Below are 72089 nucleotides of genomic sequence, written 5' to 3'. Positions count from 1 at the left end.
CAGAGCGATGGACTTGTTTGACATATGAGAATCAAGAGGGGAGATATCTGAAACTGATATCAAGGATTGATAGATGGCAGTGTCTGACCCAGCTATTCATATGTTGGGTATAAGAAGATAGAGACTGAGCTGTCTGGAGACTCCCTGTGCTTCACCTGTGTTGCTAGACCAAGATTGTGGCATCCAGGGGGGATTGGGTGAAGGCGTGGGGGGAAACTTTTATGCAGTTGGTGTGTTGCACTATTTCCAACTTCATGTCTTTGATGCTGACATTGTGAAATGCATTGATACGTTCTGTTCATGTAACTGGAAACTAACTAAATACTTTTGAAAAAAAAAACATCAATTGATCACCTTTTGAGTGGGCCATGCATACACAGGACTTTTGTTAGATACAACCGAAAACAAAGTTTGCACTGTCTTTCCTACTTGTCCCTTCTAATGCATCTACCGCTTTTTGTACCCCCATGATGTGCGTTCATAGGTTAGCAATAGGTTCTGCTGCTTTTGATCTTTCTGACCCACCTGATGTGGGCAAGATCCAGTTCTGTAAGAGGCGGTCTGGGGATTGAAACTGAAGAAAAAACAACAGAGTTCCCTAGCAATGTAGCAGACAACAGCGTTTTACATTTCACATGTGAAAGGCTTAGTACATTCTCTCTTTTTTCCGCATCTTGTCTGTGGATGTCAGTTTCCCCATGTTTCAAGGTTCTCACTTGGAATGTACAGGTTATTCTCGGATAGTCTGCCCTTTATCTTTTGTAGTTGCCTGTTCTTTAGCCACGTGAATCAGAACTGCAGTTTGTAGCTGTTCATACTTTGTTCTTGCTTTAACTCTTCCAGAAGACTCAGCTGTCCTAATAGGGCTGATTAATTGGTTTGATTCTTACTTGAATCGAACTTTATTTGTGTCTATGTTGCACAATAACCTGCATTGGAACATGTTCTTCTGGACATGGGGTTTCAAGCTCACCTTACAGCATTGCTCATATTGTTCGGGGTGTATTTATTTATTTATTTATTTATATAGTGCTAAAGCCTGCGGGCATCAGATCGCTTTCCAATGAGACAGGACAAGTAGATACAGAAACGGGACAGAGAAGTAGTCACATATATAAGTCAGATCCGTGGTGTGCTTTTATTGTCTGGTCTGGGGTTTATTTAAATAGTAAAGTCTTAAGTTTCTTTCTGAAGTGTATGTAATTTGTTTCCAACTTCAGGGTCATGGGTAGTTTGTTCCATTTAAGGATACTTCAGCCCGGGAAGGCCTTGCCAAGACCATTCAGCTTTTTAGCTGGGGTAACCTGGAGGAGGCCTTTATTAGAGGATCTTAGGTTTCGGCTTGGTTCATGCCATTTGAACTGCTTTTTTAGATATGCTGGGGCTTTGCCATATAGGCATCGATGGACCATAGTGAGGGACTTGAATGTAATTCTCTCCTCAATGGCCAGCCAATGCAGATCTCTTCTGTCACTGGTTATGTGTTCTCGTCTTGTTTTGCCCGTGATAGTCCTAATAGCATTATTCTGAATTACCTGACATTGCTTCAGGCATTTGCTACTAGCTCCGAGGAGCAGAGAATTGCCATGGTCGAGTCTAGAGAGAATTTTAGCTCTGGCTATGGTGATGCTATTTTTTTGATTGAGCAGGGGTCTGATTTTTTGGAGGAGTTTTTGATGGTATTGGCAGTTTCTTTTCAAGTATGTTGTATGAGCCTCAGCTCCCAGTGAGGCCTGCAAGTAAACTCCAAGCGCCTTCACTGTCTGATATTGGTATTTGTTTTTTTTTTGATGCTGAATGAAGAATATAATGGGTTCAGTTTTTTTCTGGAATGTGAAGACCCAAAGATCATTAATTCTGTTTTGGTACCGTTTAGGCACATCCAGTTATCCTTCATCCAGCCTTCAATGACGTTGTATATAGATGTGAGTTTATCCCTATCTTGTTTGTAATCTCCACTGAGCTCTAAGACCAATTGAGTGTCGTCGGCAAAATTAGTGACAAATATGCCTAGTTGTGTCAGCATGGTACAAAGGTAGCGCATGTATAGATTGAATAGCAGGGGGGAAAAGCTGGCACCCTGTGGGACTCCACAGTCCACTAGTTTGGTTTTGGAGGCCTGGTTTCCCCAGACAATCCTGGATTGTCTATCTTGCAGAAAGGATGATGGGGTTGCAGGATGCAGGGTTGAAAACATTTAATCGCCTAGTAACAAACACCTTGTGCGTTTTAGGTCATTTCCCACTCACTGTCTCCAAAAAAGATGTTTAAAGTTCAATTGCTTGCTATGAAAGCATCCCACTTATTCTGTGTGCATTTGTACTTGGGTTTCAAGATGACAGTATTGTCCTTCCTAAAGTCATTTCAATGAAATCTGGGTCTGTAGTGATTTGAGTTATATCAGGATTTCTTGTTATCCCACCTTTGGTTGCATTCTCACAAATGATCATTTTATATACTCCTCCAAACTAATTAGTTGCATTCAGGGATGAGTATGCCACTTCCCCAAGGCCAGAGTTTACTTGCAAAGTAATATTGCATACATATTTGGATTGCAATTGGAGTTAGACCTGCTGATGCACTGTTAGCTTTCCCTTTCTTGCATATTTGGTTCTTGAAATCTGATCTTGCATTTTCGGTCCTGCTAATTCTCAGGCGCCTGTTAACACTGGGATATATCCTGGTCTTTGTATAGCATTTAGCCCCCTGAACCCCTCAGGCAGTGTGTGCTTCTTTGTATTTCTCTGCCGACTTGGGATGGAGGGAAACTGACGGATCAGTCTATTATCCATGAAAAAACTGGACCTGACTTGTATATAAACTCTGGTAAGAGCAGTGAAATTGTCTTGTATTTTCTGGGGTAACCTTCCCTTGGGTTGTGTTATCTTTCTGTTTTAGTGGATTCGATGTTTTACATTATTGGCAAAAAACGACAGACATAAATCACTGTTGCTAGAATCAGAATCCTAATTTGTATTGTTTATATCGATATTCTTTTCCATATCTGTCCATAATGGCTTCACATTTCATCCTAGCTTGTTTCACAATCCACCTACATACAATATCTATTAGACAAAATCTGGGCAGCGACTGTAAAAGTATACATTTTGAACTTTGGACTTTCCGACAGTTACTTGTTTTAATCATTGGCAGCAGAGACAAAATCCATAGTTGTTATTATTTCTATCTGTATCTTGTTCCTATCTGCCTCTAATAACCCCTTAAAGCTTGTATCACACTCCATCTAAGTTGTTTGGTATTTGTATAATAGTTTGCAATCTATGATACAAACTCTGGGTGGAGAATTTAAAAGTATAAATGTTATTCTTTAAACATTTAAATTAAGGTCTATGATGAACAACACCCTTCCTAGTGTTTGTGGGAATTCCTTATGTAACAAGCGTAGCCAACTGGTGAAGCCCACTTGGCTTCCTGAATACAACTGTAAAGAGAGAGGCACTGCATAATTGTATACTTATGCTTGCTCCATGACATTATATTCTGCTTCAATAAATTGCAATACAAAAATACAATAATTGCTTTAACATTCCAATTGAAAAACATGTTTCCATTTCTTTGATTGACTTTCTAACCTTGTAAGGATCAATATTGTGGTCCATGTTACAGCATTTAACTTTGGGTAGCTGCCAATGTCCCTGCCCCAATTAAAGGCTGATGAATCTGTATACACAGCTCAACTTATAGAGTTTTAGTGCCAAACTGTTTTTGCTTCCTAAATATATTTCTCTCACTCACAAGCAAATCTCTCCACTGTGTTTGCCTGTTAACTCTCATGCCACTATGAACTTGATTCTTTACCCGGTGTCCTTCGATTATGCTCAAAGCAGATTTGACACAGGCTGTACTGACACATATACAATCACCTCGTAGAAGCACATTCTTTCCCCATTTAAAGTCCTTCCTTTACCTGAATGCATTACGGTGTGTAATAGTTTCTGCTTATATAAATGAACCTGCTTTATTGTGAGCTATGACCCCATGCCTGGAGCAGCCTGCTCAAGAACATTCCCCCTCCTCAATTGTAAGCATCTTTTCTTTCTGACACAAATAACCATGAACCTGTACCAGGCGCACATTCAACTGTACGTGGCCCTGTTGTAATTCACCAACTCAGATCATGTTTCTCTCGTCTACATCTCTAAATTGGCTGTATCCTGATCCATACCTTTTAGAGAACGTGCAATGTACCCGCCATCTAAATAACACATGCCTTTTCTGGCTTCTTATCTGTAGCATTGTGGAGACAGAAAATGCAACTATATAGTAAACTCTATACTTCCCAAGAATTACTCAAATTCTTTCATAACTTCATTAGATAATGTGCAATCTTTTTGAAAACCAATTCCCAAGAGCAAATATGTTTGCTTTGGAATATTGCTTAAATCAACATTAGTACCCGGCTGGGGTGGGGGGGGGGGCAGCCTCCCAGCCAATGAGGAGGCTCGGAACAGGGGAATTAATTACCACGTGGTAATCCCCCAGCTCCGAGCCCCCTCATGGCCGGATGCTGCCATTTTACCCCACCAGGGATTCGAGTACGTGCTCTGCTCCCCTCCCTTCCCCTTCTCCCTCCTCCCCCTCCACAGACCCCCCTTCTCTCCACTCTCCACTTACCTGCTTTTTTGCTCCTCTTCAGTAGTGAATGCACTGGAAACACTTTTGGCATTAGCACATCTGCTCCCGATCTGCGACAGACCACCATGGAAAGGAAGAAGGGACTACACGTAGTGCCTTGTCTCCTTTCCATGTGGCCATTTATTTTGTTTACTTTTCTCCTATGTTTTTAATGGCCTCTATGGAAAGGGAGAATGGACTACATATAGTCCCTTCTCCCTTTCCATGGCAGCATTTTATTTATTTACTGTTTTTTTATTATTTTCAATGGCCGCCACGGAAAGGGAAAACAGATTTTGTTTTTTTCTTTGTTTTTCTTCCTTTCCAAAACTCCAGAGCATTTTGCAAAGGAAGAAACAAGCTTTTAGTACCCTGGTCAAACGGTCTCTACTCATGCTTTCCAATCTCAGCCATAAATTGTATCCTTTGGTCAATGTAATTAATATACCCAAGTAAATCATTGAGTATCTCTCGGCTTCCATGCCAAACACCAAAGATGTCATCAATGTACCGCACCCATTTTTTGATATACTGTTTCCAATGTGGAAGTTCGAGAATGTGTGTTTTTAAAAAAATTCTGTGCATAAAACTATCAGTGGAGTCTTGCGCCAAGGAGTTCTGCAATGGAGACGACCAGACAAACACACGTAATGGTAGGGGCAAGGCTACCATTTGGGTAGAATTTTAAATGACAGAAGTTTACTGTCTCTCTTTTTTTTGATCATTAACATTATTTTACAGACTGTGAGTTTGACATCCATACCAGTTTGGGAAAGGATTAGACTCTCGATGAGTCTCGCAGGTCAGATTATATTAGAAGGAGCATGACAGGGTGAATTGGGAAGCACTGGTTTGCACACATCCCCTTTTAATATGATCAATAGGAGCTCACTGGCGGTTTATGATTAGCACCAGGTTGGACAGTAGCATGACACCAGAGGGTCCCCCTATCCCTGGCACGCATAAACTCTGCACTCTCCCTTTTTCATGATAGAATCTATTTAAAGTATCAGATATGATTGTGTATTAGGATTCAACAAATGTAACCGTAATATGCTGCTCTGGCTAATATACTGTTTATTTCTCTCTCTCTTTTCTGTATGTTGTTAATTGTCTTGTGTGTCTTATTTGTATTTGTATTTGTTTTATTTGTATAGCGCAGACCAGGCCCAAGGGCAACCGGGCGCATATCTTAGTAGAGCATTAGTGGAGCATTACATTACAGTAGTATACATATCATCATAGAAGTCACAACAGGTACACAGAGTATACAGATGACGTTACAAATCAAGGAAATAATAAGAGCGGAGCAGAACAGAGCTAGGTCCCAGAAGGCCCGTCAAGACAGAAGAGCGGTTGTTAGTGGGATGTAGCTAACCAGAGCTTGGCTTTGTGTTTGACTTGGTTAAAGGAGGGTAGCGTTCTAATCATGAATGGTACAGTGTTCCAAAGCTTGGCTGCCAGGACAGGGAAGCTAGCACCCCCAGCCGAATGAAGCTTGAATCTAGGGATCACAAGACCTTGGGTTTGTGCAGATCTGAGTGCACGTACTGGAGTATATTGAGAGAATCGCGAGGCTAGGTATGAGGGGGCCTGGTGGTTAACACATTTGTAACTGAGAGCCAGTTGAGGTTCTTCCTGGTTTCTGAGATGTGGGCTGATTGGGGGATGTTAAGGGCTGCTCTAATGGCATTGTTTTGGGTTGTCTGAAGTTTGTTGAGATTACCCTGGTTAGTGCCTTGGCACAGTGCATTACAGTAGTCCAATTTGGACATAACCAGGGTCCTGGCCAAGGTAATGCAGTCTGGGCAGAAAGGAATGGGCGGCAGGCCGAGATCAATTTGCAGGTGTATGCAGACACAGTGGCAACTGCATTGGTTTGTCTGGTGAGTGTCAAGGAGGCGTTGAGGTATATACCCAGAGTTTTGGTGTCTTTAGATACTTTAATCAGATTACCGTCAATGTTAAAGGAGCCGAACAGGGGACTCAGTTTGTTAAGTCTCTGTTGCGTGCCTAAGATGAGAAGCTCAGTCTTGTCATCATTGAGGCATAGTTTGTGCTGGGCCATCCAGGCTTGTATGACAAGGTAGATGTCATTAAGGGCTTTAGAGTCAGTAGTGTAGTCACCAGTGATGGGTATGAGTATCTGGGTGTCATCAGCGTAATTCGTGTAGGTGACGCCCAGATAGTCAAGCATATCAAATAGAGGTTTGGTGAAGACATTGTAGAGGGTTGGGGAGACACAGGATCCTTGCAGGACTCCACACGGGACTGGTGTGGGATCGGCCGATGCAGTGGGGGAGAAAACTCTCATGTGCCTTTTCTCAAGGAATGACCTAATCCAGTTGGAAGCGTTGTCAGAGAAGTGGGCTGCTGACTTCAAGTGCCCACAAAGAATTTGGTGATTGACCAAATCAAAAGCCGCTGATAGGTCCAGAAGTAGTAGAAGGGCCAGTTTACAATTGTCCTTAAGGTCCTCAATTTGGGTTTTGAGATCAAGTAAAGCTGTTTCAGTCCCGTGCTTAGGTCTGAAGCCAGATTGTCTTGAGCCCAGGAGATTGTTGGTCTCTAAGTATTTCTGAATCTGCAGGTATGCTGCTCTGTCAAGTATTTTGAGTAGGAATGGTACGGTGGTAATCGGTCTGTAGTTAGTTGGTGTTTCAGGGTCTAGAGTCGTTTTTTTTAGGAGGGGGATAAGCCACGCGTCCTTTAAGTTGTTGGGTACCGTACCAGTTAGGAATGAAGAGTTAATGAAGGTGGATATGAAAGGAGCGAGGTCATGTGCTGCTTCCTTAATGTTAGATGCTGGGCAAGAGTCACCTTGGCAGTTAGAGGGTTTTAAATTGCGAATTATGTTTTCGACCTCAAGGATGGTGAGTGGGGTGAAGCTAAAGGGGGTGTGAGTAAAAGAGGCCGTTGGAGTATTGGAGGATTTAGTGGGGGTGTTGGTGAGTAAGGAAGTTTGTTTGGCATTAATTTTCAATTGCAAGGTGGTGATTTTGTTGAGGAGAGCGTTTTGGATGTGTTACACCATTTACTGTCTTTAATGCAGGTGTCAGGCACAGGGGATGGGGATTCCAATTCTTTAAGGATTTTAAATAACTCCTTAGTGTTGGATTCCGCTTGTAAGATGTGTTGGTTGTATGTCTCTTTTTTGGCTTGTAGAATCGCTTCTTTATAATTGTGGGTGGTGATGATGAGGCGATCTTTGTTAGAGTCACAAGGGTGGCTCTTCCAGAGTGATTCATCCTTACGTTTTTCTTTGCGTAAAGTTCTTAACTGCAGGGTGAACCAAGAATTCAAGTGGGCTTGTTGTTTGGCTTTCCGTAGTTTGAGTGGTGCTATTTTGTCAATGGCTTTAAGCAGTGTTTGATTGAAGATATCTTCTAAGACTTTGGGGTCGTTATGTCGGGACACTCATTTATTCAAGATGGGAAGGATGAGTGGGAGGAGTTTATCCTTGGTGATGTCTTTTTTATTCCTTGTGGGAATGGCTGGAGATATCGTGGGAGTAGTGAGAGGGTTGGTCGCTGGTAAGTGGAAGATGATGATGTGGTGGTTGACCAGGCACAAGCGTAGTTGGAAGTTATGGATGTGTTGCAATTAAGGTCAGTGATCCAATCGAGCGTCCTGCCCTTAATATGGGTAGGTTCGTCAATGCGTTGTTGGAAGCCTAAGTTAACTAATGTGGTAGCGACCTCAGAGGCCAGGTGATCCTTGGTGTCGAGAACGCCCAGGTTAAGGTCACCTAGAAGCAATACCTGAGAGTTGGGTTTGGTATTGACGGTCAAGATGGCCGTGATGTCATCTATGAAGGAGCCTAGTGGTCCAGGAGGTCTGTAGATAAGGTGGAGAGTAGCAGTGTTAGTTGGGGATAGGGTGAGTTTCACCGAGAGGGATTCTGCGGAAATCAGCTCAGTGTTGGGGATGATTCTGAGTGTAATGTTATTTCTGTGTATGAATGCGACTCCACCTAGTTCGGAAGTTGATTGACGGTCCGCTCTAATGATAGAGTAGCCGTTGGGGATGGAAAGGGCAAGGAGTGGGCCAGAGGCTGCGTGTAACCAAGTTTCAGTAATGGCTATGAAATCGAGGTTTTGAGTGGTGATGAGGTCGGAGATGTCCCACGCGTGGGCCGTGATAGATCTAGCGTTGATGAGGGCACCATTGAGTTCTTTGGCGGAAATGGTGCTGAGGGATGGTGGTGACTTCTGTGTAGTATTGATATTATGTGTGTGCTGAGTGCCAGAGGCGCGAAGGGCACGAGGCAATCTGGATCCAAGTCTAAGATTCCTGACTTGGAGCGTGCACGGTTGATTGGTTGTAGGTTTGGTGGCGAAGTGTTGGAGCCATAGGGCAGGGTCATTGAGTTATAGGTTACTAGTGGGCATTGTGGGAGAGTGTGGGGTGGAGTGTCGAGGGTCGGTCTTAGTGGTGCTAGGAGTGGGGGGACAAAGCAACGTGGCAATGAAGAACCCTACGAGGGTTGCAAGAATGAGGTGGCTAACAGGTGGAAGTGGCCGCATATTGTGATCCAGGTGACCTAACCGTCTGTGCGCTGAGGTGGGTGTGCACTGGAAGGTACGTAGAGGGGTTCTGCACTGGGCAAAGGTGGGATCGGCCAGGAAGTGGCAGTCCAGGTATAGTTTGCTGGGTAGGTACATGTGCAAGATGCAATCAATGACTCAAAGGCAGAGATACAGCTAATCTGACTGGGTAGATACATGTGCAAAGTGCAATCAATGACTCAAAGGCATATATTCAGCTAATCTGACTAGGTAGGTACATGTGCAAAATGCAGTCAATGACTCAAAGGCAGAGATACAGCTAATCTGACTGGGTAGGTACATGTGCAAAGTGCAATCAATGACTCAAAGGCAGATATTCAGTTAATCTGACTAGGTAGGTACATGTGCAAAATGCAGTCAATGACTCAAAGGCAGAGATACAGCTAATCTGATTGAGTAGGTACATGTGCAAAGTGCAATCAATGACTCAAAGGCAGAGATGCAGCTAATCTGACTGGGTAGGTACATGTGCAAAATGCAATCAATGACTCAAAGGCAGAGATTCAGCTAATCTGACTAGGTCGGTACATGTTCAAAATGCAGTCAATGACTCAAAGGCAGATTCAGTTAATCTGACTAGGTGAATGCAACAAATAGCGAGCAGTTGGATTAACGACAGACGCTGTGCGGACACTGAGCGAGGAAGATGGTGTACATACATAAGAGCATTTAGAGGATGCAAAGTCATAATTGGCATACAAGCAAATGTGGTCTGTTAGTGACCATACAGGCCACCTAAATTCGAAAAGCAAACATGGGGCTTAATGTGAGATGTGCAGTGTGCAGGCAAGTAGTACCAACCTACCTAAATTCGAGAATTAGACATATGGCAAAAATGCAGTATGCAGGTAAACAATATCAAACCATCTAGATTCAAAAGTCAGACATATGGCACAAATGCAGTATGCGGGCCACTAGCATTAAGGATCAGTTCTAATGCTCACAGGTCGGCAGGTAGGTAGGGAATTGGGTGTAACAGACTGGTCAAGCCAGATAGATCAAGTTACAGGAACATGGCAGTGGCATTCCGTGGCAAAAGCAATAGATGTATTATAGGCAATCAAATTTGTTGAATTGGCTTTCAAGTCATTAGATGAACATCAATCAGACAACTATGCAATCAGGTGCAACGAACGGCGCTGAGATGCACAGATGGGGCGTTAGACCCAGGTTCAGAGTTAGAGAGTCACGTGAGGGATTGGGCATCTGCTATCAGCTACGTGGTTGTGCCTTTGGAGGGTGGTGCACGTAAATGGTGACCGTGTGTAGGGCAGCTGTGCGTGCATGGGGTGCACTGCTAATGCGTTCATGTCGCCAGAGACAGTAAAGGGTACAGACCTCCTGGTGGTAAAGAATTAGCGCGTGGGATGGCGTTGGACTGTGGGTTCAAGGGGGGTGCGGGTAGAATACTGGTGGGTCGCTTACCAGGTAGCTTCATGTGCAGGAGGGCGAAGGTTCACGTGGACAAATGTGCAACTTTTCTCATATGATGTTATGGATATAGTCAATTAAGAATTGTGCAATGCCGACTGACACTGACTCGCTAAAAACATTAATGTATTTGGCGTGGATCACTCCAGATTGTTTTGATATGTGGGATATTGCAATTGTAACATCACTCGATGTTCTAATATATAGAATGTTGTTTGACTTGCATGACAAAGATGACATGTATATGCCCTGAGTAAGGAATTTATAGTCCAAAATGCATCGACGAACAGAAGTTTTAAGGAGACTCACGAAGAAGAATATGACAAAAAGAATACATGATATTTACACCACAGAGTGGATTTTTGGGTGTGCAGCCCACATCGAAGGCTAGAGAGCCTTGGTCCTTTTCCTTTTCAATTATTTTGTGTGCCCGACACAGAGGCACTTATCATTGGGTTTGCACCCTATTCTTATGTTTAAGTTACAATTACATACCGCAATTTAACGGTCTAAGTGAACAGAAGCTGTGCCCACCCACTACATTTTTTAATGAATCCAAGACAGCCACAATTGAGGAAAGACAAATGTTTTCACTTGAAAGTCGTTTACTTCACATAAGGAGGCTCTAGAACACATTTGGCTTTTTAATACTTCAAATATCTTGCAAGAAAAATATTGAATGAATGGCAAATACATAACCAAAAAACAATGTGGAGTGTCATGCCATTTTATAGCAAACACATTTCAAAAACCAAAAGAAAACAATGCACCTTTACGTCAGCTTTGTGTTTCAGTATATACAAAAATAATTCTCACATGATATTGCCTTTGCACTTATATAAAAATTAAAATATGAGCCTTCATTCCAATCATATCAGCATTTTTGAATAACGTGGGTAGGTTCTGTGAAAACAACAGCATTTTTATATAATGTGGCCCAAATCATGAATAATACACAGACTGCTATTGGGTCATTCAGGAGACGTGGATTATAATTTCAGTCAGCAGTCAGATTCGACTATTTATTTCTAAATTATAGTTTGAGTTAGTTAAGGGTCAGAATCATATGAAATCATCAGGACACTTCCAACAATTGTATGCATTAATAATCTGGATTCTGAATGCATTCCTTGGATCCATACTACACTGATCGACGGTGACTGTGAGAAAATGCCATTTGGCAAAGGTTGTAGAGGCAATAGATTATTTTATTTTTTTATTAGTGAATACAATTATTGTAGCATACATAGCAGCCAAGGAAGTAGCATACCACCTGGAAGTACCAGAGTACAAGAGGGTCAGTGACATTGCATTGCAGTAGTCACAGTTGCCAACCCCATACAATGCAGTACCACTGTCACAGATCATTGAGCTGCATGGACTAGCATTACAACAAGAAAAGGATATATGGTTCAAAAGAGGGTGTTCGCTATCCCCTACAGTGTTAATTTGGATACACAATATCGCAGAAAAAATAGCAATGCTCTAGGAATTGTTCACAGTTGCTCTCAAGCAATTGTCCTACCATACACATACCTCTAAACAGTACATTGTATCAGACACACAAGAGAACTGGATTGCCCCCAATCTCCAGGAACACGTAGATAATTCATAGTGAACTGTACCACATGCCACCTGTATAGTACAGGCCACACACTTAAAACATTGAAGGGAACATTGTCCCACCCCTCAGTGCCCTTTCAGGAGCTCCATATCGATTATATCAACATGGTTAACAGGTGCAGTAAGGTTTGTTATATAATTGTTGTAGTATGCCCATTCTCTCGTTGGCTTGATGCAGGTCCCTGTGCCCATCATAATGCCAAATTAGCAGCTACATTTTTGGTGCACAAGGTATTTGCTCACTGGGGAATATGCAATGTCCTGAAATCTGACAATGGGACACACTTTTTCATTGTGCTGTTCAAATAAATAACTTCCCTATAAGGTAAAAAGCACAAACTGTGCCTTGTCTATCACCCACAAGGCAGTGGGATTGTGAAGCAGCTGAACCATCTATTGAAACAATGCTTAGTGAAAATTTGTCATTCTTTGAGTAAGGACTGGCTATATTGCCTTCCCATTTCTTTGTTTAGCCTCACGAATCAGCATGGAACAGACCATTTGACACCTCGTGTGATCGTGACGGGCAGGACGTTGCATGCGCCATTCACACCCACCTGCACAGCCTCTGACACTCACAAAACTGCTAAAGTATTAGGGCATGAGTTTCTTGGACCACATCATCACAGATCGATGACCCAGCATTTCTGCAGCAATGATAGCTCTTCCCAGGCAATTAGGACATTTCTCATAAAGTCGAACGAAAGACATCTTCAAGGACTTTACTAGGTTGCTTATGCCACACTCACCACTGTGAAGGTTAAAGAACACAAAACTTAGATTAATTTGATAGACGTTCAAAAGGACACCAGCAACGCCCCCTCCCCAGGAGCAGGACATAAAAGTCGGGGTGCCTATCGATGAGTTACTGACATTTATGAAATCAGTTCATCCTTTTGGATGAGCAAACACTAACCATTCTTCACAGCCTCCAGCAACAGTAAAGTTAGGAGAATTATGTTGTTTATTGGTTGTCTTTCTTTCTCTTTTTTTTTCCCTTTTTATGACAAGAATTACCTGGTTGGAGGCTTAAAAGGGGGATATATTGATATTGAAATACGATCTGGATTAGCAAATGTTAGTGTATCCATGACCACAAGAAAAAGGGGCACTGTGGATCAGGAGTGTCTAATTGACAGTATTTTTGATCTGCATCACCCGGACACAGACAATTAATGGTACAATCACATGCGGGAGGTGGGAAGAGAGAGGTAAACACCTCCTGTTATATTTGTTCTTTAATACCCTATGCAACTGGCACACCCAGAACTGTTTATACCCAAAGAAATGCCACTTCTAATAGCACAAAGATTATTTGACCTGGCCCTATGTAGGGTGTGTGGGTTGTTTCAGAGACATATCTTTGAGCCAAATGTGTTAGATGCAGACAACAATGAATTTTCGGAGAATAAATGGCAGGAACAATTGCAGTGAGTAATAGCACCCCAATTACAGCTGGTAGGCATGTTTCTTCATAACAATAAGTGGGTCAATGGACAGATGGGGTGCACAGCAGGAGTACTGATGGTGTTTTCAGAGGAAGAAGTGGCACCTATCAATGAGACATGTTATGCTGTATGGAGATGACATATAAAACAACTACCCTGGATAAAGCAACGTGAATGTTCCCATCAAGTCAGATACTTACACAATGGTGTTTCAGAGGCAATGGTAGCATGCCTGTTGATACAAATGAACGATGCAATAGAACACTTGAAATCCCGAACTTCAGCGGAGGAACTGCAGCACTTATGAAGAGTTTTTGGACATGTGTGAGCTTTGCATATGTCCAGCTCCCACCATTCCGGTAGGGAGTCTGTTCCTAACAACTTTACATTCACCTGTTCACATTGTGCCAGATGCCCATCTCACCATAATAAATGTGCCCTCCCAGTCACACATGTGCCACCTACCTACCAGCAGGCCAGCCCATCAATGGGCCTGTGTCACCATAAACATTTGAACTATTTATTTCAAGATTAAATAAAGGTTAAGGCCATTCCCGAACAGTACCGGTTGTTCAGAAAAACAGAGACATGTTTTAAATTGCTGCTCGTTTCAAGAATACATGCAGTTGCAAACTCGAAGTGGTTATAAATTATGCACTGGGAGTTGATTGTAAGGTTTGTATGGGAGGCAAGGTCTTTTGAGACCCCCTCCCCTCCATTTTAACACCACGTGCGGATTATGATTTGCAAACCAGCCACCTATGCACCTGTGGCCGGGGATGTGGGATGACTGCGGGACGACCCATATGGATGCACACATTGACCAGAAAGCTAATACCAGACTCCATTTCTGTACCAAAAGCAGACTCCATTTTGTACATGGTGCCACAAGCCTCATAGACAAAGGTTGCCTGCAGAGCTGCAGCTCTCCCCTCAAGATCACACACAGCGAGCCTGTCATCTCCCTTGCTCTCCTACCCACTGCATCCCAGCAGAAGGCCTGTTCACACAAGAGACTAGGCGCGAACAAGCTACATGGCAAACACTGTATCTTTCACCTTCCACAGTGTATCATTGACCTGTGGATGACCGGGCAAAGGCTTGGGTTTAAGGAAAACAATCTATCTCCACAAACATGCCCCGTCCCCTTGCAGACCCCACATCTATGACATACATTGTGGATAATCCCCCCCCCCAACCTTGTTCTCCTTTTAAAGTAACAGATATGGGTTTTACACCTGTGTGCCACCCAGGCTCACCCATACTGCTAATTCCTCTGTGAAGGTTATAAATCCTCTCATATAAGTATGTATTAAGGGGCCAAATTCAGAAAACGAAACAAGAAGATTCTCACCGTTTTTTATTCCACATGAAGCTATTGGACATATATCTAAGTCCCATACTGTTGAACTAATCTTGTCTTTTGAAAAACACTCACACTAATGTATGACATGTTGATTTACTCGGTCGATATAATACAAGGTACACAATCCAGATGGTCACTGGCTGTTCAAATATGCCTGTGTTCACAAAATATGCTCAACTTACATACTGGTCCAAATGTGTATAATACAAGATGGTAATGTTCTGAGACTGTTGTAGATAGAATTTACTTTGTAACATGGTACTCATGATAAACGTAAATGTGTAACCTATTCAATGTTCATAAGCTTGCATATTGTTCGATGTACATGTAACCACACTGGCCTAATCCTACCTCGTATTCTAAATGATGTGCATGTAACCCCGTAAAGTGGATGAGCTAGAAGGGCCCTCTCTCCCTTCTCCTGCAGCGCCGCATATTCAGCCCCCACCTTCCTCCCGCCTCAGGTCGGGCTGACATCTAAAGGCCCTCATTTCATTAGCAATGTGATGCTGTAAGTGTAACCTCCTATCCCTCCACTAAGCCTGCACCAAGTATCCTCCCTCCCCTAGGACACCAGACCCACAATAGCACCATAAAACTTGTAACACCCTGTAACCTAGGTTAAAACAAATATAGGCAGTAGGCCTCTCATCCCACTGCCATTTTGATGTACCAGTTATGCTCCCTCTTACCAGATAGTATTCAGGCTCACCCCAACCCCGACTGACCATGGCGGCGGTATATTTTCTCTTGTACTAACATACTATAAAGATGTCCCCCACTAGATCTAACAAAGCAAACTGATAGAAATATCCCTGTCATGTGCCCCCTGACAGGGCACCTGAACCCATGAAGCAGTCCCTTTATTGTATGGTGTGTTTTATGATGATGAGATAAGAGCACCCAGATTTATGTGCTATTTCTCTTGTGATGTTAGATTAACAACTTGTAGGATTTACAGGGTGTTATGAATTATAATGAACACTGAATGAGTTTGTGTGGCCACAAGGACAAATGTCAGTGCAGCCAAGATGTATCAATTCAGACATCTCCTGATCCGACACTCCACCTCGATGAGCCCAACTGACCTACAAGCATCACCATGACACCACGCAGAGCCACACTAATCCTGGAGCTTCAACTCTATAGAGTCTATACTGATTTTCCCCTTTACCCAATCTCATCGATTCATGTGATCTCTGGCTCCCACGTAATAGGTGACGTGGTTTTGTAACAAAATGTAGATGCTTTATGATGTTTGGCAGAGCGCTCTTGGAGCGTGCAGAGTTATCTACTTGCCCTATTTTGGTCTTTGGTAAACTTACTTTTTTACCCTCACCCGCACTCGGTCTTGGTCTCATTCCCTCATGGGGTGTGTCCATTATTGACTCTCATTGGGGAGTGTTTTGTTGTAATTTTGGGGATGCTCACTTTCAGGTTTCAGAAGTAGACGCAGTACACACATGTGACATACTTGTAGGCATAAACTTTTAATTAACAGAAAAATTCGGAACAACCCTATCTGTCCCTATAACTAAGAGGGGCTTTCCTGCCTGAAATAAAACTAAGGATGGTGTTAGAATGCCCATCAAAATCATGTAGTCCACCGTCCTGTGTCCCAAGTCTATTTCATCCCTTACACTTCTAAAGAAAATTAGAAAATAGGTTACACCGTGACTCTAGATGGATGGCTCCATCCTTCTGGATGGTTTTCGGCAGTTTGTAAATGGTCAGGGAATATCCTCCTTTCCCTGATCCTCACTAGGCTTTTTGATATTGTTCCATACAGATGGGTGGAGGTGTCCCTTCCCCAGGCCATCTCAGATGATTCCTAACAGTTCAACAAAGGTGGGGGAAATGCCTCCCTTCCCCAGGCCTTTCTTAGGCTCTCCTTCAATAATCTTAATATCTTGATTTTTACCAGAAGATATATCTTATGTTCTTCAGGTCTTCTATTGACTTTTGCAAAAGGACGTATCTCTTTTCCCCTTGTATTCCTCTTACTTTTGCTAAAGTATATCGCTCCCTCCTGAGAATAGCCTTGATTGTTCTCCATTGCTACCTTGATTGGGTTTTGGCTAACCCCTAAACGTGCCAATGTTCACTACAGCTAGGGTGGCCTCATTTCTCAGTCCACCAGGCCAGATTCTAGAAATGCATCTTATCAAGTTGATTCTCGGTGGTGACGATAAACTCTTGGGTACCCTTGTGTTGTCTTCTGGTGTAGTAACAGTTCTATTTACACAGCACACTGTTATAATAAGTTAGTAGTTGACATACCAGTTGCCAACTCTGTTTAAATATGGAAACATTCACCATGTTTAACCTTTCTGCTCTTAAAGCAGAACATGTAAAAATGTTGTGTTTAGATAGGGGGTGGTGTAAAGGCTGATTTGATAAAGACATGACTAGATCAGCAGGAGTCCAGGATTGTTCCTTAGCCTGTTAGTAGTGATGGAGTAGATGTGGGGGCACGTCCCAGCAGTAGCCATGGGTGTGTGGCTACTGCCACTATTGAGAATGCAGAAGAGGGCTCTGCTCATGTTTCAATGTCAACATCAGAAGTCGAGGCATTGTTTGACCATAAGAGAGCAAAATGTAGGTGCAAGGAGAAGGAGTAGGATTTTAACACGGCTAAGCTAGTGTTTGACAGGATAGAGAAACAGAAAGACAGGGGTCACCATTTGGAGTTGGCCAGACTACAACTGTCTCATGGCTCCTTCAGAGGTTGTGGGAGTGGTTCTGGATCCGCTTATCGTGCGGGATTTCCCAGGGATCTGCTTAGTATGTATGATGAGAAAAATTACATAATTAATTTGATAACAGCTTTTGTGTATGCTTGTGAGGTGCAAGAAGTAGGGGAGCCTTATAGGATTGCTTAGTTCCTCAGCTGACTACCATATTCTGGCTACAGTGTCACTAGGGATATATCTAAGGCTGACAGAAAAGACTTTGATAAGTTGAAGTGGGCTCCCCTCTTAAATTTTGGGAATGCCCCGCCCAATACCTATAAAGGTTTAGAGTATTCAAAAAGAACGATAATAATACTCGTTTGTCTTTTCTCAGCAGATTTCTTGAAGAATTTGAGTGGCGGGGTAGACAGCCATAAAGTAAACACTTTTGAAGTCATGATCAACTTGGTAATGCTGGAACATATTTTTGTCTCTTGATCCCCTGAGTTTAAGCAGCATTTGGCAGATTTTACAGAGTTAGAACATAAGAAGCTAGTCATTGCTGCTGGCCATTGCGTTTTCCATAGAATAACCCATAAGGACAAACTTGCTTCTAGCAAGCATGAGGAGGAGAAAAAACAAAAATATTCATAGGGTGGGTCTACTGATAAGTCCTCTTCCCATAATGATGAAAAATAGTTTCATAAAGGGAATATGTCATAGCAGCATGGAAAGGGTAGTGGGACTAACTATCCCAAGCATGAGAGTGGCCACTCTAAGCCTCCTTATATACAAAGGTCCAATTGATCTTGTGCAGCCTGCGGAGCAAGTGACCACATGAAGGGGGACCCCAGATGTAGGGCTAAAACCTTGGGGTCCACTCTGTGAATCTGGCATTTTCTCATGAAGAGGAAGAGATAATCACAGGCAGATACTTTCCTTTAGATATCTTGCTCAATGGGAAGGGATCTGAAGTAGATATAGTTTACCTGTACATGGGAGATTCTAGCATTGCTGGAGATTCTGCTCCCATACCTGTCCATACCCAGAATTATATTCCTGTGGATAGTGTATAGATATATGGTGAACACTGGGACCAGTACAACTGTGGTAGATTTGACATTGTTAATCGCAGAGACTCTTGGCAGAGCTCCTCTGGTGACTACTCATTGGACTGAATGTTCCTCTCTCACCTTCCTAGAAATGCCTTTCAGTTTAGCTGTGAATAGAGAAGAGGATAGGCCATCTGTCAGGGCTTGGAGGAAAGTTCCTAGAAACACTCTGTCAGAGATCAGACTCCAAGACTTTCCAAGAGACATTCTGTAGACTCTTTAAGCACTAGGTCTCACAACCAGTCTGCCTTAGCCAAGTCTAAGGGCACACCTAAGCCAAAGGGAATCCTAAGACTAAAGGAGGAGAAAGAAAACAGCAAGGAAGAGGGAAAGAATACATTCCCCCTGCCATACCTACAACTGAGGTTGAGGTAGTTGGCCACATCTCTGAGCCTGACAAGGAAGGGGGCTTGTCAGAAACTCGCTACTCAAATGAGTCCTATGCTCTGTCAAGCTTGCTTGCAGAGGAGTCTGCCTTTAAGTGTAGTATTAGTAAGGGTAAACAGAAAAGACCATCACTTAAAGGCCTGTGGAGAGAGGCCAGCTTCCAAATGGAGGATGAGCCTCCTGTGAAGCAAATGTTCCAACAGGAAGGTTGAACCCACAGAACCAACTAGAGAAGATCATAAGAGGCGGCCATTCCTCCTGCAGTTGGTGCATGAAGTTCCCCTGGCAGTTCATCTTGATATCAAGATAACTCTAGAGCCGTCACCCATGCAAACCTGCTAGACCAAGATGGGGGCCGCAGGGGAAAACCATTACAGGGTTACACTTTCTGTCAGCAACCTGACAAAAGTGGAACACAGATTTGCAATCCATTAGCAGCACTACCACTAGTGGGTATACCATTTGCTGCGATGGAGGCTATCTTTGCCAGTCCTCTGAACTTACCAAAGTATCCCTGGACTGCCCGGTGGACTGAACAGCTCTCCAGAGTGCTACCTATAGAATCGTCAGCATTCCATGTTTGCAGCCGGAACCTCAGTGGTTACCAGTTTGTTGTGAAAGTCGCCTTCCTGCTTCGTGCCAAACTTCGGCTCCCAGCTTCACGGGTTCTTGCTCTTGAAGGTCTTCTTCAATCGCGACTGGAAGGACACCTGCCATCATTTGTGTTCAGTGGTCATTGCAGGAACTCGACTTCCCCCATCCCCTAAAGTGTCCTAAAGATGTTTGCAATGGTGCTTTCTGCATTTCTCTATCGTTAAGGATTACACTCTGCTTGTGGAACCGATCGGACAAATCCTTGCACAAACACTTCCTGGGCATCTCTCACTGGAACCAACAGTGGGAAAACCAGCATCCATTGACCCCCTATTGACCTATTACGCTTTCTGAGAAAATCAGAGTCTGGGGGATGGTAAACACAAAGCATGTGTCTCCCCCTGTCCTCCGTAGGATAACATTGAGAGCAAGTGAACGGAGGGTAGCACAAGGGCAACATGCTTGTCTTGGAAGCAAGGACATGCAGAGCAACAGAAGTTTGAATCCCAGAACTGTGCTTAGAAACCAAACTCAGGTACTGTATTAGACGTGTTATAAAAATCCAATTAAATTAATTAATAAATAAAGTATTTTTGTATTCTTCCTTTCCACTGCTTTTTGGTCATTGCACCTGAGCAGTGTAACTTGAGAGATAAGAATCAATGTTACTCACCTAGTAACTTTATGGCATCTCTTCTGTTGAACAATCACCAACACACCTACTTTACAAGTACTTTACCTGCATCAGATACATTTAGGGGAAAAGCAGTGTGACCTTTGGGCAAAAGGCTCCATTTTTCATAAGGATTGGACTTCTGAAGCTAGGTAACATTTCTTTTAGCTTGGTTCCATCTTATTGCATCACATAATTACCTTCTTTTATTAATTTAAATCTTTGAATGCATTTGAAGAACCTATGGTGAAAATGTATATGTTTGTTTTTGAGTGTTGTGGGGATTTTAACAGGCAGGAACCCATCCAACCAGTCCCACACATGTGCACTGTCATCGTTAATAGCGGCTCTGGTAACAACTCTCCCTGTAGTGCTGGAAGTAATTTTTAATTCCCCTATCTGCTTCAGCAGCACCTCGTTAAAAAGCCCATCAAGAATGCCACAATTTACATCCAAGTCTTACCCCAACTTTAAAAATTCACAATATGTCAGTAAATCTTTACGCCAGTATCTGCTGAATAGCAATGGATCCTGGAGGGATTAAAGTCAATTTGTTTAATGAGCTCCACATAATCAATGGCCCTACTGGTCACAACATGACGAGGTGGTATGAGCCGGAATCAATAGAGTATGACAGACGTATTAAAAACTCTTCACGTCCATCGGGAAAAATACATGTTAGCGTAAATGAGATGGGGTCAGCTGTATAATTCATCTCATTCTTTTGAACATTCAACCCTGTTATTTTCAAGGGCATTTTTTCCACTAGATCTTGTTTGATTACTTGACGTTCATTTGTAGAACATCTGTCTTCAGATATCACTGTACAGTGTGCATACTCAGTATCTCTTTGCTCCATTCCTGTTATTTCAAGCAATCTCTCCTCATTGAACAGAGCGTTCTCCTTTATCACCCAGCTGGTCAATGTTCTATTGCATTGTCTGATGGAGCAGAAATAGGACCTACCTATTGAGACCTTGAGTCCTTGAGATAACTTTGTCCGTCACAGGAAAGTATGAGTCATACTTGGCGGGAATACAAACTATCAAGAGGTGTATAATACATTTTCCAGATTTGAATTTTAGTAGACCAAGAAATCATTCCAAAATGTCTCTGTATTTACAACATGAAGAATAAGTCACCGCTTAGAATTTATTGTACTTTGGAGGTGGCCTTTTATGGCGACCTATGTAACCATGAACATTGTGCCAACATATAAACAATGCCGTTCGAAAATAAAGAGTAAACATATGCACTAGATATATTGCATTTGCTGCAATTGTTTTAAGAGGTTGTAGACGCGATATACAACTGGTCTCAGCATGATTGAAGGGTGGCGGTGAGTGGCATTTGTGTTAGTGTCAATAAATTATGGCCGGGCAGCTCTGACAGTCAATACTGCAGAACACCTTGAAGAAGTAAAGTTTGTCTCCACAAGGAGATAGTTCTGAATTTAGAAGGCACTGCAAATAGTCTGAAATTAAGTGTGCGAAAATCAATAGATGGTTAAGCATTTGTCGTTACAAACCTACCTCTTTAAGTAGAGCTTGCAAGCAGTTACCTTTTTATAATCCTGAAACGAGGCCCCACAGCCATGTTTTCCTCTGTCCTTTAAATGGAGAAAACAATAAATCCCCACTGATAGTTGCAAAGAGACCAAGGTCTGGTACATGTTTAAAATCGTCCTTTTGAAATGACACAAAAACCCCTAAACAAATGAGTATGATTGTCTAGCAATACATTGTGTATGTTTTCGCTTTTGTTCCTCTTGTCTATCGCAAATCTGTATTATAAAAAAGGTTGTCGGATTTAAGTATTATTCTTAGGGAGCTAAAAATAAATATTTCAGATCATATTGACCTCTGATCAAGGAGATTGTAAAACACCTTGCATTAGAGCAAACATCAGGCTATGCAAAAACGTGCAATCAATAAAATGTAATTAAAAGCAAACATATGGGAGGATTACATCGATGGCAGCCCCTGTGCCTGACGTGACTTTGAAGGTGACAGCAAGCACAATTTGGTCATAACGGAAGGCACCAATAATGCGATCGAAACGACATTGTCCGTCCACACCAAGAACTGCTTATTTAAGGAGTCTCCTTCTAAGGCCTGCTTACCAAGCAATAAACAGACCAGGGACTGCTGTTCACACGTGCCCTGACTTCAAACACTGCTGAATAAAGTGTGAATAGAAACTCCAAAGTGGCTGAACATTTCTTTCCTAGTGGAAAATGCAGAATCCAATAAGCACACCTAATGCAGTGAAACTGCAAAATGATAGTAATGATGGACATTTAAAGATAATGCTTCAATCTCTTATGCCTCTGCTCTCCTCTCTTTTAGAACATTTGGGTGCCCTTGACCCCTTTCAATCTGGTTTCCGGTTGGGCCTAGGTTTTGAATCTGTTCTAGTGTCGGTGGTGGACAATCTCGCTGAGATTTCTGACCAGAGGAGGTTGGGTGCCCTCCTCCTCCTGGACCTCTCAGCGGTGTGCAAAACAGCATTGACCACGCCATCCTTGTTCAGAGGCTTTCTCTGTTAGGCATCTCTGATTCTGTCCTGCAGTGGTTCATATCTTTTCTCACTGATAACTCTCAGTCTCTGTTTCTGTCCCCTTTCACCTCTTCTGCGCTTCCTCTTCTTTGCAGAGTCCCTCCAGGCTCAGCACTTTCTCCTCTTCTCTTTAATGTCTATATCCGTCCATGTTTTCTGCTAATTCAGTCCTTTGGCTTCCACTGTTATTCCTACATGGATGATACCCAGATCCTGATGCAGCTGGATCTTGCCGCAACTGATACTGCTTCCTGCTGCCGGTCTTGCTTGTCTGCAATCCACTCCTGGATGGTTTGCAATTGGCTTTGTCTCAAAGGGGACACGACTGAGGTGCTTCTTGTCAGCCCCCTGCCAGATGCCTCCCTTTGGTTTGCGGATTTCTGGCCTCCGGAACTGGTTCCTTTACCAACTCCCGACAGCGTTGTGAAAAATCTGGGGGTCAAACTCTCCTTCTCCCTTTCACTTCTTCCCCAGGAGAGTGCAGTTTGCCAGGCTGTTCATTTTAAAGTTCTTCCTTTTCCCCTGGTCTCTCTTCATTCTACGGTTGTTTCTTCTCTCATTTCTGGTTCACTGGATTACTGTAATTCCCTGTATGTGGCTCAACCTAAAGATCTGCTCCATCGTCTCCAGGTTCTACATAATTCTGCAGCTCGTTTAACTCTGAGGGCACCACGGCTCTCCTTGCCCTCTGCTGCCCTGAATTACTCTGCACTGGCTACCCATTGCTACTAAGGTGGATTTTAAGTCTTTGTGTAGTGTGCACCGTGCTTATTACAAAAAGGGATCTCTCTATCATCAAGCCAGATTTGTACATTACACCCCCTCTCGTTCTTTTTGTTCCACCTCTTCCTGCTGTATTTCTGTCCCCTGTATTCAACGTGCTCGTTTCAGTGGTCGTTTGTTTTCTCTCTGTGCTGCTAAGATGTGGAATCTTTACATCACGTTCAGGACCATCTTGCCTATCAATGCCAGCTGAAGTCTCTACTCTTTCCCGTGTTAATTAATCTGTGTTTTCTTTGTGTTTCCTGCATTCTGAGGACTCTCTTTTTGCCTAGCGCCTTAATGCGCTTGTTGGTGAATGTTTGCACTTTACAGATGCTTTAACATAACATAATATAACATATCATAGCATAACATGGGTGTAATGCATTCTTCAAAGCCAAATAAAAGCTATCTGTGTTATTGTCTATAATAACACTCATTAATCTGAGCTACAGGCACAAGTGGCTGGTTGGTGGGTGTATGATGAATTGACTTGCCCTTCAGCAGTGCAAGGATGAGTAGAGACTAATGCGCCCACTGATCCCTCACACTTGTACGAACAAAGAGCAATCACATTAATAAATGTAAAACAGACACAGTCAGGAGATATACCTGTTCAGCCTTTTTCAGTTTTTGGTGGTCGCCCAGCACCAAATAAGACATCTTGGTGCTTGTGTGAAAATCGAGAAAGTGCAAAAGGCAGCAACAGAGGGTTCTGATGGTTCAAATGGGGGAAACAGTTCTGGAAATATGACTCCAAGCAGTTCAATGGTGAAAAAATCTAGAATCCTGCTGTCTTATTTATTTCTTTATTTATATGGTGATGAAAGCCAACATGCATCAGAGCGCCATGACGAAAAATACAATTTACAACATAGAATAGCATAAAAGGAAACAGCACTCCATCAACACAGTAGATACAACACACTAAGAATCATCTTAATGCAGCCCTTCTCAACAAGAGGTATAAAGCCCTTGGGCTAGTCCTCTATGAGTTTCAAGTTTGATAAACCCCTAGGCACATACTTGCAGTTGATAAAGTAACTTGGTAGGTTACTAGTCCCACACCCAACCAAAACACAGTGCGTGTTTTTCTGGGTGCACCACTCATCAATTTCCAACCTATGTAGAATTGTTAGATCTATACATCTTACCACCCCTGGCCCAGTCCGTTGACAGAGCCAAGCAATAACTTTTATCCTTAGCGTATCAATAGGCTCTTTCCCAGCTGGCTTCTTAATGTTGGTGATGATGACATTTCTATCATCCATAACCGTCTCGTAGTCTTGTCCCTGAGCCCTGGCATTGAAGAGTTCCTCAGTCATATGTTTTTAGCGATGGATCAAGAATTTCTATCTTTAACAGGACGGGCCACACCTACAGGTCCTATCTTGGACTTCTTAGTGCCCACCAATAGTGGAGGGTGTTCACCTCTCAACCTCTCATCTACTTCAGATGGAGGAACGAAAAGCCCAGCTATAGGATCAGAACCAATAATAGGATCAGATCATTAGATGTTAACTATGCAATTAATCTAGCCCGTTCTCCTTCCCTCAATGGAGAAGCAGACTGGACAGGAATACGCAAATTACCTATGAGTTGTTGCATCAACAGAGGGATTAAAGGACCCCTTTGGCATAGTTTATCTACTTTAATAATGTGATAATTCCCCACACAGTTATCCAAGGAGTCCAAAGTATAGAAATCATCAAAGTTTTGACACACTTTAATTGTTTAATTATGCTGGCCTTTACCAACGGCCATTGTTCAGGGGTGGTCTGCATCTGGGAATTATCATCAGTGTTGGCTACTGCAGAAACTATAGGGGTAATTTGAAGATCCAGATTATTTTCAAACCCCTCTGTGTCTGAGATGGCTATTATAGATGAGGGAGGCATATGTGTCTCCCCTGTATTAGTTGATGGTTTAACAAAGTTGTCAACCTCATCTGTTGTCCGGTCAATCATGTCACAAGCCGGCTCCTTTTTTACATTGTTCCAGGCACAGGTATCACTGGCATCCGCGGACAAATCTGTCTTCTCCAAGCACAGCCTTTGCCTCCTGCGTAGGGTCAGTGCCCAAACATCAGATAGGCTCTTGACTCTCAACATGCTGTAAGTGCTAATTCATGGCTCAGGGACATGATGAGTCCTTTTCTCAAGCTCCCAAATACGGTTGAGGCTGGCACACAACTGCAGGGATCCTTCAACAAGTTGAGTCCCTGAGTACCACTGTGGCTGGCAGAGAAGCAGGTCTTGCTTCAGCAACAGGTCACTTCTCAGGCTACTGTGAGTCCCACTCCAGGGACTCAGGGATTTGATTGGTTCTTGTTCTCAGGCTCCCAAATACAGAGGAGACCTGCACACAAGTGCAGGGGTCCTTCAACGTGGTGAGGTGATGGTTACTGCTGTGGTTGGAAGAAAGGCAGGTCTTATTTATCAGCAGCAGGTTCACTCACACTGGTCCCTGGGGATGGCTAGGGGACAGAGCTCACATCTGCCTTAGAATACCTGCCCTTCACATCACAACTGGAGGACTCTGGAAACGACTGCTCTCACTGCAGGGTGCAAAAACCCATTTATCACCAGTCAAAATGATGGTTAAAAAGGGGGGTATGAGGCCACTTCTTTTAAAGGCACAAGCCCGACTCTTAAAAGGAGTGGACCCTGCCCTTCTGATATCACATCCAAAGTGCTTTTTGATACAGGAATTGGTAGGGACAGGAAAGAGAAAGAGAGGCAGATAGAATCAAGATGGCACTATACTCCCAAAACTCTGCAGATCTCTCTTTGGCTACACTAACCCTGTCCCTCCCTCTCAATAGAATCAAAGAGCTTTAGAAATGCAGTACCCTGGTGTGAGAATATTCCCTTTGAAAGGGCGTGCTCCTTTGATGCCTGGGCCCAGGGCAGCTGCCTGTTGTGTGGCTGTCGCTGGCAGAGGGTGTTACCTGAACTCACAAAGAGATCAAAGAGGAGGCCTGGCCATTCGGGTTCCTGCCTTGCTATTTGCCAGTGTAAACCTGTGTGTTCAGAATACATATCACATTCCCCAGCTGAGATTGGCTCAAATGAGCTGACACATGTGTGATATTAAATTGTATGTGACTCATGTGTGATATTAAATTGTATGTGACTGTAATGATCATAAGTAGGGCCATGAGCCATGCCTTAACCCATGCATGGCTTCATTATTCTTCGAGTTTAGCCTGCACCCATCATGGGCTATTTATGATCATCATAGTTTTGGTACAGGGGTGCATATTATAAATGCAGCCTCTGCGCTGCATAGACTTGTCTGCCAATGCAGATGTAAAATGGGCAGCTGTGCACTCTGAACCTGCTCTGTGACATTGTTATAGCAGGTGCTGACAATCAGGATGCAGATGCAGCAGGACAAAGTTACATACTATACTTTTGGCATCACTTGGCAGCTCCCATCCCTGTTTGCCCCTGCTCCCCATTGAACGCCCAGTGAGACAACCTACAGTAACAGATAGGTAAGGTGGTCTGGGTGGGGAGTACAGCCATCACTGTACTCCAGTAAAACCCCACCACTTCATGACCTTCTAATACTTGATTAGGGGCAGGTTATGGCTCTCGTCTTGTATTCTGGGGGAAGAAAATGTATTACACTTATTTGAATTCTGGGGGTAGAAAATATGTTACACTTATATGGATTCAGGGGGCAGGAATGTGTTACACTTAAATGCACGTTAGGGGCAGACGTGATGGATTTAGGGGTATAGTGGGGTCAGGAAATGTGTTACAAAAGACAAAATTGTGAAGATCAGCCATGCGTCACATTTAGATAGATTTGCAAAGATTAGCCATGCCACATTTAGATAGGTTTGTGAAGATTATCCATTCGTCACATCTATATAGAATTATGAAGATTAGCCATTCTAACACTAGATAGAATTGTGAAGATTAGGCATACGTCACATTTAGATAGATTTGAAAATATTAGTCATGCTTCACATTAGCTAGAATTGTGAAGACTAGCCATGTGTCGCATTTAGATAGATTTGTGAAGATTAGCCACGCACCTCGTTTCAATAGATTTGTGAAGTTTAGCCATGCTTCACATTAGATAGAATTGTGGCTATTAGCCATGTGTTAAATTAGCTGTTTAATCTTGATACACTCAGAAGCACACTTTGTGTCTGGTAAATCTTGCTGCACAGAGAATGGCTAGTGGGAGTAGACAATGTACTGCACTAACAGGAATGTGCGGGAGTGGCTAGTGTTTGGAGCTTGAGGGGGTAGTGGGGCGGCCAGTGTATTGCACTAGGAGCAATTGGCGAGTATCTTTGAGTTGCAGCTGGATGAGCTAAGAAGACACACTTGGAAGAAATTTGAGATTAGCCAATGTACTAACCACCCTGCTCCTGCCCCCCTCCAACATGCCTCCCAAGTACTATACACACCCTATCTGCTAGCCAAACTACACACAAACACACACCAGCATAACTAACATTTGCATACAACACACAGCTCAGACAGACACCGGACCTTCCCCTTAAGGATACGACAAGCAGCGTGCATGATCAAAACTTCCAGCTAAACTATACATGAAACACCCAAACACACACCCAACACAACACATATTCACATACAACAAACACCACAGGCATTGGACCTTATCCTTACTGATACAACAAGCCAGTACACGCAATCAACCCATCTGCAAGCAACAAACACAGCCACCAGTCTCATCTGGTTCTGGAGCTATCCTATCATTCTACCCGCACCTCCCACACCATCCTCTTTCTTGCAGACCCACATGAGTGCCTGGAGACCACCCCACTTGGTAACGTTGCACAGTATAAGACAACATAACATAACATAACATGTAGCTTGTAAAAGGGGAATCTGATCCACAAATTACCCTTTCAGAGATAGAATTACCCGCATAATTGCAGTATTGCCATTCAAAGTTTTATTTTCAAATCAACAAAAATATAACAACAATTGAATAGATGATATCGACAAGAAATCCAAAAGCATCTGATACATATTAACAAGCACAATAACATATCAGATCAAATCAGCACCAAGGTTATTTAAGAAAGATAAGAAATAAAAGAGGAAAAGAAAGAAGAAAGAAAAAGAAAATAGAGCAAAGATTAAAGAACCTAAACATAATTATACACTCAAGCATTGCTATTGGTTAATAAAGCATCATATAATGAGTCAGAGAGTGAACCATGTTGGTATTATAGCTCACAGTCCAGAGACCTAATAGTCCAAGTAATTAGGCATACATCACCCATATACCTCAAGGAAACTTCCCCAAATGTCCCAAGATTTCTCAACGTCTCCTGAATCTTTGTAAATAGCCTTCTCATAAGTGGAAGCAGTGAGTAGTTCTTCCACCCACTCATCAATGTTAAAGGAGCTGCTTGACTTCCACATTCTCAGTATCATCCTCTTGGCGATCATACATGCCCGGAGCAACCAAGTTTTCTTTCCAAAGGTAGAATCATCCAACTGAGATATGTCACCTAAAATCAGAAGGGAGCCAGATAGAGGGATTGTACAGTTCAAAACCAGTCCTAATCTTTCACATACATATTCCCAAAATGTTTTTGTTTTCGGCCAAAACCACAACAAGGGAGCCACTTGCACCTTTGCACTTCCAGCAGAGATCATCCGCCAAGAGTTGCCTCCGAAATAAAATAGCTGGTGTCCAGTAGGCTCTAAAGAGAATTTTTGTTTGCGATGCCGTAAGGCCCCAGTCCAAACTCATCAAGCGAATGTTCTCGCATCAGCGTTGTCAACATCTTTGATCAATGTCCTCTCCTAGCTCTTCTGCCCAGACAATAATTGCAGTATTTAATACAAATAAAAAAGCCAGGGCTTGCACACCCTTGCCAGGTGGCAATTCCTCACAGGGAGTTTGTTCGATAATCATTTAAACTGGTGGTGGTAATGTTTCTCCCAGGTGTATTGGGAAACCTATTGTGTAGGTGTTCAGGTTCCGTTGGAAATCCATAACAAGCATGTGTGATTGCTAGGGCTGCGTTAAGTTCCAAGAATTGTCATTTTGCACACTTCATTAACTTTACCGCAAAACTTTGGAAACTTTTTGAGGTTGCAAACCTTTTTGCAGGCTCCAACAAAAGTCCTCAAATCAGACTTTGTGGGTATTTACATATGAACATGTGACAATCAGTGGAATAAATGTTGCCATTAAGGTGCTGTGTGTTCGCCAACTGAAAAAGGTCAACTAACTTTTGTATCCACTGAACCCAGAAAGTGAATGGCAGAAATATTCGTGCAAAACACTTTGCTGATCTTATTTCTTACAAACAAATAACTTTGAGGTCAAAAAGATGATTAAGTCGTGCTTGTCACTTACTTCAGCCAGCAAGCAGGCAAGATAATTTTCCACTTCCACTGCCTGTTTTTCTTTAGTGTCTGTTCTGGGATTGGGAACGACTAAGTCCTTGTGACTAGAACAATCTGGATACATTCTTTGGTCTCCTGTGTGACAATCACATTAATTTATAGTGAAAGCAAGTTATTACTCATTACATTTATTCGACCTGGTAAATTACGTATTGATGAACTCTAAATAAAGGTTTTACTATTTTGGCAGGATGGATGGTGGGGTGGAGGAGTCCGGGCCACATAAATATTAATTTAATTTACCTTATCTTTGCAATGTATAATTTGTTTGTTGGTGCACATTGCACTATGCAGACAGAACAACAGAGTAGTCATAGACAGTAGGGCAACAATAAGCTGCACCTTTGTGTTGCAGGGACAAGAGGCAGAGTGTGAATTGACTGGAGATGATGGGACTAGAAGAGATTTGGTTTGTTAATCCATTTTCTTTGCTCATTGCGATGGCAGACTACCCACTTCAAAGCGCGTTGTTTCCGACAAGGGGAGGATGTGAGCCACGAGATTCTCAAATTTAAATTATACTATTATTTAATTAAAAATTAGAAGTGTATAATAATGAAAAATATAATACATGTCAGTATACATTTTTTAGATTTTGTTTAACTATTTTAAAATACATATCAATCATTTACTCATTATTTTGACTGCACAAATTTCTGAAACAATGGAAAAACTATGTTTATAAAATATCTAACCATTTATACTTAAGAAGGATTTTTAGTGCAATTTCATATTCAATAAACAATGAACTTGAATTGCATAATGTATAGCAAAATGAATATACTGTGCTTTTGATTTAGTTTCAATTATTCACTATATATTTGTGCATTTTTAAAATACAATTATTAATATAGTTACTTTTATTTTCTATTAAGACTGTTTTATTTTGTATGTATTGTTTTTATATTTCTATTCAGTTTAATATTTCAATGTTTGTTTTCATTCTATTTCTATTTTATTTTTCATGAAATACTAACTTGTATGTCTTACTCTTGATAATTATTATCTATATTAATTGTATGAGAGATCAGCAATCCTTGGCTAGGTCGGTCTGGTCTATCATGGCAACATGTTAATTCCTCTTTAGTTTTGCAATATGATATATTGTCAAAGAAGACAAATATTTCCTTTTGTATTTCTTTCCAAGGTCGAGTCTCACTAGGTTAGTGGTTGAACCAAGAAAAAAATACACAGTAAGTATTCATAAAAATGGAAAAACCCAGATTGAGACTGCGCCCAGATTTGAAAAAAGTAGGTTTAATGTGTAGAGGTGCCCTTTAAGATGACACGTGTTTCGGTCCCATTGTAGACCTTTCTCAAATCAGGGCTAATTAAACTCTGATTCTTTAATGCCCCTTTATTTAGCTTTAGCAGAAATATTCCGCTCTTCCAATGACGGGTTAGATCCCTGGGTCTGTCTATTTTGCGTTCAATCTGCTAAAGCTAAATGAAATGTGTTGCAATTGTATTTTTCATGAATGGATACAATATGTTTTTAATCACATTTTTATTTTTTGTATCAATATCAATTTTATTTGTATCACTGTTTTATTTTCCATGAATCACAATACACTAGACATATTTTTATTGTTTGTGCTTTTCATCCATTCTGAAATTGATGATTTGTATGATGTTGTTTGGTCCATATTAATTATTCATGCATTGCTTACGATTTATTTAAATAATTTGGTATAGGTGTGGATTTTAGTGGGTGTACTGTAAGGAATAACAAGGTAGAATGTTAGAGAATAATAACAAAAGATTATGCAATGATGGTTGAAAAAAGAAGAAACATATCCTGACACAGTAGGAGTAACATTTAAAGTAATGCACACGTCAACGAAATTGGCACACATTGTAATTTGTCCATTCCCGTTTCATAAAACATTTGCTCCAGCAACTCAGTCAGATTACCAGGCACACCTTCTACATGTATAAAGTAATTAACAATATATATTCCTGAACTTCTGGATGTTTTCGTACAAACTCCAACTGTTGTAAAGAAGAGTGAATGCATACCTTCATTTTTTGTCCACCTCTCTGCTGCTGAAGCAATACATCAAAATTCAATTATTTGAGAGGTCAAACTGAAAAATGACATCAAAAAACATCTGAAGATAAAAAGAAAGCCTCCGCCTCTAAGAAAACTGGCAGTATCACCCAGTCTGGGATCAAACAATTCCAATTCTTCAGAAGAAGGCCAATCAGCAGTCATTGACTGGTTTACCTTTTGTAACCAATATTGCCCAACCTGTTAGCATGCAACCTGTGCTGCTGAGCTCAAGGCATCCTCCTATTTGAATCATGGTTGGAAGAAAGTGGCATGTGCTACAGTGTTGGAGAGAATGTTTGTTGGTGAGGTACAGTCACAGGGCGTCACACTTGCTAGAGCACAGTAACCTCTGTTAAGAGGAAACTGCAAATTGAAGATGCACAATCTTGTTAATTATGGTAATGATGCTGATGTTAGCCGTTGACATGTGAGTGCAATGTGACTGGGGAGCAACATTATCATAGCATAAAGTAAATAACATCTGGGGTACTCATCAGTCCCAATTTTCTTGATTATAAAAAACAAAATTAAGCAACGGTAGGGCAAGTAGTTCTAGTGTGACTGAAACATCAGGACAGCAACACTCAGTAGTCCAAACCCCTGTGTGGGCCAGAGTTCAGCTTTGCCACTAATTGACCATGCTGCCTCTGGCAGTACACTTTCGCAGCCTATTCCTGAACAATACAGCATCAGGACAGCTTTCACCTCGTCTCAAAAGTACCACACAAAAAATCCCTTGGAGTGATTTTACAGTGAGAATCTGGACACAATGTTGGCAGTTCAATTTATACCCTTCTGGACACTGAGTGATTCCTAGAATGTGTTTAACCTCTTTGTCCAAAAAATAATAAGGCATCCAGCTGAAAACACGTTGCCACTTGTTCAGTGTCTGAGCTTCTCAGGACACATTTAGTGACAATTGGAAAAGGACTGGCAGAGTCCGCCTTGCACAGCATTCATATGACAATGCATATATATGAAACAGTGGTCAGCAACAGTTTATAGCTCCATTTCTGCACATTGGGCTTTATTTACAGAACTGCACACAACAACCTAACTACCACTACCTCAACTGCCATTCTGCAAAAACCCTTGGATTGTTTGCAAAGGAGAAGAAACAGGTAGACACAACCATCCTTGCATTATTCAGTGGCAAGGTTTTGGGTTGACCCAATCAGTGGCAGTGGTGGCAAAATAATAATTGTGTGCTTATTTGCGCTTTTTTCCATACTTCAATTCATCCTGAAAAAATACACAGAGGTTACCAACATAAAAGTTATATGATAGCACAAAATCGGCACCCATTGGAACCACTCTGAACAAAGCCCGGAAGACACTAAAGACACAAAAGAAATGGTGAACTGTGAATGGCCTTCCCTTGCTCGACTTCATATGGTTTCCACCCAATGGAGGTCGACCCTACTTGTGTCGCTCAACATCTTTGAACAGAACAAAACTATCAAAGAGTATATGATGTAGCACAACGATGAAGCAGGTTAATCCACATCTTTGACACATGGGCAATTGACTCTCATGAAAAGGCTCATTCATCTTCATGTCTTTTGTGAGTGTTCAACAGAGGCTGCCAGCAATTATAACACCTCCATCAGTAAGGTGATTACACTGGCCCATATGCTCAAATACCAGGCTGTGACAAAGCGGTCTCAATTGTCTGCTTTTCTTCCATTTGAGGGGTGATATGGAAAAATAGAAGTCGTGGTTCAGGGGAAGAATTGCAGGACATGGAGGTAGTGGGCACAATTGCAACTTCTAAGAAAAGGAAATGCACTTGTGTTCCCCTAAATACAGTGAGCTCCAAATGGATCATTCAAACTCCCACTACTGCCACCATACTGAGAGGAAAATGGAAATGACTACTGTTAGGAAAGATTTCATATTGTAGGTAATTTTCCTTCCATGTGGCAACCCCCAAACTTTTTGCTGTTGTTTTACACCCTGATCTAGACTTTGCCAGAGAAGCACAGCCGTCCGCCGCACTCCTCTGGGTTTTCGCTCCATTCTTACGGGGAAACTGACATGCCCTTAACACAGTCAGTACCAGGAAACGTTGTTTTCCGTAGTTTGTTTCTCATGTTGCAGCTTTCGCGTAACATGGCACAAGAGGGCACTGTAAGCTAAGTTACTGCACTCTTGGGTCTCTTGTCATTCTACAGGCCCTAGAAACTCTCGATGGATTTATAACGAGCTGTGCAAGTATGTCACGGATGGGACTGGTGGCAGCGATCATTTCTTTGTGTTTTGAACTCCCCTTTGCTCTGTTAACCCCGCTTCTTACGTTTGGCTAAAATGGGTGGCCTGGCTTCCAAAATGGCCAGACCACAAGGTTCTTTGTCCTGTGCGCTGACCGTCTTGCCCCTTCACCTTCCCCAGGTCGAGCCGACCCGGGGCCATCCTTATTTGTGCATGTACTTTCCCGCGAAACACAGATGCTTTCGCAGGCTTCTACTGGCCTGGTGTGAGCCTCCAGGATGTGGGCTGGGATGTCTGGTCCCAATACATATCCAGGGTGCCAGAGAGTCTAGTGTGTCTTGAATGCCTGGGACCACGTGGTCTGTGATAGGTCCACGTATGGTGTGAGTGTTTTGTGAGCAGATCTCCCATTGGGTCCTCTCCATTTTGGCATGAAGGGAACTCTGGATAAGAGGAAGCTGGAAACACCACTACCACGTCGATCTCCTGAGTTCTCACGAACAAAGGATAAAGGAGCCAAGTATCCTGCAACTAAGAAGCTGAGTCGAGGAATCGCTGGTGACCCGCTGAAGGTTTGGCACCCTGCACTGCTGTTGTCCTGTGAGACCCCTCTGCCTCTGACCGTATGAGAAGGCCTGTACTGGCGGTTCGACCCTTTAGAATAGTGGGAACAACTATTCTCCGCATCTTCATCACCTCCTCTACGTAAGCCTTTGGAAGCGTCCCTGGGCCATCCAGTGGACTGACCAGCCTACACAGGAACCTTGCTCTGTCACCTCCGTCTGGCTGCTGCTGAAATCCAAGCCCTCGACACTCTCACATGATTCGTACACTTGCCGTTCCCAGGTCTGAAGTGAGATGTGTACATTGGGCCTGGAATACAAGCGTTTGCCGAGTTTCCCTGCTGTGGTAACAAACTGTGCGTGTTGGCTGCATTTGGGACACCCTCGACCCTGACTTCTGCTGCCGTGGAATCTACACGGTGCCGAGACGTCCCTCTGATCGCATCTGAACCTGCCAGCGAAGAAACTAACCCGGAGAAGCCTAGGTCTGCCTGCATCGGGGACCGGTGAGTAGTCAATACCCTGAACCAGTCTCCCTCCTGCAGGAGCCTGTGGCTTTCCCCTGCTGTTGAAAAGCAGACCCCTTTCTCCGTACTCACGCCCTGCTTCTGCCCACAAGCGGAGGCCGCGCTTTAGTAGCAGGGAACTGTTCATCATCGTTTTGTTCACCTCTCTGAACTGCCTGATATCCCTGAAGAGACTCTCCTTTGCCCGTTGGCACCCGCGTGCGCAGGTACTTTTGAGCACAAGGCTCCACGCTTCGTAGGGCTCGGACTTCCTTCTAGTTAGGTGGCCTCTGATGTCGAACTGGGTCTAACGATCACTTGCACTGCCTGTTTTCCTCCCCATCTAGGTGGTCTGCATATTTTGTGCTTCTAACTCGTTAGACCCCTCGGTCTTGTATATATATTGTATTGATTATGATGTGTTGGTTTACTTGAGTTTTACCGTGATTCTTTACTATGGTCGATGTTAAAAAGGCCTTGTGATAAATGTGTCTATATTTTTAATATAACACCTGTCTGGAGTAATTTGTAAGCGTCCTTGCTTTGTGTGCTCATTGCAGGCTTTCAGTCACCCTCTCCCCTCTTGAGACCTGTTCTTGACCGCCGCCATTGCGACCCTGTTTGGTCTGGCTTGTACAGAGGTTACCCTGTTCCAAGAAACTAGGCTGGCCTTCTGAACCTCTGCCCCTCCAGGACAGAGTTCAGAAATCCATCTTAACAATTACCCTCTTCAATGACTCCATCTGCCGCCAATGAGCACAGCATCACATGTTCAGGTCTATCTTGCTCTACAAGACCTTTTCAAGTTTAGCCGAAAGCATATAACCCTATTTGGAAAATTAGCCTCCATGTAACCAGGGAAAATAAGCAGGAGACCCGAGTCCCCCCATTATGCAACCATGAAAGATGTGTGGGTGGTACTTAAAAACCCCCAAGGTTTCTTCACTAGGCTGGAACCTGAACTAAATGTTAGGAAGTGGGTCTCAAATGGTTACATTCAAAGAAAAGCCATGCTGTTATTGTTAAAGTTTCTTTTTGCATGTTCATAGTTTTGCCCACATTTGTACATAAACGTAATCCTTGGTTGAAACATTTATTTTCCTTTCTATCTCATACCAATCCTCCTAGGCATTGTGACACTATACACTTCATAACACAGTAACAAAAAAAGACCAAATACATGAGGTTGAGTGTAGGTTTTCCATCCAAAGCATATCTTCCAGGACTCTCATGTACAATTCTTAGAACACATATGCTCTATCTGTTTGGATGTTTGCCTCTGCATCTTATATATATTAAATGACCACAGTAGTGGCCATGTAATTATGGTTAAGTTGCTGTTTCCATAAGAAGAACACCTTTTGGGCGGCTTATAACTTCGCTCCCCCTGGACGAATCCTCACCAAACTTTGCAAAAAAAGTATATGGCCCACTCTGAATTTTTTTGCAAAGTTTGGTGAGGATTCGTCTGGGGGGGGGCCAAGTTATAGGGGGGTCCCAAAACCTCTTTTTTTCCCCATAGACTAAATGGGAAAATATTTTTTTGCGCCTACAGCCCAAACCGCTGGACGGATTTTCACCAAATTTGGACCAGGAGTAGCAGCTTCGTCCCAAAAGCGTGCTTCTGCAAATTTGGTGAAAATCCGTCCAGTAGTTTTCTTTAAAATGACCAAAAAGTAGGTAAAAAAAAATTACTGATATCTGTGTTTGGTCCGCGGACACACTTCCCTGTTTGCGGACATGTGATGTGTTCGCTGATTGGACGGTGTTAAGCGTGAAGCGCGTCAGATTTTCGCCCGCCATCTTGGGTTCGCAGACATCCGCAGACAGCGCGGTGAAAGTTTGTTCAAAATGTGTATATAGTAGAGTGTGTAGAAGTGTTTGGGGAAGATGGAAGGGTATGAGATAGGTTAAATGTTGTGCTTTTTGATGTGGTAGACGTTCTTTTTGTGTTCGATTTGTCTGCGGACATCACGGGTGTTCTGAAATGTTCTAAATAAACTGAATGGGGGGTGTTCTGAGGACTCAATAAGTATCCGTTTTGTTTGCAAGCAAGCTGAAACTGTTCTAAGAACACTTGCAGTGTCCTGAAATGTTCGCAAATAAACAAAATGGGGGTGTTCTAGGGACGCTGTCCGTATTGTTCTGTGGCAAGTTGAATGTGTTCTAAGAACACTCAGGGTGTCCTGAAATGTTCGCAAATAAACAAAATGGAGGTGTTCTGATGACGCTGTCCGTATTGTTCGTTGTCAAGTTGAAAGTGTTCTAAGAACTCTTGCGTTGTCCTGAAATGTTCGTAGGGGGTGTCCTGAAGACGCTGTCCGTATTGTTCGATGGCAAGTTGAAAGTGTTCTAAGAACTGTCTTGGTGTCCTGAAATGTTTGCAGGGGGTGTCCTGAAGATGCTGTCTGTATTGTTCGATGGCAAGTTGAAAGTGTTCTAAGAACACTCGGGGTCCTGAAATGTTTGCAAATGAAGAAAATGGGGGTGTTCTGAGGACGCTGTCCGTATTGTTCTGTGGCAAGTCGAAAGTGTTCTAAGAACTCTCGAGTTGTCCTGAAATGTTCGCACATTAACAAAATGGGGGTGTGTTCTAAGAACCGCGGGGTGTCCTGAAATGTTCGCAAATAAACAAAATGGGGGTGTTCTGGAGACGCTGTCTGTATTGTTCTGTGGCAAGTTGAATGTGTTCTAAGAACACTTGGGGTGTCCTGAAATGTTCGCAAATAAACAAAATGGGGGTGTTCTGATGACGCTGTCCGTATTGTTCGTTGTCAAGTTGAAAGTGTTCTAAGAAATCTCGCATTGTCCTAAAATGTACGTAGGGGGTGTCCTGAAGACGCTGTCCGTATTGTTCGATGGCAAGTTGAAAGTGTTCTAAGAACTGTCTCGGTGTCCTGAAATGTTCGCAGGGGGTGTCCTGAAGACGCTGTCCGTATTGTTTGATGGCAAGTTGAAAGAGTTCTAAGAACACTCGGGGTGTCCTGAAATGTTCGCAAATAAACAAAATGGGGGTGTTCTGAGGACGCTGTCCGTATTGTTCGTTGTCAAGTTGAAAGTGTTCTAAGAACTCTCGCGTTGTACTGAAATGTTCGCACATAAACAAAATGGGGGTGTATTCTAAGAACACACGCGTTGTCCTGAAGTGTTCTAAAAACTCTCGCGGGGTCCTGAAATGTTCGTAGGGGTTGTCCTGAAGACGCTGTCCGTATTGTTCGATGGCAAGTTGAAAGTGTTCTAAGAACTCTCATGGTGTCCTGAAATGTTCGCAGGGAGTGTCCTGAAGACGCTGTCCGTATTGTTCGATGGCAAGTTGAAAGTGTTCTAAGAACACTCGGGCTGTCCTGAAATGTTCGCAAATAAACAAAATGGGGGTGTTCTGAGGACGCTGTACATATTGTTCGTTGTCAAGTTGAAAGTGTTCTAAGTACTCTCACGTTGTCCTGAAATGTTCGCACATAAACAAAATGGGGGTGTGTTCTAAGAACCGCGGGGTGTCCTGAAATGTTCGCAAATAAACAAAATGGGGGTGTTCTGGAGACGCTGTCTGTATTGTTCTGTGGCAAGTTGAATGTGTTCTAAGAACACTTGGGGTGTCCTGAAATGTTCGCAAATAAACAAAATGGGGGTGTTCTGATGACGCTGTCCGTATTGTTCGTTGTCAAGTTGAAAGTGTTCTAAGAAATCTCGCATTGTCCTAAAATGTACGTAGGGGGTGTCCTGAAGACGCTGTCCGTATTGTTCGATGGCAAGTTGAAAGTGTTCTAAGAACTGTCTCGGTGTCCTGAAATGTTCGCAGGGGGTGTCCTGAAGACGCTGTCCGTATTGTTTGATGGCAAGTTGAAAGAGTTCTAAGAACACTCGGGGTGTCCTGAAATGTTCGCAAATAAATAAAATGGGGGTGTTCTGAGGACGCTGTCCGTATTGTTCGTTGTCAAGTTGAAAGTGTTCTAAGAACTCTCGCGTTGTACTGAAATGTTCGCACATAAACAAAATGGGGGTGTATTCTAAGAACACACGCGTTGTCCTGAAGTGTTCTAAAAACTCTCGCGGGGTCCTGAAATGTTCGTAGGGGTTGTCCTGAAGACGCTGTCCGTATTGTTCGATGGCAAGTTGAAAGTGTTCTAAGAACTCTCATGGTGTCCTGAAATGTTCGCAGGGAGTGTCCTGAAGACGCTGTCCGTATTGTTCGATGGCAAGTTGAAAGTGTTCTAAGAACACTCGGGCTGTCCTGAAATGTTCGCAAATAAACAAAATGGGGGTGTTCTGAGGACGCTGTACATATTGTTCGTTGTCAAGTTGAAAGTGTTCTAAGTACTCTCACGTTGTCCTGAAATGTTCGCACATAAACAAAATGGGGTTGTGTTCTAAGAATACACGCATTGTCCTGAAATGTTCGTAGGGGGTGTCCTGAGGACGCTATCCGTATTGTTCATTGTCGAGTTGAAAGTGTTCTAAGAACTCTCACAGTGTCCTGAAATGTTCGTAGGAGGTGTCCTGAAGACGCTATCCGCATTGTTCGCTGGCAAATTGAAAGTGTTCTAAGAACACTGGTAATGTCTGCGGACATTGAAAGTTTCCATAGGCCATAGTTGAAATGTTTTACTCTATGGGTGTGATATGCTGCGGTAGTTGTGGCCAGGGCATAGAGTGTTGGGTGCATGGCCATTTGGCCACACACCCAACACTCTATGCCCTGGCCACAACCACCGCAGCATATCACATTTATAGTTGCTTATATCTTTTGGTCAAAAACAAATTTATAAGGAACAAAGTTATAAGATACTATGGGTGTGATATGCTGTGATGGTTGTGGCCAGGGCATAGAGTGTATAATATACTTACAGTTTGGTTTAGTAACTGGAGTACATGTATTTCTTGTTAATTTCTGTGATAAAAGAAAATAGCATGTTAGTTTTTGTATTTTGTAATGACTTTTTACATTGTATAATAAACATTTTTTTTTTTGATCCCTCATATTTAGTAGATTACAAACCAGAGTACTGTGCAATTTGCTCAGTTTCTGTGTCCGTTGCTAAAATCATTGGGTCTGTGGGAGAAAAAAAAATCCATGTTGAATTAAAAAAAAAAAATCCTGTTATGCTACAGTTTATTTGTTTGTTTTCAGTGTTCATTTGTTGTTTCTGGCTAATGCTTTATACATTGGGTTGTTGTATTTTTTTGGAGCAGTAACATATTATTTATTTGTTTTGATATTATAACATTTTGGAACAGTTATATACCAATTGGCGTATTCTAACTGTCTATTTTTTTTAATATATTTTAGTGGTATTGATTTATATATTTGGATATTGTTAAATTTTGGGACAGTTAGATACCAATTGGCGTATTCTAACTGTGTATTTTTTGGTCTAATTTAGTGGTATTCATTTATCTAATTAGTTGTTGTAGAATCTTTGCGCAGTTAGATAGCTTTTGGAGTATTCTAACAGTTTATATTTTTTTAACACAAGTTTACTTAGGGTTTAAATACAGTTTAGTTATAAAATTTTGGTTTTAAGAACATCAAATAAGCGTTTGTAAGATTTCCTGGTAATCTCTGCTTTAGCGTAATGGTACTATCATTATATTCAAACCATCCAAATTTCTTTTTTATATATGCAGTGTAGTGCCCTGAATTGGTTGTGGCACCTGAGTGGTAGATTATACCTATTATTGTGAAGGTTTTCTTACCAAGTGATATTTGACCATGTGTGAATCCAGTCAGCTTGCAGTTGTTTTTGGTACCATCTGCATTGTAACGTAGAAGCATTAGTATTACGTATTTACTATGTGTTTGTATTACTAACGTGGAGCGATTATCTGAATTGCAGGTAGAACATAATCTACCATGGTTTGCATTTTGTACAAGTTGCTGAAATGGAATAGATTCACAATTAGGTATTTATATATATACAAAGCATTCATTGGGGATTTCTCCTTGTGTCACATTGTTGCAGAGAGTGCATGTATGTTTCCACATGTTTGAAATCTGGAAGATTTCATTTATAGGTATGTTTTTGTTTTCCAGTACTTGTAGTAAGTACATTAGAAATTCTTGTGAATCTTCCTGTGAGTTTATAGTGAATTTCACCATTCCAGCACAGTAGTCCAATTGTTGTCGTATTCCATAAACACTATACGTGTTGTCAGGATTGTTTGCTGCATTTCTTTGAAGTACTAACATTTGCAAACACAACGGGTCTGTACTGTGTAAGTAAATGTTGTGAACAATTGGTGGTAACTGAAATAGAATATTCATTGCTACATTTGCGTAGCAACTTACACCAACTATATTTGAGAGTTTAAATGGACCAGGTAGTTCTGTATCTGACTGCTTTTTTTGCAGTTTGTCTTCCTTCTTTGAAGAAGTACCTGGTTTACTTTCCCTAATTGATTCTTTTTTGCTTGTGGTACTTGATGACGTATTACTATCTTTTACTCTCTTTGGAGGATTTGCAGTGACATCCTGTTGCTTTTCTGTTTGATTAATTTTTCTTTTATAATGTTTTACTTTTTGTGGAACAGAATATGGGTTTAGATGGGGAGTGTATAGTGAGCGAAGTCTATTGTATTCTAAAATGCAAGGAATATCAGCGTTTATTTTACTTTCATCAAAGTTGATTAGAAATAGACCATCAAGTGTACGTAAGCGTGATAGTGCTACATAGCTCATGCCTTCTTTAAAGACTGTGTTACCAATATCTATCATTGCTTTGTCTAGGGTAAGACCTTGTGATTTATGAATCGGACTGCGTATGCAAGAGTTAGAGAAAATTGTTCTCTGCGTACATACATGTCTTTGAAGAGAAGGAATCGAGCTGTTGAGCGTCCTATCCTTTTAACTTATAAACAAAATGGGGGTGTTCTGAGGATGCTGTCTGTATTGTTCGTTGTCAAGTTGAAAGTGTTCTAAGAACTCTCGCAGTGTCCTGAAATGTTCGCAGATAAACAAAATGGGGGGGGTGTTCGAAGAACTCACGTGGTGTCCTCAAATGTTCGTAGGGGATGTTCTGAAGACGATGTCCGTATTGTTCTGTGGCAAGTTGAATGTGTTCTAAGAACTCTCGCGGTGTCCTGAAATGTTCGCAGATAAACAAAATGGGGGGGGGGTGTTCTAAGAAATCACGTGGTGTCCTCAAATGTTTGTAGGGGGTGTCCTGAAGACGCTGTCCGTATTGTTCTGTGGCAAGATGAATGTGTTCTAAGAACTCTCGCGGTGTCCTGAAATGTTCGCACATAAACAAAATGGGGGTGTATTCTAAGAAACCACGCGTTGTCCTGAAGTGTTCTAAGAACTCTCACGGGGTCCTGAAACGTTTGTAGGGGTTGTCCTGAAGACGCTGTCCATATTGTTCGATGGCAAGTTGAAAGTGTTCTAAGAACTGTGTCGTTGTCCTGAAATGTTCGCAAATAAAGAAAATGGGGGTGTGTTCTAAGAACACACGCGTTGTCCTGAAATGTTCGTAGGGGGTGTCCTGAGGACGTTGTCCGTATTGTTCGTTGTCGAGTTGAAAGTGTTCTAAGAACTCTCATGGTGTCCTGAAATGTTCGCAGGGAGTGTCCTGAAGATGCTGTCCGTATTGTTCGATGGCAAGTTGAAAGTGTTCTAAGAACACTCGGGCTGTCCTGAAATGTTCGCAAATAAACAAAATGGGGGTGTTCTCAGGACGCAGTCCGTATTGTTCCTTGTCAAGTTGAAAGTGTTCTAAGAACTCTTGCGTTGTCCTGAAATGTTCAAACATAAACAAAATGGGGGTGTGTTCTAAGAACACACGCGTTGTCCTGAAATGTTTGTAGGGGGTGACCTGAGGACGCTATCCCTGTTGTTCGTTGTCGAGTTGAAAGTGTTCTAAAAACTCTTGTGGTGTCCTGAAATGTTCATAGGAGGTGTCCTGAAGACGCTATCCGTATTGTTCGCTGGCAAATTGAAAGTGTTCTAAGAACACTGGTAATGTCTGCGGACATTGAAAGTTTCCATAGGCCATAGTTGAAATGTTTTACTCTATGGGTGTGATATGCTGCGGTAGTTGTAGCCAGGGCATAGAGTGTTGGGTGCATGGCCATTTGGCCACACACCCAACACTCTATGCCCTGGCCACAACCACTGCAGCATATCACATTTATAGTTGCTTATAACATTTGGTCAAAAACAAATTTATAAGGAACAAAGTTATAAGATACTATGGGTGTGATATGCTGTGATGGTTGTGGCCAGGGCATAGAGTGTATAATATACTTACTGTTTGGTTTAGTAACTGGAGTACATGTATTTCTTGTTAATTTCTGTGATAAAAGAAAATAGCATGTTAGTATTTGTATTTAGGAATGACTTTTTACATTGTATAATAAACTTTTTTTTTTTGGACCCTCATATTTAGTAGATTACAAACCAGAGTACTGTGCAATTTGCTCAGTTTCTGTGTTCGTTGCTAAACTCATTGGGTCTGTGGGATAAAAAAGAATCCATGTTGGATTAAAAAAAAACTTTTCCTGTTATGCTACAGTTTATTTGTTTGTTTGTTTTCAGTGTTCATTTGTTGTTTCTGGCTAATGCTTTATACATTGGGTTGTTGTATTTTTTGGAGCAGTTACATATTATTTATTTGTTTTGATATTATAACATTTTGGAGCAGTTAGATACCAATTGGCGTATTCTAACTGTTTATTTTTTTTATATATTTTAAAGCTTTTGGAGTATTCTAACAGTTTATATTTTTTTAACACAAGTTTACTTAGGGTTTAAATACAGTTTAGTTATCAAATTTTGGTTTTAAGAACATCAAATAAGCGTTTGTAAGATTTCCTGGTAATCTCTGCTTTAGCGTAATGGTACTATCATTACATTCAAACCATCCACATTTCTTTTTTATATATGCAGTGTAGTGCCCTGAATTGGTTGTGGCACCTGCGTGGTAGATTATACCTATTGTTGTGAAGGTTTTCTTACCAAGTGATATTTGACCATGTGTGAAACCAGTCAGCTTGCAGTTGTTTTTGGTACCATCTGCATTGTAACGTAGAAGCATTAGTATTACGTATTTACTATGTGTTTTTTATTACTAACGTGGAGCGATTGTCTGAATTGCAGGTGGAACATAATCTACCATGGTTTGCATTTTGTACAAGTTGCTGAAATGGAATAGATTCACAATTAGGTATTGATATATATACAAAGCATTCATTGGGGATTTCTTCTTGTGTCACATTGTTGCAGAGAGTGCATGTATGTTTCCACATGTATATAATCTGAAAGATTTCATTTATAGGTATGTTTTTGTTTTCCAGTACTTGTAGTAAGTACATTAGAAATTCTTGTGGATCTTCCTGTGAGTTTATAGTGAATTTCACCATTCCAGCACAGTAGTCCAATTGTTGTCTTATTCCATAAACACTATACATGTTATCAGGATTGTTTGCTGCATTTCTGTGAAGTACTAACATTTGCAAACACAATGGGTCTGTACTGTGTAAGTAAATGTTGTCATCAATTGGTGGTAATTGGAATAGAATATTCATTGCTACATTTGCGTAGCAACTTACACCAACTATATTTGAGAATTTAAGTGGTCCAGGTAGTTCTGTATCTAACTGCTTTTTTTGGAGTTTGTCTTTCTTCTTTAAAGAATTACCTGGTTTACTTTCCCTAATTGATTCTTTTTTGCTTGTGGTACTTGATGAAGTATTAGTTTCTTTTACTCTCTTTGGAGGATTTGCAGTGACATCCTGTTGCATTTCTGTTTGATTTATTTTTCTTTTATAACGTTTTACTTTTTGTGGAACATAATATGTGTTTAGGTGGGGGGTGTATAGTGAGCGAAGTCTATTGTATTCTAAAATGCAAGGAATATCAGAGTTTATTTTACTTGCATCAAAGTTGATTAGATATAGACCGTCAAGTGTACGTAAGCGTGATAGTGCTACATAGCTCATGCCTTCTTTAAAGACTGTGTTACCAATATCTATCATTGCTTTGTCTAGGGTAAGACCTTGTGATTTATGAATCGTGTCTGCGTATGCAAGAGTTAGAGAAAATTGTTCTCTGCGTACATACATATCTTTGAAGGGAATGAATCTAGCTGTTAAGCGTCCTATCCTTTTTACTTCTGAAAGTTTGTCAAAGAGTATATTGACAAACTGAAATTTGTTGTCGCGTGGGTATGTTTGAAAGCCAACAACTGTACCCAGTGCTCCATTAACTAGTCCTTGGTCCACGTCAAGGTTACGTGTAAGCATTACTCTGCAATTTACGGATAATTTTAATATCTTTTCTAAGCCTGCTGTGTTTGAGATTGATTTTTCTAAACTATTTAGTCATGTTGTGGCTTGGTCACACATGGGTACTGTCATACCATGTACATCTAGTTTGTCTGTGGCGCTAATTTCCATGATTGGTTGCATTTCTTTACTTAGCATGATTTAATTTAATTTGAAACAGCTTGCAAGAGTTGCCATTAAGGCCATACAATTGATATTTGTGGGGGGGTAATTGTTCCATAACATCTGTAGCACATGCATTATCGCCATGAAGTGCATTAATGTGCCGGGTTTTCAATAGTGCTTCTGCTTCTTTAGAAAGTATACCAACTCTGATACTTTTTAAAATGTTGGCATAAGTGAGATCTGCAGATTGCCGCATGTTTTCTGTTAATTCTCTGTATTGGAAATGTTGCCAAAGGTTGACATTTCCAATGCTGCCAACAGTTTTATGGCAGAGTGTGTGCCCTAATGTTTTAAAAATAGGCTCACCTTTTACTGGTGTTAATTGAAGCAGATCTCCAAAAACAATAATGTGTTTTCCTGCAAAGAGCTCTTCATAGTCTGTTTTGAGTACTTCTTGTAATCTGAGGTGAATCAAAGCTAACATCAGGTTGGAGACCATGCTCACTTCATCTATTAGTAGCATTACATTTGTTTCAATACTCTGCGTAATTCCATTGCAGCTTCTGCAGAAAGTTTTTAATAGTCTAATTTGTTCTGGTGTTCTACTGGTAATAGTAGTAATTGGTTTAATGTAACACCACCTATGTTGTAGGCAGCTAAACCTGTGGGGGCAGTGACAACAGCTGACAGTTTGTTGTTTGTCAATTGTTGAAGGAACTTACTAATGATTTTGATTAGGAATGTTTTGCCAGAACCAGCTTCACCACTGACGTACAGTAGTACAGGTTTATAATTATGGCAGGAACATTCTTTATTTTCATGTTTTACACCATGTGCAATTTGTTTTGTTACTGCTTGAAAAATGCTACTTTGCTCATTGTTTAGTTTTGATTGTAGTATAGTTAAGTCTTCTTTATCTTCATACTGACACATGGTGTTTTCTACTTCTATCATAGCTAATTCTGCCTCATTCATTATTAGTGGTTCTCCCAGTGGTTCTTGGCTTCCTGTTACAGCAGGTTGACTACTGTCAGGAGTGTCCTTATCTAGTTGGGCTTGGAGTTCTTCTTCATGTTGCTGTTCATTGTGCAACATTGTTTTGTACTGTGTAAAGTTTACATCAGTTATAGTGCTTTCATTTGCGTTGAAACCATCCTCATATGAGTCATGGTTATCTAGTAATTGTTCTTCTTTTCTCCATGGTTTGAAGAGTTGTAGCAGGGACATGTAATATACTTCTTTATGGTGAGGAGTCTTTAATGACAATTTGATATGATTAATTAAATTTGGTTTAGTGAGTTTAACTAAGCTGCCTTCACAGTTTGTCACTCTATATTTACCTTTTTTTCATCAGGTTTCATATTATTTTGTATGTGTAGTTTTGGGCTATGTGGTATAGAAACATGTTTTCCAAAGTGTTACTTCTGTTTGGGTAGTATGTGTCCAATAAAATGTTTTTTTTTAAATGTCTTGGCTGTTGCGATCATGTTTGGCTATTGTTTCTATATCTTCATATGATTTTAGAACTCTTTTTCTAGATTTAGCTGGACAAAGACTTAGCCATACTATATTTTCAGATTTACCATACAATGCAGTACCAGTTAAACGATCAGCTGCTTCATATGATCCACATTCTCTATGGGTGAGCATTTTTATGCCCAAGCTTTATAATTTCTGAGACACTGTTTTATCTGATGACAGGTCATTCCAGAGGTCTTGGAGCTCTGTCTTTTATGCTTTGGTTAAGTATGCTGTGACATATCATGCAACTGCAGTAGAATTGTCTGCAATGTACTGCACATCTATGTTTGCATTCCATAAGTGGGCAATTATTGCCTTATAATCATTGATATATTTTTCTTCTTCATTTCTTTTTATGTAATATGTATTTTTAGGTGACTTACCTTTAACACTATGTCTAACTGAATACACAAGGTTGTTCACTTGACCTGTATTTGTAACTGGTCTAGGGAAACCAAATCGGCATTTGGTGTAGTATTTCCCTTTGTTTTTGTATTTGCGACAACAATATTTGCCACATTTATGTCTTTGAAATTTTGAAATTTGTGCATGAAGATCACTATTTGTGGCTTCTGGTGGAATTTCACAAGCGACATATTTTTCAATAAACTGTAAAACAGTGGCATCACTGTCTTGACCAAATTTAGGAGCATTTTTTATCCATAAAAGCATGTGGATATGTGGTTCTCCTCTGGCTTGGTATTCTTTTCTCCAAAAGAAGTGTTGCACTTCTCCAAGGGGAGGAACAGTTTTATTACAAATAAAATGTAGCATAGCAATGACGCGATGGTGAAAATACCTTGAAACATTAACAGCATCCAAAGAACAAAGTTCTCCAGGTGTTAGTATATCTATGTTTGTTTTGTTTTTATTTGATATGCATAGTAAAAATCATGTAAATCTTCCCATGCATATTCTGCACAACTTAATGTAACAAACCAAGTGGGTGGGCCAAGGTTTCTGATCATACAATGTACATCTCCATGACGTCGAAACCAGTACTCTTTAGTACCACGCATATTTGCTAATAGATTTGTGATATTTGATTGTAAAACCTCATCCTTTTTTTGCACTTTTTCTAATAATTGTGTAGCTGTCATATTTTGAAAGTGTGATCCTGATTTTAATATGTGTGCATATTGACCAGCTTCTTGTGTTTCTTGAATTATTTCAGTTGTATCTTTCAAGTTTTCTTCCATATTAATTTCTTTGTAATATTTATTATTCTCTTTAAGATATTGGAAGGCTTGTCTAACTTTATATAAATCTACCAGCTGTTGCCATATTTTTTTGTCTTTTGTAGGTACTCCATTTACTAAGATAATTAAAGATTGCTGCATTGAACGTTGCACTCCTAGAGTATACACAGTTTCTTTTAGATCTAATGGTAAATAAACTACTTTTCCACGAATGCCTTTTACCAATTCTGAGGGAGGTAATTTTGCTGTTTTTGGTTGAAGGCGTATTATTGCTTGAAATGGGTGTACTGTTTGAATTATGATGCTCTCATATAAATTAAGTTGTTGTAGGGGTTTTGGTACTGGGTATAATTCCAAATTATTTGTGATAGCACGTGAAGGAGTTTGGTTGTTGTCAAGTTTTGTAGTGCAGTAACTGCAAACTATTAAGGGCTCAGTTATTTCATATTTGTTTTCTGCTACAAGGTAGAGAGCTAATTCAAACCATTTAGAATCTTCATTGTCTTCTATTTTGTATGATAGGTCTACAGTTTTTGTGTTACTGTTATAAAAAGTTCTAGGGCAACATACACATACATGGTTTGGTACTTCAGCTGATGTACTTTTAAATTTTAGTATTTCTTTTTTGTATGTGTTTAGAAAACGGTTGCTATGTGTAGAATTGTTGCTTAATTGGTTTAAAGCTATTTCATTCTGTAAATGGCTTTCACTTCCAAAATATTTTTTCTGGATATAGTGAATTTCTTCAAGTAGGTCTTTTGCTGTACCATGCAGAAGGATGTTATTTAACTTTGATAGTGCTAAAGCAGGACTTTTAGCATAGTACAGTTTACAGACTAGATTTCTTATAGTTGAATGATGTGTTGATATCATTTTGATATCATGGAAAGTGGTTTTACAAGTAGGTCCTGTAATGCAGGCCAATGAATGTCCTTGTAGTCCTTTGTACTTGCACACTGGACAGGTATCCATATTTTGCAATAATTTAATTTTGATTTTGTCTTTGCTTTTTACATATTTATTGAGGAATTGGCGTAAAAATGTGAAACATTGTTTGGGAATGTCACACATTGACGTGCATGGCCTTTTGTACACTAGACATTCTGATTCAGTTGAATGGAGGGATAATTCTAAGTTTTCAGGGCATATTTTTGTAAGGAGTACTTCTTGTTCCATTATGGTATTATTCACTTTTTCATAACCTCGGCCACTGCTATGTATGGCAATTGTATTTGTTTGCTTTTGTTTGTACGCTTCTTCATTAAAATATGGTTCTGTGCTCGTAGTGTGATTCCATTCACCTCCGCAGATACTTAAGAAGTTCTTTCTGTTGACATTTCGCTTATTGAGAAGTCTTTTTGTAATTTAGTTATTAGTTTTGTTAGTGGTTTCATTTTGTTTAACAGTGAAATAAATAACTTTGTTTTGAGAAGAATTGCACTGTCCATCAACGCTTCTAAGATTTATTTCCTACGATAGGTTTTAAGCATTGAACCTGATTTCTCTCCTGTTTTTATAAGATTTTGAAGGACTTTGTGACGGTACATTTTGGCTAAAATACTTTTCTTGGTATGCTTACTTTGCACTATATTAAAATTTGAAGAAGTAGTTTTATCTGTAGTGATAGCTGATTTTCTGTTAATTGTTTTTGGTTTGTTTTACATTTTGATAGAGGAGGCAAAGTTTTTGTAGTTGAAACTTCTTGTGTTTCACTAAATGACTGTATTAGCTGTTTTGTTTCAACTTTTTTTACAAATTCTGCTAGAGATGGATGCTTATGTTGGACACTTTTATTTTCATTTGCTCTACTTGTGCGTTGCTTTCTACAGACTTGACTTTTGGTAGGCATTCTTTAGGGTCGGTTGAAAAAAATAAAGAAGATATGGGTTGGGGTGTTTTGGAATGTATGTGTGCTGTGTGCATGAGTGTTTGAGTAAGATGATAAATGTGTATGTAATGGTGTGTGATTGTGCATTGGGAACTACAACTAGTAGGGATAGGTATTCTTGAATTCATGTGTTACTAAACTGGGGTTCAGATGACAAAAAAAAGTAAGCTAGTGGTGTGGAAAAGTACAAATAGTAAATCTAATGTATACAATTAAAACAGTTGTTTGTTCTATAATATGAAAATTGGAGCGGTTCAGTTGGGTAATTTGATTGTCCAAAAATAGGAATTTGTGGGCCATTCTGGTTGTAAATCATTGTTTAAGACATGGAGATTTTTGGACAAAATGGCACACAATCTCTATTTTTAGGCACAGAAATAGCTTGTATTAACGTTATAGTATTTTTGAGTAATAATACAAATATTATGGTGATATTCTATTTACTTTTTTTCTTAAATTAACAGGTAACTTCTTAGTTCTTCTTTGTTCTTCGAATTCGGCTGCTTCTTTTCAGGAGACTGGTCTTCACTGCAATTGTAAAAGCTTCAAATTAGTAACTTTGTTTGTATATAGCGCTGTTTTTAATTTAAATATTGATTTTTTTAATTGAAATCCTCAGTGCTTTCTTTAAAACCATTAAACTAATTTATTTACATAAGATACATTGCATCAGTTCAGTACATATGATATGTTCTTATTGAACAAATTGTATTGAATGACTAACTGTAGCAAAAAAAATATCTTTACTGTGTCTTGTTAAATGTATAATATACCAGTGAATACCACTATTTCTGTAACTAAGCTGTTCTAGGTAATAGCACCTCAATGTCATGTCTAAATTAAAGTAATTAAGTAATTAAATAAATAAAAACAAAACAATATGAAATTTTATAAGTATTTTTTTTAAAGATTTAAACATAGATTGTGCTTGCATGCAATTTTTTTTTCAATATATGTAGTCTATATATTTCATTTAAAAAATGTTAGTTTAACATGATTTGAGTGTGGGTGTATAAAGAAAGTAAATAGTATTAGTATAAAGGTTTATACATGATAGTTGATTTTAGGAAATTGAAAAAATACAGTAAATTCATTTTACAGATTACACAAGCTAAAAGTCTGTTTGAAAATGTGTTCATCTACTGTACAGAAAATATGCATACCTGAAGTTTGTGTTCATGCCTATGGATATGCATGCAGCTGCAAGTAGAAATCTTGGAGACTTGTACAGTATTTCTAGTAGATGGTGCTTGCCAATGATATGCCACTTGTACTCAGAGAGATTCACAGTACGTTTGCAGTGCTGATCTATGATTATGCAGTTAGATGTAGAGGTCTTGAATGTGATTGGTGCATGGTCATGTGATTTCTTAGCTATATCCAATGAGGGAATGGCAGAGAGAGTGAAGTGGAAATAGTAGAAGGGCTGTTCATGTTACGATATGTCAGCGGACATGGCGGAGTTTGAGGACATCAGGAGTTACATCCGGGGATTTTTGGGTTCAGAAGTCATGCAAATGAGAATGAGTACTAAAAGGGATTGGTCAGGAAAGTTTAGTGGGTTTGTTGTGCCAGAAGAGAGTTTCTCATATACTGTTTTTGCTGAGAGAACAACAGATAGCTATGTCTGTGTATTTTAGGAAAAGGATTGTATGGATTTTGGGAGATTCATGGATATATTGGTTGAAGGTGCATGCAGAAAGTTGTGGAGTAGCTGTAGATCTTGGATTCCCACATGTGGAAGTACACTGGCATGGAGTACGTGTAATGAAGTGGTTGGACTTGCTACCTCTCGGTGCTACTTTGGAGACAGAGCAACATCCATACATAATTGTAATTCATTGTGGAGAGAACAGTTTAGGACATGTGACTGGATTTTTTTTGCAATTTGCTATGAAAGAAGGACTTGGGAAAGTTATGGACATGTTTCCTAATACTCAAGTGATATTTTCACGGATTGCGCAGAGACAAATGTGGCTTTGTTCTTCTTCATTTTGGTCCACAGATAGAAAAAGCAAGGCGCAATGTTAATAAAGCTGTTTGTGCCTTTCTAAAAGATTTTGGCATGTCTTCTTTTCACAATGAAAATATTCTGTTTCGTAGTACAAACATTTTTTCGCAAAGATGGAGTCCATCTTACTTATGGTGGCAATCAGATTTTTCTGAGAAATGTACAAAATGCATTGTGACCTTTTTTGGAATTACAACATCCATTTTGAAGCAGGTGTTAAGCATTTATAATTTTTGACTTACAAACACCTCCCAAAGGCTCTTTTCAGAGCCACCACATCCTCCCAGAGAAAATTGCAATGTTTGCAATAGGGTAGCAACCCAATTTTTTAAATGTTCGCGAACTGTCCGCGGACTTCTAAAAAATACAAAGGGCCCTGCTTCATTTATTTTCACTTCTATTTTTTAACTGTGAAAGGCGGCTCTGAAAAGAGCCTTATTTTTTTTTTGATTTTTGATATTTTGTATTTTTTTTTGGTTTTTTATACACGACACTCTAGGAGAGGAGGGGAAAGGAAGGTAAAGGGGGGGACACCAACCACAGGGATAAGAAAGGGCGAGCGGAGAGAGGAAGATGTAGAGTGGGTTTTATTTGTGTAGTGAGCAGATCTTCTCGTGCTCTGAGACGATAGTCTCAAAAGCACTACGAAGTCGCTCCCCCCTGCAGAGTACAGTGTCACAGTACATACATACAACTGTGACCCTCGAAAGGTAAGGGTCATCAGCATTCTGTATGGCCTGTGAGGCAGCTTGAGGAAGACGCTGTCCCACAGAGGTGGTCCTTGTGGTGACAGGATCAGAAACAGAGGATGAAGTAGAGGAAATCAACCTGCTTCGTTCTTCGCAAGGTACAACCCTGCGAATAGCTCCAGAGTGAAATGACCTCAGGTGTCGCTTCATAGTAGTGGTCCCAAAGCTGTACTTACCGTGCTTCCCGCGACTGAATATCATTTTGCACTCATTGCAGGTAACACGGTTCGCACGAGCCTTAGGAACATTCCCATGAATGGTAAATAACCGCCACACCCAAGACTCATGCCTAGTGCGGGTAGTAGGGTTTTCCTCTACCTCATTCTCATAATCCTCTTCTTCCTCCTGTGCATCCTCACTCCTGTTCCCCTCTTCAGGCCCTTGGGGAGGTGGTGGTGGTGGAGGGGGTGGTGCTGAAGCAGGTGCAGCACCAGGTGGCAGTTCAGCAGGCAGGGATGCAATCTCGATGATGGTGTAATCTGCAGGTGGCAGCAAAAATAGCTGTGTTCTGAAGAATCGCCAGAAACACAATGATAATAAGCTTTAGGGCGTGGTTTTTATAGGGGTGCTTGTGCGCGGTCCGCGGACATACGCGCTGTCTGCAGATAGATCGAACACAAAAAAAAGTTTGAAAAGTTTCAAAAGGTATGTAGAAACTCAGGATTACTATATGGGACTTGTTCCATGGTGAGATTTTATTGAACAATATTATGGATTAATTGAAAATGTACTTTTAATTTGTTCGGGGACCCGAACAGTTTCCGCATTCAGAACACGCAATCAGCGTGGGCGTGGTCATATGATCCGTTCGCGAACAAGTCCGCGAAGGAAGCACATGTCCGCAGGACACCAAATGAATGGAGATTGGCTAGCGCATGCACGTTGATGTTCTACGGACATTGTTCGGGTCCTGAACTAATTAAAATTGCGTCACACGTGAAATGAACATTTCAGGACACTGCGTGTGTTCTTAGAACAGTTTAAACTTGCTAGCGAACAGTAAGGACAGATATATTGTTCTTCGGGACACGTTCAATTTCATTTATGTACGAACATTTCAGGACACCAATTGTGTTCTTAGAACATTTTCAACTTGCTAGCGAACAGTACGGACAGGTATAGTGTTCTTTAAGACACCTCCATTTTTGTTTAATTACGAACAATTCAGGACACCGCATGTGTTCTTAGAACAGTTTGAACTTGCTAGCGAACACTACGAACAGGTATAGTGTTCTTCAGGACACCTCCATTTTTGTTTACGTACGAACATTTCAGGACACCAATTGTGTTCTAAGAAGAGTTTAAACTTGATAGCGAACACTACGGACAGATATAGTGTTCTTTAGGACACTTTAATTTTTTTTTTTACGAACATTTCAGGACACCGCGTGTGTTCTTAGAATAGTTTTATCTTGCTAGCAAACAGTACAAACAGGTATAGTGTTCTTCAGGACACCTCCATTTTCGTTTATTTACGAACATTTCAGAACACCTGCACTGTCCGCGCACACCTACATTGTTTTTTTTTAAAAAAAATGAAACTATTTACAACACAATATAAAAATTAAACTTTATTTAACATATATTAATCATTTATGACAGAGAAGGTGAGGCAGAAACAGAAACAAAAACATGAGAATTAGGGGTTTCAACATGATTGTTATTAGGTGAAGAAGGGATGGAAGTCTCATCAAAACATTTTGGGTTATGGAGAGGGTTTCGGGATAATTGACTGGGATATGGTGAGGAGGGACAAGTACATGTGGGGCAATGGTACAAGGTTTTTGGTTTAAAATGATCTTCCACAAAAGTTTTCAAATTATTAAAATTAGTCAACAATAAATCAATTTTTTCTTCTATACTGTGAAAAGTGTTATCCATAACAGGTTTTTCTGAAGTATTTTCTATTTTGGTATGCTCTGTACAAAAAAAATATATATATATGTTAAATGTATACAAAATAATAATAATTAAATGGTTTATATTATAAAGTGTTTACCATTAGTTTCACTATCTTGTGACGTTTCTTCATGTGGGAAATGCTCCTGTAGCCATTCCAGAGTACTAGACATTCCTGTGAGAGAATAAAAAAAAGATAATATATTTTTTTATCTAATACAGAAAGTTTATAAATACATGAATACAATTAAGTACACTTACTATTTCAGGTAAGATATGTCCTATGTACTCAGTGGGTCTGCTCTTGTTCTCAGTTCTGTCGTATTTGTGAGGTAATTATGTTGGAAGCTAATTTATTTTCTTGTGGTATATTCCATTTTAGAACATAGTGCATTTAAATGAATGGTTAGTGTGTTGTATATATGGGTTACATTTCTTATGTATTAGTACATATAATGTGTCTGTGTGCTTCTTTTTGAATTTGTTAAACGTTCCTATGTTATGATATAATAATCAAACATACCCCCCAGAGTTTTTAGGTAGTGGTACTGTTCTTCGAACATGTCCGCGAACATTAAATGAGTTCGCGGACATCAAGTACAGTAGAAGAGATTCAGTCAGTTCCATATGATATGTATATAAAGTCAAAGTCATTATTGTTAAGTTGCACTACTAAAAACCTATGAAATTCAGTGAAAAAACTTCATTAAAGGGACGTTATGGTTAAGTTGCACTAATAAAAACCTATAAAATTCAATGAAAAAACTTTGTTAAAGGGACATTATGGTTAAGTTGCGCTGCTAAAAACCTATGAAATTCAGTGAAAAAACTTTGTTAAAGGGACGTTATGGTTAAGTTGCGCTACTAAAAACCTATGAAATTCAGTGAAAAAACTTTGTCAAAGGGACGTTATGGTTCCAAGTAAAACCGAAAAACCCTTGAAATTCGCCAGTTATGGTAAACTAAGCAACCATAACTCACGCCACCACCGTGCACTGCTAAAACTAACACACACAACATCAAAGATGACATCACAAATGTCATTGATGACATCACTGATGACATCACATGTGTATGTACTTTTCATGAAATATGTGTACAAGGGATTCTTATTATAATGTTGCGAAACAAGTGTCATGGATCATTGCAATAAATATCATACCCTAATTAGTGCATTGAATGATGCATTGATATAAATAGCATTCTATTATGGGGTTCTATCTGGTATACTAAGCTACTCATACAGAACCATAACATTGTGTGCAGCGTACAAGATGAAGGTATAATATTCGTAATGTTAATATGTTGAATAATGAAATGATAATTGTTTTCTTAATAGATTTTTGTGTACTGTGAAACATGTAATACGTAGCTAATAAAACACACGTATTACATAATTGCATTACTATAGACAAAACACAAAGACACAAGAACACATACCAATATGGGTATATACAGGGAAAGTGAAGTTAGCAAAAAAGCACAAGTAGTAGCAGAAACAATTCATAACTTAACTGATTATTTTCATGCAAATAAATGATTGCTCTGTTTCAAAGCTGCTATTTACCCTATGTATATGTATCACTTGATGTGATTGGACCCACAGGGAAAGTACAGCCATAAAAAAAACAGAACTATCAGGAAGTGCTCATAAGTCTATTGATTATCTTTATGCACAAAAAGGATTGCTGTCTTTCAAGCTTGTGTCTTCCCGTATGTATATGTTTCATATGATGTAACTGGACTCTAAGGGAATTACTGTAAGAACCTACTTGAAGGATACATCTACAAATAAAATAATATTTTTAGTTTCTGACTGTTACTGAAGAAAACCATGTGGCATAGATATGTCAGCAAAAGAAAAAAGAGCGAGCCAGACATGTGATGTCATCAGTGATGTCATCAATGACATTTGTGATGTCATCTTTGATGTCCTGCACAGTGGTGGCATGAGTTATGGTTGCTTAGCTTACCATAACTGGCGAATTTCAAGGGTTTTTCGGTTTTACTTGGAACCATAACGTCCCTTTGACAAAGTTTTTTCACTGAATTTCATAGGTTTTTAGTAGCGCAACTTAACTATAACGTCCCTTTAATAAAGTTTTTTCACTGAATTTCATAGGTTTATATATATATATATGTTTTAATCTACACTGGTTAGTTAAGTATTTCACTTCATGTTCTGATTGATGTTCTGTGGGAATGGAAATGAATTACAACTGACCTCACAATTAGAAAATGTCAGCATTTACAAGCTATAAAAGCAAAAACCAACATACCCTTCAAATAAAATCCAGCATCCCAGGCGATTTAGGCCCTATGTCAACTACACATCCTGCCAATACTCACCTTGACATTATGAAATTAGTCTAGTAGCTTAACTAAGCCAAATAAAATAACATTCAATAGCAAATGTCATAAGAGAGAGCAAACATGATTTTATTACGACAGAAAATTATAATATATTTGACCTCATAGCAATAATATTAAAAGTAGAATGAAAAGAAAATAGGAGTATCCACTGTCCAGCCACTAAGAATCAATAAATAACAATAACATGATACATAAACAATGGAAACATTGAAAAGTGGAAAGAGAATTATAAGAGGTCACTCCTGTAGGAGGCACTGTTTAGCCCTTTCTCAAAATGGTTGACCATGGCCTCCATATTGTCCAGCTAGTTTTGCATTTCCCTTCCCATTTATCTACCCCCACAGTATTGTGGTGGTGGTGGGCCAGGTAGTATTGTGGGAATTTGACGTATCTTTCTCCTTCTCATGTGTAACTTCAGGCTGTTGTCTACTCTGGAGGTGCAATTCCCACAACTCTGACAAAAACCTCTATGCAGCATTAGATGATCTCATTTTCGTCCCCTGATGTTTGCCATCTGTGAAAGGGGCCCAGTCAGGAATATAGTATTTAGAATAATATAGCATGTGGTATGATACAGTATTGTTTAGTATTAATTTTAGTTTTGAGATTAAAGTTAAAGTAGTTTAAAGTTTAGAGTTTACAGTAAATTTGGCGTTTAGCTTGAGTTTAGATGTTAGAGTTTAAAGGCTAGGTTTTTAAAGCTTTAAAAAAAAGTTAAAATCAAGTTAATGATTTAATGGGACAAACATTTAAACATGATCTTGCTTTCACTTATTGTCACCTTCTGCTGCTGTTGCAGGTGATGGTTTCACAGCCACCATACATGCATGGTCAGGCCTGCAAGAAGGTCTGGCTCACAGCGTAACACATGGCTCATTGATTACATATCTTTTAGCGTACTTTCCGAGTCTGTTTGATCGTCCATCTTAGCTTTTAAGATATTTTTATTTGACTCGTACAGCACTGTTACAATTAGCATGGTATTCGGGCACTCACGTGGCTCTGTAAAAAAGTGGGTTGGGTAGTTTGGAAAAGGAGGAGGGAGTAGGATACAGTTTGTGCTTTTCTGTTGGTGCTTGTAGAACCAGGAGTGACTGGCATCTGTGCAAGTTGGCTTTCTAGATGTGTTTGGATTGTGCGCACAGAGGTTATTGTGTCAAGAAGGGCAAAGCCCAGTGACTGGGATGTTTGTTTGCAGCAGTTCGTTTTTGATGTATGTGTGGGATAGTGTGTTTGTGTGAGGGAGACTGACCTGTTTAAATGTGTGGGTTATGTGTGGGGTCTGCTGGAGAGGTTGTCACACTTCACCACTGACAGGTTGCCATTTACCATCATTGGTGAACCACCACCATTAGGTTTGTTTTTTTAGCAATTCCTTTCACCCTGTGACATTTGTAAATGTTGCTGTCCCTGTAAAAGAATAGCAAACAGGATATGAAAAACAAAATCCAAAAAGAAACTGTTTAATATTGCTGTTAATTTTCTGTGTCATTGCTTATTTGTTGTTCCCACGTGTTCATTCCCCCTAAGGTCGGCCTGCCTCCACCCTCATCCAACCCAACAGTTCTTTTTCTAATAGTTCCAAAAAAGATGTGTCCAAATTTTAAGATTCCCTTTTTTGGACAAAAAATGGTTCCTGTGAGAATAGTTTGTTTGACATTATTTCTGTGGGAATGTCCATCATGTGCAATCATTGCATGATATCAGTGTGAATAGCGTGCTTGCAACGTCCTCATTTGTGGGAATCATTACCATGTGCTTGGAGGGCTTCTTCAATAAAAACAATAATTATATTACCTGCATCTTCACAAGAACCTTCTTGGTACACTGTAAAGCAGCCTTCTGAAGTTTCTACCTTCCATTTATATTCGCCTGAGAATCTCCCACAGAAGCATACTTTGTAAATCACTGCAAATGCACATCTTCTCTTGAGAATGGTGGAAACCCAAAATGTTGTTACTCTGGTATGACATACTGTAGGACTGTAGGGAGCTTGCGAGACGCGGCACTGCTGTAGTCTCGCGAGATACCTCACGGAAGTGTGGACAGCCGCGCAAAGCGGCAAAGGAGACAGATCACAGCACCTAAGACTGCCACTAAGCTACCAGAGCAGCCCTGGGGCTCCAGGTTCTACACCCCTGCTACCCACAGCCCATGGACATTATACAGACCTTATTCAGTATTACTTGCCAGTCCCTGTGTTCAGGGAAATAAAGTTGTTGCACAAGCAAGCTGAGATCTCATTATGCTACATATTTAGCAGCTAGGATGGGATTGAACAACCGCATATTACCGTACAAGGACCAACGCCTCCCCTGCCGTTCCTGCAGATGCCAGGTAGGCCTGCAATCCTATGACCACAATGGCAACCCTTATTCACAACATACTTGGAAGCTCTAGAACATGTAGCGTATATGTAAGTGAAGCGTAGAGCAATGTTATTGAATGCTTTGGGAGTAGCATATTCGCGGGCCTTACACCCGAAGCAGGGGTCGATGAGAACAATGATGTGTACAAGTAGGCTGTGAGGAGAATTGTGGTGCATTGTGCCAGCAAGGAAAATACAGTGCTGCACAGAATATGATTGTATGGTCCCAAACAGGAAGCTGTGGACGATTATGTAACCAAGTTGCGAGAACTAGCTGCACTGTGCAACTTTGGCAGTAATGCAGAAGAAATGATCTGTGACATGTTGATGGTCCACACCAAGAGCAGAAAGGCACAGGACAAGTTCATTTTGGACAAAGAACTTCAGCTAGATAAGGCCGTAGAGATTGCAAGGGCAGTGGAAGAGACCGCAGGGTGAAAGAAAGAGTTGCCGGCAGCTCCGTCCCAGCAGAGGTCCAAGCAATCATGTTTAGAAATAGAAAAGAGAAACAAGTGGCTGACACAAGAGAAGGAAAGTTGGGGAGAAAGAAACCGCTAAAGTGTCACAGATGCACCAGTACTAAACACTTAGCCAATCAAAGAGAGTGTCCGCCAAGGGACAAAGAGTGCTCTGTGTGTAAGAAAATCAAACATTTTGGGCCTCATTACACGGTAAGCAGTAAACCATGGCGCTATTTGCGCCATGGTTCATGCCGGTAATTTACTGGTACTGCCTTGGAAGAAAGGGGAATTACCGCCCTATTCCAAGGTTGGGAAGACGGTAATTCCTCCTTCCTCCATTGCCCTTCCCCATTCCTATTTTTGCCCCATAGGGCATAATGGGAATGGGGAAGGCGCTAATTACGGTACCGCAAATTGTGGTACCGTAATTAGCACCCCGGTCCCTTTGCGGGTTCGTTTTTTAATGCCTGCTAAAAGCAGGCGTTAATGTACCAACCCCCAAAGGGACCTCGTAGTAAGGTGGTAAGGGTTTACCGGTACCGGTAAAATACCGGTACCGGTAAACCCTTACCACCAACCCTGTAATGAGGCCCTTTGAGTTGGTTTGCAGGTGGCAAAATAAAAAAGTTACGACTATCAATGCAGAACACAATATGGAATCAGAATCCTCTTCGGAAGGAGAAGGGAGACGCACAGTGTTGATGGTGAACAGCTCAAGAGCCAGAAGGCAGAAGCCCCATTGCGTAATCAGAGTGAACAGTATGGGGAGAAGAATGTTGGCTGTTCAGGCTCCGATTTGACCATATTACCCTTTACACACCTACAAGGAAATTATGGGAACCTACAGAGTTGAAGTTCTCAGCACGCACCACAAACCCACTGTATTTGGAGGTGCATTAGTGAACCTACTAGGGTACATTAAGGGAGTCGTGGAGTTCAAAGGAAGAGAGGCCACAATGAGAGTATACTTGTCTAAAGAAGGCCCTGCAGTCCTAGGATGGGATGACCAAGCCAAACTCAAAATCAAACTAGAGCCCAGTACGGAAGATCAGGTATTGGCAGTCAAATCAGGAGGAGTGCCCTAATGAAAGAAGACTTCCCCAAACTGTTTTCTGAAGGGCCAGGAAAAATCAAGATCTTTCTACACAGAATAATGCTCAAGGCCAATGCAGTCCCTGTTAAGCATAAAACACAGCGACCGCCAGGGACATACTTAAAAGCAGACTCAATAAAATGGAGGAGGGCACCATCGAAGAAGTGGAAGCCTCAGAGTGGCTGAGCCCTGTTGTGCTGATCAAAAAGCAAAACTCAGAGGACTTGAGGTTGCATATCATCAGATTCATCTTCACATAGAATCCAGGTCCATCATAGTGCTTATCTCCAGTTTACCAAGATGCCCTTTGGCCTGTCATCGGCAGCCTTGGCATTCTTGCGAATGATAGACTCACTACTGCAAGATATTGGAAACGTCTCCTATTTTCAGGATGATATACTGGTGTACGCCTTTGACAAGCACACACATGATGTCACATTGAGAAGAGTCCTCACCAAATCACAGAATGTAGTGGTGAAGCTGAGATTTGAGAAGTGTGTCCTAAAAGCACAAGAAGTCGAATACCTGGAGCACAAGATTTCATCCGAGGCATCAGACCCAAACAAAATTTGGTGCAAGCCATTCTAAAAGCTCCAGAGCCTGTCAACAGGGACGAAGTAAGATAATTTATCAGACTTTCAGAGTATTATGCCAATTTCATCCCCAATTGTTTGGAAGTCACTGCAATGCTGAGAGATCTGCTCAAAAAGGGGGCAGAGTTCACCTCGTCAGAGGTCCAGAAGGAGAGAGCATAAAAGGATGGATAGTGGAAGCACTGTGCCTGGAGCCGTTCAATCCCGCATGGGATACTGTCATCACTACATATGACAGCGCGTGTGGATTAGATGCCGTGCTCACCCAGAAGAAAGGAGATATGAAACAGCTGGTGGTATTTGCCTCCAAAGCCATGTCCATTGCCAAGAGGAGCTACTTCATAGTGGAGAAATAGATGTTAAGCTTGTTCATGGACAGTAGAGCATTTCAGGACCTATGTATAGAGCACCACATTTAAATCGGTCACCGACCATAATCCCCTCATCCACATGCTCAGTCCAGGAGGGACAAAGTCATCAACACCACGCTTGGCACATATTGCGACATAACATTAGGAATATACATTTGAAATAACCCACATAGATGGGTGGAGGAATGCCCAGGCATAGTGCATCTCCAGATTGCCAAGAAACAAAGGGAGAGCCATCACATGGGAATGAGGAGGACAGTAAAGACCCCACCATAGTGAGACTCAGAGAGTGGGTTCAGAGTGGCAGGCCAGAAGAAAGAGCCATCCCAGAAGGCATGCGGCCTTACTGGAAGGTTGCAGAAGAAATATCAGAGGCAGAAGGGCTGATCATCAAGGGCGACCAGGCAATAGCACCAGTGGGAATGAGAAGAGTCATCCTGTGCAGAGCCCACTCAGGGTGTTACGCTCACCTGGTCTCTTCGGAGGCATTGGGGCATGGTTGCAGCCCTCCCTGAACCTGAATCACCCCCTTCAGTGGTGGTACATGGTGATACTGCACCTGCGTGGAGGTAAGAGTGTGTGAGTGCACCAATCTGTGATTGTTGTACCTCTCGAACCCTTCACCCCAAAGTACGGTTTCTGTGAACATATGCCGGCCCATAAAGCTCACCTGTGAATTATGGAAGATAAGCTCTCCATCCTGCTACTTCTGGCAGGGGTGCGGTCGAATGGGATCTAGTTCTTTCACTGATCCCTGATAAGGATTAAACCAGTGCAGCTGTGACTATGCTTCTCCTTATGATTTGTAAGTCTTTCTTGAGCTCTTGTGATGCTGTTCGTTCTGTTTCATGTCTTTATATGTTGCTCCTATTTATGCCCGCAATAATATCTCTCTTCTGTTTTCTTCCCTTAGATGGAAATGCGGACTCAATGCAGCTGTGAGACGCGAGACGCGGCCCGATGGAAGATGTATGCTACTGCAATGTTTGACAGCAGGTACGTGATGATTTAAGGAAAAGCGCGAAGTATGGTGAAGCGCAACCTTAAACTGACTGTTTTTTCGATGTCTAACCTTGTCTTCTGTTTTTCCTTTCAGGCGCTGCTGTTGACGATGGAGCGTGTCGTGCTGCAGTGCCAAGATGATGATTTCGGCATTCCAGAAAGTGTAAAGATTAATACTTGGTTCACCGAAGAGATGTACAGGTAAGAACAGCTTCCCCCAGTTGGTAAGTATGCTGGCAGGTAGCAGGATGTCCAGGAAGCAGGATCTTCAAAGGTAAGTCTGACCTCAGGTGACGGTAAGCGTTTCGCGGCTTGCAAGTGCAGAATAACGTGAAGCGTCTGTCTTGAGGATCGGGGCAGCTTATATAACTGAGATCAGGGGCACGCCCACTAGGTCTGGCTTACCAGCCACACCCTGCCACTCCTAGAGAGTGAGCACGTGCAAAGGCAATCCATTAGCAGCCACACCCAAGAATACACTTGGGGCTGCTTAATGGATGGAATGTTCAAGGTTAATGCATCCTGCTTAATGGATGGAATGTTCAAGGTTAATGCATCTGAAGTGCTAAATCCATAATAAAAGCTTTTTGGTGTTAAATGGTTGTTCTTGTTTACTTTTGTTCATGTGCCTGGCGCCAAAAGCGCTCGGACAGTGCCCACCCAGGTCTCCTGTGCATGGGACCCCTGCATCCCTGTGCCCCGGACTTCATGACCATGACACAGGGCAATAAGGGAACACCATGACACACGCACACATGAGAGAGGCATACTGGTGGCCAGCTATGGACCAGGACATATGCTCCATGATTGAGAGATGTTGCAAATTCATGAACATTGACAAATGCTTGTTAACCAGAGAAGCTGCAATGATTCCGTCTGAATTCTCTGAAGCAGTATGCCAAAAAGTGGGGATGGACTTCATTGGACTGTTAGATGTAAGTGCTCCTGAACATTGGTGAGTTATAGTGATGGTAGACTACCTGTCAAAATGGTTAGGAGCAGAATTGTTCCCTAACATTAACACTGCAACGGTTATAGAAGTCCTCGCATCCATTTTTCAGAAGGAAGGTCTCCCCAAAGACATTGTTACAGACAATGTGGTTCAACTAGTATCACGGGAGATGGAGTTATTTCTGCAGGGAATATAACATGAAGCAGAGGAAAGCCACATTGTACCACCCCCAGGTGACAGGGTGAATAGTCTTATCAAAGGGGCAATTTAGTTAGCAACGGCATTGGGTATGGATTTCTTAAATACATCAAGGAGGCCGTAGAGGCCCACAGATTAAAACCCATTGGAATCACCCAAGTGTCGCCGTTCCGCATGCTGAGGGGGAGAAGAGCAGTTTCCACACTAGTACGACTGTGGTTGACCAGAGTAAAGGAAGATTATGAAGTGAACTTGGAAGAAGTTGTGTGAAGGTTGGAAAATAGGAGAAGAGCGAGCCAAAGTCATGAAGTCCGGGAAGGAGACTGGATCAAAATTCATCTACCATGTAAAGACCAAACGACAGGGTCGAAGTTCAGCAAACCCATAAAAGTTATACACAGAGGGATCAATCACGTCCACACAGAGGATGGCAGCATGTTGACCGTGGAACATGTGGCAATGTTTGAGAGGTATCAGACAAGTGAGGGAATGTAAGATGGGGTCAATCCCTGCAACCGCCAAGACTATGATGCCATGAGAGAGCAAGAACCAGAGGCATCAGCGAGGGAGGACATAGAAAGCGAGATAGAAAGAGAAACGCCGGAAGTGTCCCAGGAAACGATGCAAGAACTGGAAACAGGGTGTACGAAGGAGGGTTCTCCAAGAAGAGAGCACAGAAGACATGTAAAGTATGATGACTTTATTATGGAATAAACATTGTTGTGTTACCAAAGGGAGGTGTGTAGGGAGCTTGTGAGATGTGGCACCACCATAGTCTTGTGATATCCCTCACAGAAGTGTGCAGAGGTACCCAAGGTGGCAAAGGAGACAGGTTATGGTGCCAGCTACACAGAGCAGTTGTGCTCCTCACACTCCTCCTGATTGTGGACCTAAGACTTCCACCAAGCCACCAGAGCAGTCGTGGGGCTCCAGGTTCTACACCCCTACTATTCAGCAGCCCATGGGCATTATACAAACCTTATTCAGTGTTACTTGGCAGTTTCTGCATTAAGGCAAATAAAGTTGTTAAGCCAAGCAAGCTGAGACCCCATTATTATAGTACACATACATACCTTACAATTCAAAAGCATTCCAGTATTCCCCTCCAACTCTGCCTGTGAACCCTTCCCTCCACTGTCAAAGTACCCCCACATCTCTACTAGTATAATTTCACCACATTTCTTCCTGTGACGCACAGTAATCACTTTACTTGTCTGTGGTAATCCTACAGATTTCTTGTGGAAAGACCAGGATGATCTGTAACCTTCTTGAAAGTGTCTGATGCACCTTTTGGTTCTCTTACACCCCCATACATCCTGATTTCAAAGCTCCCCCTTCATATATAATGTTAAGCACTTCTTTTTTTTCTGAAAAGCCTCAGTGCTGCATTACACCATTTCAAGTGTTTAAAAATATGCTGCAGAGATGTGCACCACACAACCAAAAGGCACTATTTGCCCAACATGCCTCTTATTTCGTACAAATCTTTCCAGTTGTTTTTTCTTTGTGGGTGTATAAAAGATGCACCTTTTCACCTATGACAAAATTAATGCGATTTTTAAAAAAACAGCTTTTCCCATAGTTAATAACTTTAAAAAACGCTCTACAAATTGGCACTAAATATTTCAGGTTGGAAGGTCTTATGGCAGGCTTTAAAACAGGAAAATCAGCTTTAATTTTAATGCCAAAAAATTAATATATGGTGAAGAATCATTTGAAATAGCAATGAACAGTACAATTGTGGGGGGATCTCCTCTTTTTTAAATGAAAATACAGTGGCTTGATGAAGATCAGAAATGTTGTTGTATTCTTAACACTACATATTGGAGGGAATCCCGAATTACACTATATAGATAGTGATATCCCTACCTTTTTCAGGTATGGGTAGATTCAAACTGTTATGAAGGTAGATAGATAATTCAACAGTTCGACAACAGTCAAATTCGCATTTAAAAAATACGTTCAATCATTTTATAAACAATTTATAAAAAACACAATCATGAAAAAGTTCATATCTTAATACACATAAAAATGATTCTAAAAATAGTCTATGACTTGTTGTTGCTATTAGTGGATCACTTATGATGAAGAGTGAATAGAAGGATACGTAGGCAAATAAGCTCTAGTTCTCCCAAAGGGTAAAGTTAATAGTAATCTATTCTTTTCAAAACCTAGTACAATTCATTATACTGGAAAAGGCTCAACAAGTTTCTGTTCAATGTTTAAATGAGGAACATTCATCAGGAGAAAGATATATTGTCACTTGACTATGAATGAAGATCCAATGTTGCCTTCTTTTTCAATGCTATGTTAGCTTTGATTCTTGTGAACTGTTGATAAAAGAACATTTACAATAGTATGAGCTATGAAGGCTCAGATTACTATTAGAAATTTAGATTGACTTTTAAACTATTATCAGATTTTTTATTATTATCTGACAAAGTTGTTGGGTACGGGCGTATGGAAGAAATCGAGAAGAATGGGGAAAAACATTATTTGTTAACTTTCAATTAGTGTGCTCTGACACTTGCATCTAAGGAGATACATTTAAGTCTAATTTTAGACTGTTTTTATAGCTCAGTTGTAATACCCTCTTTTGGGCCACTCTCCCCGGGAGGCTTTCAGTATATTCGGTCGCTTACCTATATACTATTTGTTTCTTGATATCCGTGTGTCTATTGTAGTGATTCAATTCTTGTGGATGATCATCTTGTCCAGCTTTTATAGGGATATTCAGGGCTTGCTAATTTCCCTTGTCCCTTATTTGCTAATGGTGACAATTAAAAGGCCTGTGTCAGTATGTCGCTATATATTCAATGAAGCTACTGTACTTAAAGTGTGTGAGATTCCGGTATTAGTAGAATACAAGTCTCGTATTAACTTCCTATACAAGGTCAGCTTTTAGAATAATGTAACTTGACTCGTTGAGCTATTTTACATTCTGATACATTTGAAGGCCGTTTGCAGGAAACGCGGTTACTTAGCGGACCGCATTATACTATCATTATCAAATGGCAGGTCCTTACTTTGCGCTAAGTTGGTCTGTGTGCATTTAGAATTTCAATATAGTTGTGCGTTTCAGTACGCAATGCGAGGTATGTAGCTGATGTTTAGCACTATTTGTTAGTATCGCTTTTTATGGCTCTAGTTAGATCTATGGGTGGCAAAAAAGAATAGAGTATCAGTAAGACGCTCTTTATTCACTGGAACTATCATTATTTAGGCACGTGAGGTACCAGCTTTTGAGAAAATAAAAGAAGCCTTGTTATTGGCTAACCATTGGTAGATTATGGACAGCGTTTGACATGACTCTTCAGTTATTATTCTTTCTGCCCATTTTTCGCACGTATTTCAAACACGGTTATAGCAAACCCTATTGTATTGATGTTTAAGTGTGGGTCCTTACATTTCATAGTTTTTTTCATTAGGGCGCTCAACCAGTGTAAGTTCACTCCTGCATTACTGTCAGGAATAAGAGTTGGAGTGGGTGACAGGGACTCAGGCGGCGCCAGAAACTGGATAGATAAGGAATGATGCAAGAAAAACTACATTACCCAGCAGGACTTGGGAGGATTGAGTAGTTATCTGCCGTGCGCGCGTGTGGCCAGCTGATCTTGATGAGTAACGGTTTATTAGGGCCACATGGCGCACGGCAGGTGTGGCTTATTTTGTGTTTGCTGAGAGTTGCATCGGAGGAGAAGAGGCTGCGGCTGCGACAAGCTTCCCCATACTGCGTCTGGGGGGGCTTCTGAGCCTCCCAGACTTAAAATAAGTGGAAATGTGGAAATGTGCACAGCATTTTCTTTAAACTCGCGAACAGTTGTCATTGGCTGTGGGCGGGGCCAGGTTCGAAGAAGGCAGCATGACACTCCACTAGTCTCCGCATGGGTTCCGGGGTTCAATGGCACACACTATTATGGCGGATGGATGGATTTAGCTGTCTTTGATGTATGAACATTCATTCCTGGAGGGCACTCATGCATAAGGCCCCTCCTCCCAGGCGTTTTGTGGTCAAGTGCTGATAATAAGAGTTTTGGTTCATAAGAACATTGGGCTGAAAGGGTGAATGGCCAAAAGGCTTATGTTTCCATGTTCATCTGCTTTTCATGTTCATTGTTTTATAAGTGTTGCTTCATGCTAGCCCTTGGGGTCATGTGTTATGTCTTTCATAGTGGGATTATTCCCAATTGTATGTTTCATCCTGCTTGCTATGCATAATGTTCATGTCAGAGTGTGAATAAGGTACATGTATCAAGGTGTACTACAGAAGTATGTGGTAAATATATCAAGGTGCGCAAAGAGAGTATGTCAGAGACAAGGACAAGACCCATTGAGGAGGTTACAAGGGATTAGGCAGTGTTGTTTTTTTTCCTGTCACTTCCCCAGTCCTTTCCATACTAGGTTTTCCCCTCACCCTCTATCCAGTGTTCCTAAAATCCCCCACCCTGTCCACAACCTCTTCCTAACCCTCTTCCCCCCACTGGCTGCCACGTGGTGTCCTGTTCACTCTACCAGGTACCTGTGCTAACCACAGTGGGAGGGAGGGTTGACTTCATTCGGCTTCTGTGGTTCAGGGGAGAGTGTCAACCTCTCTTCCCATTTTTGTGTATCTTGACAATTACACAATGCATTATGGGGTAGTCAGTGGGCAGTCTTTTGCGCTATTTGTAAGTGGCGTTAAATTTTGCCGGAATAGAGTCTATTTTATTTATTTATTTATTTATGTTTGCATGTATATAGTGCTACAAACCCTCAAGCATCTGAGCGCTTATTATTATTACCCTATGTGTGTGGTGCTCATTTATCGACCTCAGAAGAATGAACGGCTGAGTTTGGCAAAGTTTCCAACCTTCTTACTTTAGTTATTATATTAGAGGACGTATGCAGATATCTCTACTTAATATAGAGCATGCCAGAATTCCTGGAAATGGAATTGCAACATGCTCTTGAAATGAAGAAATTGTCTTTTGAGAATGGTTCTCTCCCAGAGTCTTCTAGATCTTCCAGTCCTAAGAGGCCTTGCATGCCCAAAGATGCAGTAAGTATGTATGAGGTTAAGCTTGGTAGTTTGCATTGGTTGGCTGCTTTTGAACTGATGCTGTAATGGAGGTGGAGCAAATAAACATGATGGAGTATGAAAATGTGAAACTAGCTTTGATAGCTAGGGTTGGGAAAACTCCTTCCCAGTATCTTAAGAGGTTTATAACTCTCAAGAAGCCTAATGGTACCCCTTGGGCTACCTGGGTTTGTGAATGTTTGAAACACTTAGATGGTTGGGTTAAGGGTTACAGAGTTAACACTTATGAAGGTATGAGAAATCTCTTCATGTTAGACTCTATCTATGATGCCTGCTCTCCTGAGATCAGACAGCACTTGGCTGATTCCAAGGAAATTGATCCAAAGAAGTTAGCAAAGGCTGCTGACTTGTTGTTTGCCAACAGGGCTACTCACAAGGATTCTGGGGCTACTCAGAAGAAGGATGAGGGAAGGCAGCACAAGAAAGATAACAAAGAGAATTCCAATATCTCCAATCCAAAAGAGGGCCACAAACATAAAAAGGGTAAGCCCCCTGGGAAACCGAATCAGGCTAGTGAAACCTCTGGTGGTAAACCAGAGGGAGGTCAGGCCAAACCCTCATGTATCACAACATTTGGGAAATGTTTTGCTTGTGGGTCAACTGGTCATGTGAAAGGGGATCCCAGATGTAAGGGTACACCTTCAGGGATCCACATTGTCTTCTTAGCCTTCTCCCCAAAGGAAGAAGTGCAAATGGCAAGTGGAGAATTTCACCTACTGGCTGAGGAACCCATGAAAGTCTCAGCTAGTGTTTCTTTAGTGTCCCTGGGTCTGTGGGAACAACAGAACTTAGATGTCTATAATTCCATCCCAGACAATACCAAAGAATATTGCAAAGACAGTGTACTTGTGAATGGTCAGGACACCCCTGCCATCAGATACACTGGGGCCAGCATTACTGTAGTGGATGAATCTCAATTCAAGGTAGAGGATGTTGCTAAGGCACCCAAGTACCTCACTGAGCTTGCTGGAGGCCCTGTCCAAATGCTTCCACAGTTACCAGCTCTCCTCCAGTGCAATGACATGACTGTCAAGATACCTGTTAGCGTGCAGAGTGAAGTTCCTGGGAGAGTCTTGTTGGGGAATGACTTAAAAATTCTTGGAGTTGTATCAAGCACCCAGGCCTCCCAGCAAAAGGAAACAGGAACAGACAAGGAAGGCCAGAGAGAGTACCTTAAAAGGATCTCTAGGGGACATTATAGAGGAAACTATAACGCCCAGTCCATCGGACTTACTGACTGCTATTTCAAAGAAGAAAGAGGGAAAGGGGAAACCCAAATCCTCCAAGAAAAGGCCAGCCAACACTCCTGTGCTACCTACAAGGACATCCCTGAGAGGGCTGTCCAAAGTCACACCTGTGACTCGTTCACCACCTGAGTGTAAGGAAAAACCAGGACTGGTTGAATCAGCTGCTGAAGATTCAGAGCTGGAAGAAGACCTCCCCCCTGTTGGAGAGCTGGATCCTGCAGACCATCCTAAGATGCAGTCTTTACTGGTAGAAGGCAGACCCTTTTTTATTTTATTTGATTTAACCGATATTGAAACCTTTACAAAATTGACAAATCAGTTAAGTTACAACATTATAAATGAAATAAACATAACTTAGGGACAGTTGTCAGCAGAGGTTAAATAGAGTAGCCTACTCTTGAAGGCCTTCGCTAACAGAGAGCTTCCCAGCTGGATGGGCCAGAGCCAGGGAAATGTAGGTTATATTGGGAAGAAGGCCTCTTATATAGTGAACAAACTGAGTCTATCCCAGGGGACTACAGGAGACTTTTAGTGCCTCTAGAGACTAGACACTAGTTCCTACATTTAGTGCATGAGATTCCTTTGGCTGGTCACTTGAGTTTCAAGAAGACTACGGAAAGGCTTTCTCTTTATTTCTACTGGCCTAAGTTGGGGTCTGATGTAGATAAATTCTGTAGGAGCTGTCACACTTGCCAGATATCTGGCAAGAGTGGAGCCAAGAATGTGGCACCCTTGGTGCCTCTCCAAGTGGTGGGAGTCCCTTTTGAGTGGGTAGGAATCGACATTGTTGGTCCAATAGACCATCTAACCTCTTCAGGTAACAGGTTTATCCAGGTAGTAGTAGACCATGCTCCCAGGTACCCTGAAGCTATACCTATGAGGACTGTTACAGCTCATGCTGTTGCTAAGGCCCTACTTGGTATTTTTACCAGAGAAGGTGTTCCTAAGGAAGTCATCTCTGACAGGGGATCCAATTTTATGTCCCACTACATGCAGGCCATGTGAAAGAACTGTGGAGTGACTTACAAGTTCTCAACTGCCTACCATCCACGGACAAATGGATTCGTAGAGAGGTTTAACAGGACAATGAAGAGCATGATAGGTACTTTAGAGGAACCCCTTAGAAGA

Source organism: Ambystoma mexicanum, chromosome 7q (genome assembly GCF_040938575.1).
Source record: "Ambystoma mexicanum isolate Mex_15411 chromosome 7q, UKY_AmexF1_1, whole genome shotgun sequence".
Classification (NCBI taxonomy): domain Eukaryota; kingdom Metazoa; phylum Chordata; class Amphibia; order Caudata; family Ambystomatidae; genus Ambystoma; species Ambystoma mexicanum.
The sequence above is the reverse complement of the archived record's forward strand: the minus strand, read 5'-3'. Positions refer to the sequence as shown.